The sequence below is a fragment of the Lepisosteus oculatus genome, chromosome 14, assembly GCF_040954835.1.
Source record: "Lepisosteus oculatus isolate fLepOcu1 chromosome 14, fLepOcu1.hap2, whole genome shotgun sequence".
Taxonomy (NCBI): Eukaryota; Metazoa; Chordata; class Actinopteri; order Semionotiformes; family Lepisosteidae; genus Lepisosteus; species Lepisosteus oculatus.
The window spans coordinates 15,061,860-15,133,948 of record NC_090709.1 but is presented as its reverse complement, the minus strand read 5'-3'; the positions used below and the strand labels follow the sequence as shown (position 1 = coordinate 15,133,948).

The following is a 72,089-nucleotide window of genomic DNA, read 5'->3' as shown; positions in this document are numbered from 1 at the left end:
CCACTCAAAGCGCTTTACAGGTAATGAGGACTCCCCTCCACTGCCACCAATGTGCAGCCCCACCTGGATGATGCAACAGCAGCCATAGTGCGCCAGAACGCTCACCACACATCAGCTCTCAGTGGGAAGGAGAGCAGAGTAATGAAGCCAGTGCAGAGATGGGGATTATTAGGAGGCCATGATTAGTAAGGGCTAATGGGAAATTTGGCCAGGACACCAGGGTTACACCCCTACTCTTTTTCAAGAAACACCCTGGGATTTTTAATGACCACAGAGATTCGGGACCTCGGTTTTACATCTCATCTGAAGGACGGCGCCTGTTTAAAGTGTAGTGTCCCCGTCACTATAATGGGGCACTAGGACCCACATGGACCACAGGGTGAGCGCCCCCTGCAGGCCCCACTAACACCTCATCCAGCAGCAACCTTCCCAGGAGGTCTCCCATCCAGGTACTGACCAGGCTCACACCTGCTGAGCTTCAGTGGGTTGCCAGTTGTGAGTTGCAGCTGCTGCTAAATGAATGGCGATAGTATTGTTGTTAAGTTATGAGAATATGGGGAGGGAATTAATATTAGCAATGCTAAGTCAAGAAAAGAAGACAAACAACTTTTAAAAAAAGTTAAAAGAAGGGTTGTGCGACAAGCAAAAAGGGTAAAAAAACAGGTAGTGATGGGCTGCGAGAGGTGGCGATGACGGAGAAGAATGTGAGGTGTGGAGAGGACAGAAGTATAAGCCTGGATGGGTGATAGAAGAAAGAACTGGAGTATAAATGTAAAGAATAACCTTCTGCCTTCCACCTCATAACCCTGGTGAGGCAAGAAAGAATAATACAGCACACAATAGCACAGAACGTGTGCTCAAAAGTACGATAAGTAAAAAAAAAATTGGATTGCAATCTGATTGGAAGTAACAAACATTGCTTGTTGAAAAAAACTGAATGGAATACGTGATACTGTGTTTATTAAAAGTTACACAGCCGTTAAAATAGATACATGTAAAAGTAAAATGGACGCTGTCATTTCGTATAGTTTTCACTGGGATGTTATTTTGTTCAGTCTTTTTATCTGTTATCTACCCGTAGAGTCTACAGTTTTAATCAATAATTTACTACTTATGTCTGTGAAACAGTGAGAGGGAGCTCCCATTCCTCATTCAAACTAATCAAAGCTACTGATGAGGAAAGAAAGAGTTGAGTAACTATAACTCATTTCCCTCTTCAGGTAAAAAGTGTATAAAACACGATTGTGATTTGGAGAAAAGTTGTCAATGATTTGTTATTATGTCAAAAGTATTTTCCGTTCAGATTTGAGTGTATTTGTTAAATTATATTGAGTTATTAGAACAAAGTTGGTAGCGCCAATCCTCATAGTTAGCATAAAGGCCATGTATTTGGTATGTTAAATGAAATTTGAATTTAATTTTAAATTAAATTAAATTTGAATGTTAAATGAAATGAAATTTGAAATTAGCAATTTAGTTCATGTTCGGTAATAGCCTTAGATTATTTAGCCTTAGGAACAGAAACTGTTCCTGGTTTTCTATATTTATTGGTGTTTATAATAACCAAAGTGCTCCACATTTTTATATTGCTAGTGAACATTATGTTTTTAAAGAAATACTAATGTGGTCTCGTGATATCGTCGATTTAGATTGTGTTTTACTGAAATGTAGAATATACTAAGGAGAAGACTGAATAAGACATAATGCAGAATATTTTCTTAATGTATAGTTAGAAAAATATTAAGAACCATTTTTGTAACTTTCAGCTTATATTCTTTGTTATATTGTATTACTGTAAATTGTTTATCCTATATAGAATCACACTAAAAGCCACTGATGAGGAAACAAGTTGAGTGACTGATTATTTAATCATTTCCCTCTTCAGGGGCGCAACACTTCCCCTCTCATGGCGAGATCTCGACTTCTTTAACACCTCTGGATAAGGTTCTTCTGTGGAGCAGGCTTTAGACCTCTGCGTACAGCACCCTTGATGTCATTTTATTTTTACAGCATCCGCAATCAGTACAATCAATACAGCAATCATACTGGATTTGACTAGGATTCTGAAATGTCTCTTGCAAAGTTATTCAGGTTTGCTTGAACTTTTAATAAAAAAGTGATCTGAAACTACCCAGCTTACAATCTCTGAGGTAGTTGTCACTAAACTCATACGTGATGTGCCATGTGCCTTTACTTTTTTTGTGTTCAAGAGTATTTGTTGTGTGAGCTCCTCACTGCGTGTCCTGTACTGTACTGTAATTTCGTTTAGATTATCTACGAAGAGTACAGCGACTAGAACACCTTGAACGTCTATAAGAATGTGTATATATAAAAATGCTAAAGAATATGTAAAGTGATTAACATTTTCTTGATGTCGATTTTCTGATTATGTCTCGGCGTCATTTAATGAATTCTCTTAGTGACAGGTCATTTCTTTCCGGTATTTTATTCTGGTGCTGTTATTGATCGCATACGAAACCTTATTCTCATCAGGAAAATGTCACCTACAAAGTCACTGTGAAACTTGTTTTGGGAAAAGTTTCTTAATATTTCATTTGATTAGCATGCAAGAAAATTTGATCATAACCTATGGAATTTCCCGCCAGTGTGGAGCTTGAAATCACAACCTTAAGATTTAGAGTTTAAGAGTCACAGAAGAGGTCGGCCTGGTGTTCAGTTCGCCAACGATAAGCTCCGGCAGTGCTCCTCTGTAAAGCAGATTGTTCGGATCGGTTATGTGGGACGGCACTTCGATACTAAGATGGTTTGCAGCACACGCATGGTTTTCCCCCTTCACGCAAAAAACTTAGACGAAGGAAGCTCTCTTGTCTTGGGCTGCTGTCTCCCGGATTTAAAGCGCTCTGGGTGCCAGCTAGGTCTCTAACAAGCACACTATAAAGACAGGAATTACACTTTGCTCACGTCACGCATGGAATGGCGAGGCTACTTGTTCCAATATTATCTAGTCTCACCTCATATGGTGCCGATTCCTGGTTTTCAATTAAGAAAGAGCACTGCAAACACCGTAAACAGTGCAGAACGTGTGATGAAAGAAGTCTTTTCCCCCCTTTGTCTAAAGCAGAACAGCGGAGTCATGCCGAGGGTTGTGAGATCAAGATTTCAGTGGAGCACTGTCGTCTATGTCTTTAGCTACATGAGTTGGACATCTTCTTGTACACGGAAAGCAGATTGAGATCCTCTGACAGAGGTAGCAAGCGCTCCTAGTTAGTAAAGTTGTTTGTGTCCCTGCCTGTCACGCGGGAAACCGGGGCTTGATTACCGATGGGGAGACAGCTAGTTTTTTTATGATCAGATTCCAGTCTTTAATGCTGTGTGTGAGAGTTTACGTAACTTTCCTTTTCTCACATTTTCTGACAACTATTCCGAAGGAGCGCTCTGTCAACTCCTAATACTTTTAAAAAATCTGCCTGCATGTTTGATTAGTTTTGTTTTATTTAGAAAATGTTCAATATTGATCATAACTAAAGAAAATTATGATCAGAAACAAAAACAAAATGTTGAAGATGCAACTCGATCTTGAATCAGACCTGGGTGACACGGGCTTCTGTTCTGATATGGTTATACGAAAAACAGGAGGAATCTTTTCTCTCCTATGGAGCATGAGCTGAATCAGGAATGAGACATTTCGTGTGTTTGTGCATATGTCAACGCATGGCGTAAAACTAAAACTAAATTAAAAACTAACATTAAGTTTTAAGAGACATTCATTTATATACAAACAAGAGACAGACAAAGCAATAATTCTACATTAACTTGTCCTGCACTGATCAGACTAATTGAAATGGTCTGATTCAGAGCCTGTGAAGCTCGTACTAATACAACATTTTCCTTTGATTTCCTTTGAGGGCGGAGTTGTCTTTAAAATCTGGATTAAATAAAAAGGAGTGACGTCAGTGTAAAACAGCTTTCCTTCTTGGGGAACAACGGTAGTAGTATAAAGCGACACCTTTCGTCAAACTTTTGACAGGTACCATGCCCCCTTTTCCAGCCAATGGTCGTCCGAGGTGGTTGGCTGTCCCGCCCCCATGCCAGCCAATGTCGTGTTGTTATGTGTGCATGTCCCACCCCCTTAGGAGCCAATGGTGTGGGTCGAAACTCCCGCCTCCCCCTGGCCGGTCGGTCCGGCGCCTCAGGGTCCCAAAGCCCCAAGTCGGCGCATCCCTCGCTTTAGGTGTGTGAAAGTGTGTATTGGTTTGGAAGGGGACCATGTCTGCCGCGGGGATGAGTGCGCTCTATTATAACCCTAGGAAATCGGGTAGTTACGGAGGCGCGGGGAGTCTGGTGCGGGCCGCGAGATCCCGGGGTGTGAGCGGCTGGGTGGTCGAGTGGTTGTCCGGCCAGGCTGCTTATACGCTGCACAAGCCGGCGCGCGTACGTTTTAAGAGAAACAGGACGCTGGTGTCCGAAATGGACTGGCAGTGGCAGGCCGACTTGGTGGACATGAGAGAACACCGCTAGTTCAACGACGGTTTCTGTTACATCTTAATGTGTATAGACATGCTGTCTAAATACGCTTGGGCCGTGCCGCTGAAAACCAAGACTGGAGGGGCCGTGACAGGCGCATTCCGAAATATACTGCAAGAGGGGCGTGCTCCTAAAAAGCTACAAACGGACGATGGTAAAAAATTTCTTAACAGGACCTTCCAAAATTTTCTCAAACGTGAGAATATTGAACATTTCGTTACGGCCAGCGATGTGAAGGCTAGCGTGGTCGAGAGGTTTAACAGAACTATTAAAACAAAGATGTGGAGGTACCTGACACACAAAAACACCTTTCGATATATCGACGTCCTTTCAGATCTTATTTACGCTTATAACCATAGTTACCACAAGACTATTAAACGAACCCCGGCTTCTGTTACGTCCGACAACTCCCTTGAGGTGTGGAGAACGGTCAATGACGAGCACTTTAAGAGAAAACCGTCAAAGTTTTCATTTAATGTGGGTGATCGCGTGCGGGTGTCCAAAATAAAGGGAGTGTTTGAGAAGGGATATGAACAGACCTTCACAGATGAAATTTTCACTGTCAAAGAGCGGACCGCGGCTCTGAGACCCTATTACAAACTGCAGGACTACGCAGGCAACAACATTAAGGGCTCCTTCTATGCCGAAGAGCTACAGAAGATAAACCCAGATGTTGAGAACGTCTACCGCATCCAACGGATTTTAGCAGCCAGGGGTCGTGGCAAAAACAGCTTTTGGTAAAGTGGCGTGGCTGGAGCGATAAATTCAATAGTTGAGTGAAGGCTTCTGAGGTCCGAGACATATAGAGGTGGTGAAAAATGAACCCCAATGGTTTCTATGTGATGCTGGCTAGTAATTCATCCTCAAAGATGTTTCCAAAGAACACTAACGCGTGCTTCACAGAGCATCTGGCAAAGGCGATTGACCTGGACGGGGGCTGGGAAGTGGGCCTGGTCGAACTACACTATCCGAATACACTAAACACTTTTGATGAAGACGAAGTTTTTCTGTTCGTCAGCGAGGAGCTCAAGACTATCTGGACCTGTACCTTACCGAGAGGGTACTACGGCAACATCGAGCAGCTCTTGCATGAAATGAAACGGGCTGCTGAAAAATCCAAGTTAACGGCTGTAAGTCTTAAATACAACCCCATTAGCCGGTCGGTAAGGATTGTTAGTGATAAACGGTTTGTTATGCAAGTGCGTGACCACCTAGCGCGGATGTTGGGTTTTAATTCGGGTGTCGCCGGTGTAAAATCACCGCACCCCGTCGATATGACTGGCGGATTTAACACCATGTATATATACACCGATATCATAGAACACCAGTTAATAGGCGACGTCTACGTACCGCTTTTGTGTTGTGTGCCCTTCAGAGGCGTGGATGGTGAATTCGTCACAGTATTGTACGACAAACCCCATTACGTGCTGGTGAGCATCGACCATTTTAACAACATCACTATTGAAATAAAGACGGATCAAAACGAACACGTGTCATTTGCATTTGGATAGGTCATCGTCAAGCTGCATTTCAGACCTGTGAAAGCGACAAACATCTAAAAGGATGACGGTCATCAAGAGCTACGGGGATCCTTCTTTGTATACACACTACTACAAACAACAGGCTGGTTATGGATTACCAGGATTTTCAGGGCTACCGGTTCAGTACGGCGCTGGTATCGGGGGGTATTTTCAGAGCGCTATTTAGAAAAGCCGTGCCTTTTCTGAAACGCGGGTTTGAAATAGCTAAGCCGCACATGGCATCGGCAGCTAAAAACATCACCAAAGACGTGGTCAGCAACGTTACAAGCGCGGTCATGTCTAAGGTGGCTGCACATCAGCAGGAAGGTTCAGGTCTAGCATACATCCGCAGGGGTGTCAGGAGAAAAAGACAGACGTCATCATCACACCGTCGGGGGCCGCCGAAACCTGATAAAAGAATGGCTAAGCGCAGACAGGCAACTCATAAAAGCTTCAGGTCGACCAAGAAGAGCGTGACACACCGCAATCAACGAGACACGAAACGAGACATATTTTAAACATGGCTTTTGTTCATGTCTGCAGAATGAGCCAAGTCGGAGCTGGACATATTTAAATTAGCACCTACCCAAACAAGCATCGAGAAAAGCTTGTACATAGAAGTTCCACCCCTCACAGCCCTAACAGAAAACGCACCTCTGGAGTTCTACGTCGCAGGCAACGGAGAAGATTATTTAGATTTAAACAACACCCTGCTCTATTTGACCTGTAAAATAATGGAAGAAGACGGTCGGGACATTGATGCGGCAGCCCGTGTGAGCCTGGTGAAGTACCCCATCGCAGCCATCTTCAGCCAGGTTGACATCACCGTAGGAGACCGATTGATCAGCCAGAGCAACAACTGCTATCCTTACAGAGCCTTTATAGAGTCGGTCCTGAACTACAACGACGCAGTATTCAACAGGGCTCTTTGACAAAGACACAGCCGGGGAACACGAGTCCACAATTTTGGATGGTCCCAATCAGGGGTTCAGAAAAAGAGCATCATACACGACGCAAAGCCGAAAACTAGAGCTCCTGGATCACATTCACGCCGACCTGTTTTTTCAGGACAAACTACTACTGAATGGCGTAGACCTGAAAATAAAACTCACACGAAACAGAGATGCTTTCTGCTTAATGAACAACGCCGGAGAATACAAACTGAGCGTACTCTCTGCATCTTTGTTTGTGAAAAGAGTCAGAGTGTCACCCGGGGTCAGACTGGGACACGCCGAAGCACTCCTGACGGCCAACGCTAAATACCCCATAGACCGCGTACAGATGAAAGTCTTCAGCCTGCCTGCCGGGAGCCGTGTATGTAACCAAGAAAACCTCTTTCTCGGACAGTTACCCAAAGTGGTCATTTTGGGGTTTGTGGACAACGCGGCATTCAGCGGCAGTTTTACCCAAAACCCCTTCAATTTTAAACACTACAACACTAACTTTCTGGCTCTCTACGTGGACGGTGAACAAATCCCCACTAAACCGCTTCAACCAGACTTCCAGAATGGACATTGCGTCCGTTAATATTTGAATCTGGTGAAAACAGCCGGGAAGCGTCTGAAAGACAAACCACTTCTGGTGGACCGCGAGGAGTACGCGCGAGGTTACACATTGTTCGCTTTCAACCTCAGCCCCGACGACGAGTGCACAGGACATTATTCACTTATCAAAACGGGTAATCTGAGAGCTGAAATACGCTTCGCGCTACCGCTACCCACTACAGTTAACATGGTTGTGTACACGCTGTTCGACAACGTGATAGAGCTAGATATGAGACGTCAAGTCATTTACGACTTCAGCTAAAAAGCACTGGAGGCCACACAACCTGCACATAAAGATGAACACCAAACAGCTGGAAGACATTCTAACCCAGGACCGCTACACCCGAGACAGTTTTCTAGGCGTGTTCCCCAGTGATGCCCTACCGCGTGAGAGACTGGCGTGGCCTCCTCTGAGTTTAATAGTTAATACTCACCCACACGACCGCCCCGGTGAACACTGGCTGGCTATTTACTTACCCGACGACGAGGGCGCAGAATTTTTCGACTCCTACGGATTTTCACCCGAAGCCTTTTTTTTTCCCAAGAATATTATTGATTTCTTAAACAGAAATGCTAATTCCATATTTTACAACAACAGACAATCGCAAGATTCTTTTGCGGTGACCTGCGGTCTACATCGTGTCTTTTTTCTATACCATTGTAGCGGCAATGCTTGTTAATAAGACAGAATTAAGCGTTGGTATGCTCCTAAAAGAGGCCCCATCTCACCCTCCATCTCTGTGGTGCAGCCACAGAGAAAGAATTCATGCAAGCTGATTTAAGAGTGTTTTCTTGTGATAAGAAACAAGCTCCCAGACGGGGATGCAATTAGCTGAGCCTGGCTATCATGATCAATGGTCATCTATTGGCGCCTATCAGTCTAGGGAGTGCCGAATGGACATCTGGACTGCATTCCTAAGTGTCAAGAGTAAGTGACCTATATCTCACCTTGACCAACCAATCAGGGACTGGCAGGGCGTGGTAATACCACGTGGGTCTCCAATGCCCGCCAAACTCTCAACCAATCAGCACACATCTGGGTCTTGATCAAAAAGGGAGCGCAAGCTCAGTTCTGGGCTCTCCTTGGCCATTTTCGCGCATCCTCAGAGACAATCACGTGACAACTGCTGTTGTCTGCAAAAGGACTTGGACTTTGTTCAAAGTGCGAGGCCGAGGAACCCGTACGTACTCAGAATTCTACCAACGTGAATGCTCCGCTTGATCAACGGCAGCCTACAGTTGGACCCTCGTCGACAACCTGAATAGCTTATTCAGAAGCAGCGCTGGACCGGGAACGAACCAGTTTCTTCCCAGGCAAAAGAGTGACTTGTGAGGACTCGCGGTCACACTCTGTGCATAGAGACTTTCTACTAGCCAGCCGGACTGCTGGTAGATCCCCTCGGAGCAACGACTGCCCTGCGCGCCGCAGTCAGATTCCTCCGCCCGTCCTACTCCGAGCTGCACCTCGACTGGTTGGCCGGTAGCCAGAGGACGCCGTCACAACGCCCATTGGACAACCGCTGCAACAGAGGCTGCAACAGAGCCTGTCAGCTGGTTTGGTGTTCGTGCCGGGAAATTCCAAATCCAAACACAGTGGATAAGTAAACCCCATGTTCTACATTGCGTCTCGAGAATTCAATTGTACCTCAAGTTGTTATCAATTTAATTCATGAGTAATGTATTTACTTCCGAGTTTAGAGTAACAGTGGGTAATAACACTGATTAGCGATTTGGTAACCGAACGATATATATTGACATATATTCTCTGTTGTGTATCTCTTTGTGATTGCATCTCTTCGAGATTATATACCTTGTATATTGATAACCCTCACCGTAAGGTCTGCCGCTCGTATCCAGGCAGACTAGTATATGTTTGTTGCACAGTTATATTAATAAATGTATCCCGTGTATTGAACCCGTGTGTGCGTTGTTAGTTGTTCTGACGATTGATTTTCTAAAAGCCCCAACGAACAACCTCGTGATTACTGCTACAATTAATAATTGTCTCAGTAAACCCATCAAAACCACTACACCATAGATGTAAAGGTTTATCTTTTAGAAACATTTTAGAACTTTATTCTACGAATGCAATCCAGAATGACCCCATGGTGGAAATGTTTCTGAAAAACCGACGCCGTGTGAGATGGAGACCCTGATACCCTTTTAAGCCATTTGAAAATACGAATGTTCAATTACGCGGGTGTTTACGACAATTTAAAACATGTCATAAATGTTAATCGACCGTCTAAAATAAAAATGAAATCAAACCATTTCGATGTCTGTGTGGTTATTATTTAGAAAGAACACAAAACATGAATTAAAATCAATACAATATTTTTATTATACATTCGCTGTTATAGCACTCAAGCTTTTTTTAATGTTATGTTTAATGTTACATCCAAGCCATTTTCTTACAAAAATTTTTAACTATATTGCTCACGCTTTTTAATATACATTTCAAGTCATTTATCACAAACACACATACCCAGAGAAAAAATGTTACAAAGACAACCATGTGGGTCTAGGTATTAATGATCGTCTCCTTTCAGCGGTTATCTAAGAGACCGGGTCGACCATCGACAACTCTACTGGTTGTTTTAAAGTTTTGACCGACGCTGCACACCCCAGCGGGGCAGCCTTGAGTTTTTCAAGTAGCTCTCGGTTACCAGCGTTGGCTAGCAAGGTGCCCGGCACGTTGGTTTCTGCCATAGCCTCCATGAACACATCCCAACCTTTTGGCTTCTTACCGACCGCAACTGCTTGCTGCTGCGTGAGAGCCCTGACAAGACCAATCATGTGAGAGCCCTCAACGGGTGCCCCCTTGTACACAAATTCCCCTTTTTCATTCCAGGCTATTAATGGTTCATTGCGGGCCATGGTCTTTAACAATATCTTGGCATTTCTCCGGAACCGCTGAGACACACTGTCCAAAATATACCCAAAGTCAGTGTCGCTCAATGTCGGCGGTTGTGCTAACGTGAGTGATAGCTCGGCGGGTGCATTTTCATGTAGTACAACAGTTAAAGTCCCCTTTTCGGAAGTCTCCTGGCGTATTAATGTCAAATACCGTTGTAACACCTAACTGTACAATTTCACTTTTTCATATTCGGCCAGATGCGAGTTCTGAAGAATGTCTCGCATTTCATCATCCAACCGACGGGTTGTTATTTTTTCGAACCCAGACCGCTCTCGGAGTCGATCGAGCTGTTTCTGAGGTACCAGGTACATTTTTTCAGCGTGCTCCAATATTGACGTTGTAGAAGCCCCGTAATCAATGGTACTGCAATACTCAACAGGGTCCCGATAAAACCGCCGGACTGGTTCACCAAGAGTCTCTTTCTTTTAAGAGAAAGACCCTTTCGACTCAAAGTCTTTATAAGCTTACGCTTTCTCTTCAGGGTCCCAAACTGCTTAGCAGATAACGGTATGTTCCCTTTCAAGGTATTCAAGGCAATTTCAGCTATGGCCTGTATAAGATCATTTGTAGCCCTGCAGAGAATAGTTTTCCGCTGCTTGGGGGCGGCTTTCACCAGAAAATTTAAGAGAGTCAGGTTTCTCAGAACGCGTGAAGACATGATGACGCCCCGAACTTGTTTTTTCGACTGAGTCTGTGGTTGCGAGATCACCAACTTTTAGATTTTTTAAATACATAAGCCATGGGTACATCTGGGGGGAAAAGACCTGTTCACAAACGATAGTCATCTGGGGTGTCGGCATTTAAATCCACCAACAAGTAACCGAAAGGTTTTTTAGTAGCGTCATCGAACGCTTCCAAAAAAAAATGGCTTTACCGGGGTACATCTGCCGGGACATGGTTGTAATCTGTAGTTTATCTCTAGGGTTTTTAAACAGCACCATGTAGTTTGTATTTAACGCGATGGTTCTACTTTTCCGGCCTTGACAAAACACATTTTGGACGATATACATGATGCTGAGGTTTCGGTGGTGTACGTATTTGGTAAAAGCTTTTTCTATCTCATTATTTTCACACGCAGACTCCATCAAATCATCAACTACAATCAAATTTACTCTACCCTGCGGCAGTAGCTGGTCGTCGGAAAACGACGTTGGTAGTCCTTCTATAAACTGAATGTATGGAAATTTCACAAGCAACTCAGCGTATAGAGGTCGCCAGCAGCTGTAACACCAGACTGTGTTTTCGGGTTTAAGAGTCATAACGGTATCACCGTTCTCCAAGAGCTGTTTTATAAAATAACTTTTACCGCAATTCGTGGGTCCGGACAACATGCATGAAAAAGGGTGTTTTAACCTGACATCCATCGTGTTAATATCCGTAGGGCAACGATGTCAAATTTTCTTGCAGCACCCGCTTGTCGTACACCACCTTCTGGGTTTTCTTTAAGGTCCGGGTCTCACTGCGCCAATCCTTTTTAACACGCACGATCATCGGCTGTTGAATAGAAATGTGTTTAAATTCCCGGCACTCTGCATAAGGGTTAACGCCATAGTCAAAAACCAAGTTCCGCAGACTCTTAAAGTTAACTTTTTCACAATTGTTCACATTGAGCGTAATGCCTTTTACCTTTAAACAGGCTTTCCCTCCAGACAGTTTGTACCCGTACGACTTGGGTCCTGTTGATACAAACTCGGTGATGTGTTGTCCAGCAGCTATTTCGCTGGTCAGCTCACCCAAGTAGTCACCCAGTTCCGGATTCCACTCACCCTCCCGGCTCACAAAGATAACCGAATCTGTCTCGTGGTACAGACAGTGGCCTTGCAAAGCATTTAGCAGATTGTATAACTCCAAGCGGGCATAGGCGGTTGTAAAGCTAGCGATGAAAATGTTAGTGTTTGAATGGCCTGTATAGTGGTGTTTAGTGTTTCCACGTAACACAGGCTGTGTTTTCATTGATAAACTCGCAGGCTGACACCTCATGATATGGCGTAAATAAGTACCTGAACAATTCATCGGGGTTTCTCACAATGGTGGTCTGTGGTAAATTGTCTCTTTGTCCATACTTCCCCCACAAACTGTTCAAGGCAATTTTTGAAAGCTGTCTTTTGGCCGGATTCTTTTTAATGTTGCCGGGGTCCAGCCGTCACCCGCTTTTTCATAATATTCGCTGATATATCTTTGTTGTTTCGCGACATCTGTACACCCCTCAGGAAACCCCGAAGCTTCCTGTTTCCCTTTCAGATGCAGTTTGATGTAGTCGGTAAAAATATCGTGTGAGGCCTTTTCGAAATGCCAAATTTCGTAAATTTTACACACTCAATACCCCAGATCTAAGGCCATCTGTAATTCAGGGGTGCACCAGACACCAGTCAAGGCGCGATCTTCATCACCGTGCTCACAGGGGGTGGTCTGTTTTGTTTCAGCACACGTACGACACAGTGTGAAAAACAGTTTTTTGTCAATTTTGGTTGGAAGAACTGGAAAGTATAAACGTCTGCGTGGGTAAACTTTCACCTTCGCTAAACCGAAATACCGTTTTAAATCTCCAAAGTTGTTATAAATGATTCGGGGGTGCCCCAGTGGGTATTTTTTAGTTTTGTTCACAAACGGATACAGACTGGTGAAATCATAGCTGTGTAATGCAAACAAATAGCATTTGTTCTCCCCCGAAAAAGTGACTCCCGCGGTTGCAGAGGCTCTGGTAACTGCGCAGCTGTTAAAAATTTACCCAAGTCTCCATTTTCAACAAGCATGTCTCTGAACTCGTGCTCCCACAAAACACGCACGTTAAAACCTCTCATTTTGAGAAAATTAATTTTAACCATCGTACAACCAGCCAAAAGTAGTGTTTGTCAGCGGATTAAAATCGTTTTCACAATAACAAACGCTACAACCATGAAAAAAGCAACCGTTGAGCTCAAAGGCTGTCGGCACTCCGTCAATTACAGCATAACCATCCAGAAAATATGGGCCAACCTTGAACTCACTGGCCGTGGTTAACGGGTGTTGGATTTTAACGGGCTCTGTGTGTTCGATGTACATAAGCCACTTTAACTAACCCCGCCACACACACCGCACGTCTCCAAAACATCACAAATTATCTCTAATACGTGATTTTAAAACGTTAAGACCAATCCGTTAAAGTATGAAGAACAACACCCCATCATTTGTTGCCTATTAATACCTTAAAGACTTTTACGCTTGCGATGTGTGGAAATTTATCTCAAACTTTCGAAAAAGCTGTCGCGAATGTGTTATTAAAAATAAACTGTGTCTTATTACATTATTTTAAAAACTTTAAGACCAAACCCGCGTGTTTAAAATTTCTTTTCTGGGCAAACACATCATTTGTGTTTGCGTTGTGTGTTAATACTTTTAAAGTTTAAAACGTATAAACTGATATGTGAATACTATTCGCTCTCGATAAAACAAGGGGGGGGGGGTCATCACAACATTGGTTGTGATGCGTTTTAAAGCATCACAACCAATTGAAAAATGTCTTGTGTTATGTAGGCGTGGTTACACCATTGGCGCATATTCTTAAACGCTCCGGACTGACAGGGTCGCAGCGCGTCCTTGGCGCTGTCAGACACCGCCCCTTGTTAGGAGCTGCGGAGATGGCTTCTTTGTGTGGAGAAACAACGGGGTCTGCTACTCTACAAAGTGAAGAGGTAGGCGGCTAAAATATTTTTTCTGATCGTGGAATTGTTGTATCGGTGCTTAGCGTATGTCATTTTAATACTTGGTCTTCTTTTTAGCAAAACCCGACCCCACCCTCTGCACCCTGTGACAGCGGCGGGGGTGTGAGTTCAGCTGGGGTACCAGATGTTGAAGAACTGCCGGGTGCTAGCGATGATACCACGCTACAAATGGTAAATATTAACAAAAAACCTTAGCTCAAAAGTTTTTTAAGCCTTTCTTTTCTTTTTCCTTTAATAGAATAAAGAGGATGTGGACGGGTCAATCTTCAGCCTACCAGCACAACTGAATGTTTCGTGTCTATGCTTGTGTGTTCGGCCAAATGTTAATAAAGCTGATGCCCAACAAGGTTTAGCTAACGATGTCCCTAATGAGCCCAATGTTTGAAACACCTACTGTTGAAATAAAGCGGTTCACATTTCACATGGTGTTTGTCCTGCGAGTTCTTTCCGTGAGACTTTACGCAGTCAGTGTGTGTGTGCTTACAACCCTGCTGCTTTTGAGACACGGCTTGTGCAGCGTATAAGCAGCCTGGCCGGACAACCACTCGGCCACCCGGCCGTGGCTGGCGCCGCTCACAACACGGGATCTCGCAGCTCACACCAGACTCTCCGTGCCGCTGTAACTACCCGATTCCCTAGGTTTATAATAGAGCGCACTCAACCCCGCTGCAGACATGGTCCCCTTCCAAACCAATACACACTTTCACATACCTAAAGCGAGGGATGCACCGCCTTTGGGCTTTGGGACCCTGAGGCTCCGGACCGACTGGCCGGGGGGGAAGGCGGGAGTTCCGACCCTTAACAACACACCATTGGCTCCTGAGGGGGCGGGACATGCACAAATAACAACACGCCATTGGCTGACAAGGGGGCGTGGTACCTGCCAAAAGTTTGACGAAAGGTGTCGCTTTATACTACTCAGAACACATGTAAGACTTACACACAACTTTTAATATGCTGTAGTGAATTTGCAGGTATCCTGGGGAGGGAAGAGAACTGATATTAAGGAAATACATATTTAAAGGGGATGTAAGTATTAAATGTGTTTTGTCACATCTGGGTGTTAACTGAATAACATTTTAGCATTATTTTTTGTGTTTTGACTCTATACTTGTGTTTATCAGGAGACAGCAGAAATATTGATGTTTACATTTATATTCACATTCCCAGTGATATTGACTTAGGTACTCCACTATTTACTTGTAGTTTGACTGGTGTCAAAAGTTGAAAATCTCTGCAAACATCAAGATGGCTAAGGACGTGGAAAGAAACTCAATCACATTTAGAGAAGGTAATGTTTAGATCGGATTAATTCAAAGTGTGTCTCTGGGTGCGTTTGATCTACCAACGTTGTGTTTAACTGAAGGACACCCTGACTGAGTGTGCCATAGAAACTGACATTTTTTGTATTTTTTCTACATTCACAGATTTTTGGCTAAAGTAAAAAAAAAGATCGTTGTCATTTTCTTGCCAGCTGGCAGTAATTCTTTTGCACTGATAAGAAAGATGAGCATTTTATCTTTCGCAATGTGTGGATTTCTTGAAAAACAAGTTGTGCCAAAAGCGAAATTAAAAGTTCATTTAAACATAATGCAGAAGCATATTGTCTGTAACAATAAACAGTGGGCGAAGACAGGAAGTAAGGCACTGCTGGGATTTGAACCCAGGATCTCCTGTTTACTAGACAGGCGTTTTAACCAACTAAGCCATAGCGCCAGCAAAGCACTGCCCTTTTTCAGCCAGTTGGACACACTGCTCTGTTATATCTTCGTTCGGTGTGCGGTGAGCCTGATCACTGAGCAAGTTGAGAAAGGATGTGAAATGGCTTTTATCTGCCAATTTCATTACCAAGGAGCTCAATATGCTTTTGATTATCTACAGGGTGTGTAGTGCAACACAGGCGATGGACTGCTGGGATTTGGAGCCAGGATTTCCCGTTAACTAGACAGGTGCTTTAACCAACTAAGCCACGGCGCCGGCAGAATTCTCCTCTTTTACTGCCCCTTGGACACACCGCTCAGAGACACCTGCATTCAGTAAGCTGAGTCGGCTGGCTGAGCATGTTGCCTCCTTTACATTCTGGCCCCGACACTAAGAGAAACGTACAGAAATGGCTTTTATCGGGCACTTTTCATGTCCAATGCGCTTGACATCTCCCACGGGCGACAGAGTTCATTTACGACACTTCCTTTCTTTCTTTCTTCTTTCTGTACTCTTTGATGAAAAAAAAACGAGTAATCATGTAAGGGAAAATGTATTTTTTCATGGAGAAAACGTGCACCAGGAAATGTTGTGTTTAGAAGAAGTGAGTTAACATGAAAAGTGACCTAATTTACCAGAGCAAATGCTCACCTAGCAAGGTCTGCTTTACTACTAGAGAGACGTAGAGTGAAAGATGTGATAATTTCAAGCCGTTGTGGAACAAAACGCTATTTTCTTTTTAATTATAAATGAATTAGAAATTCAGAGCGACACATAAAGGCTTTGTCTGCTTAAAAGTGATGATTTTTAAAAACTGATAAAAATTTGGAAAACACGTTTCTCACGTAGAAATTTAAGATGGGGGTGGGGTATTACTAGTAGTGGCGCTGAACTCACCATGGTGCAATTCATTTACGTGACGGACTAGTGGTTTAATGGATAACGCATCTGATTTCGGTTTATTAGATTGTCGATTCGACTTCTACCGGGGTTGTGTGATTTAAATCAGGCTCCTCAGAAATAGAAGTCCGTTATGTAAATAGACCGCACCTGAAAGCAAACGTTGGGTCTGGTTTCCTTTCTTTCCTGCATGAAATAGCAAATCGTTACAAAAAACACCAGCTAATGTCCAATAGCGTTAGTCATTTAAGCTAACATGAATATACTGTAGGTCTTGGTACATGGGAGTGGATTTCAACCACAATTAAAAAAGGACAAATTGTAATTACAGGCTTCAGACACTTTTTCATACAAAAGTGACCAAACACTCCCTAACTTTCAGGTTTGCTTGAACCTGTAACAAAAACGAGGTCTGAAACTTCCATTCTCTGATATCACTGTCTCTAAAGCCAGTGATGTTTCACGGATGTGCAGTGTGCCTTTTCTCTTGTCATGTTCATGATGATTCGCTGAATAAGCTCCTGACTGGGTGTTCTGTACTGCGCTGTTACTTTGTTCAATTACCTATGTGGTGTACAGATAAAACCAGACTGCATGGTGTAATTTCCGGGTTCAGCACCAGCAGCACCTGCAAACTCATCAGCTGACCTCAACGTGATTTGAACATGCAACCTTCTGATCTGGAGTCAGATGCGCTTCTGTTGCGCCACAAGGTCGCTCACCACCCGTCCTTTTAATTCCCCCAAAGAGAACAATCAGTGTCCCTGAAAAATATTTTTTTTCATTCTCTCCTGTGTGGAGCGCCGCTCTTCCAACGAGGGTCTCTTCTTCCCCAACCACAGATTATTCTTTCCGCCCGGCTCTCTCACAGAGAGCAGACACACCGTCTCCACTGATGTGTTTACTACATCTATAGATCTCACCCCCTACAGCCCCGATATTCCTGGACAGGATACTTACCACCAGCCTCGTGAACTTCTCATCTTGACCTCTCCCAGGAGGAGCACAATTAACACAGAATCCTCTCTCCATTTAGCAAATAACACAAAACACTGTTTACCTGTCAAGACAGAAAACCGGGCTGCTCCAGGTGAGGCTTGAACTCACAACCGCGGCATGACTCCACTAATCATGTCATTTTACAAAGCCTGAACCTGGAAAGAGATTGGAAGCCGAGAAGTTATGGTGTTTTTTTAATACTTGCCTACTCTTTCAATTTTTCCGTCAAGTCTTTTATTTGGTAGTACTTTCAATTGATGTTAATCCTTGTCCCGATGCACGTTCTGGGCCATGGTGCATCTTGAATAATGTTCTTATAGGCTTCAGTTTGGAAAAGTGCGCTCTTCAGAAGCTACCAAAACCGCTAATGGTTACATAACACTTAATGCAAAAGCAACGTTCGGGTTTGAAAAAAAATATTACTTGCTATGAATACAAACACTGTTACAGGAGGCGTGTTAGGGATATTTTAGCTTAGATCATCAATTCATCTTACATTTCTTCTCCATCTATATCAACAGCGTAATCGCTACTGAGTGCTAAAGGCAGGTCCTGGCAATACAATCTTCTTTAGAAAACATTTTTAAAACTATTTCCACTACCATACGTAAAGTAAAAGATAGTGATTGCACGCAACGAATAAAATCTCTTTTCCAGGGACGTTGTAGTTAGATGCAAATTACAATCGAAAATGTATCAGCTTTAACATTTTCTTTTGGATTCACAGGACAGTCAGCATGAGTCATCAAAGAGCCTGTAGTGGCAAGAAGTTTAAAAGCGCACTAGTGATCTGTCTTTGGTCAAAGGAATTGCTGGAGCAGTAGGACGCAGAGCAATATCTAGCAGCTGTAGACGATGTTTGGGGAAGAGATAATTCTGTTTTCAGCACAGGGAGTGAGAATGAGCTCAGTCCGGCTCCCAGCAGAATCCATTCTGGTTTTGTTACTGTTAGACTGTGCGTCTGAGGCTCTTTGGATCGCAAAAAATAAGTTCACAATACGATAAAAAACACAGAAAGCACAAACGTAATAATATAATGATACAAAATCAATACCAAATCATAAAGCCAATTAAGTACCTATCCTTTGAAAACAGTGACATTTGTATCTACTTTTGAATTACAAATCAGACAGCGTAGTCCCTTAATTCAAAGATCAGATCTTGGCCAAAACAAGACAACCAGATGTTAGCTGAATTCGGAACAAGAGCCTCTGCTTCATCGTTTATTGAGCTTTTGATCAACGTCTGAGTGAAAAAGAGTCGCTATTTTAACTATTTGATTAAAGTTCACAAAAGCACCTTCCTTCGAGCTGGGGTCGAAACAGCGACTTAAGGATTCCTAACTGTTTCTAATACAGTCAGCCGCACTACCAACTGAGCTATCGAAGGGGTTTAAAGCACTCCTCTCTGGCACATATTGCCCAATGTAGTGAAACATTCCGGGTACTTAAATTCCAGTTCGACATCAAGTTTCCAACTCGTTTCCTTAGACTTGTTTACCTTGAATTTAAGCCACAAACCAGGATTCTACTGTATAATCTTCCAGGGATGTTACAAAATGTTTGATGGGGCATCAATCATTACAGGCGGAAATTCACTCCTTTTTTTTTCTCGAGGCATCATATTAAATGATCCATTTCATTTGGATCAAGAAGAGGATCACCATGAGAAATAGAACAAACTGTTTGATTCCGTCTTTATTGGGAGCTGTATCACAGCTAATGCATGTAAAGCCTTCAGTATGCGATAGTGAGAGCTCAGTTATGCCAGGGAGTGGGAGTGAAGAGAACTGAACTGAAATTTAGCAAATTCATATTTAAATAGAGAGTAAATCATCAAAGTGTTCTGTCACTTAAAACTTATTATAACACTACCAGGAGTGGGGATTGAACCCACGTGGACATTTGTCCATTGGATCTTAAGTCCAACGCCTTAACCACTCGACCATCCTGGTCTACAACGATATGCTCTTCAGTTGTTTAGCATTTAAATATGATTCAACAATTAAAAAATATAAAACCACAAAACCTCTTAGAGTTGCGAGAATACTTCCTTTGTGTATAAAATACATTGTGAATGCTTTCTTTACTTTTTCGTTTTTATGACATTTTTTTGACCGAGCACGAATATTCTTTTGTCCATATCTTCCCAATGGAAGCACAGAACGCCGTCAAACCAAATGCATTTTAAAGACCAAGACTTGTGGATATTTCCAAAGCCTCTACATCAAACTATCAGTGGGCTAATTATCTTTTTTTAAACCTCCGGTTTTTCATCAATGCATAATTACGCACTTACTGGAACCCGGAGGACCGCTGTGTACAGACGTTCACAACGTGAGAAACACTGTTCAATATGGCTTCGTGCGAAAAACCTGTATATGACCATAGGAAGCAGAACAGTGCAGTCTCCAATTACCCAGACTGTAAGCACAGAAATAAAGCTTTGTTTGATTTCTGAAACCCTTCCTTTACGCCCTGTTTTAATTCAGTTAAGGGTCAACTATATTGACAATACTACTGACAGCAGGAAGATTAAAATATTCTTTACTCAGCAGCTTATTAAAAACAGCTCCCATGATGTTCAAACCGATTTTTTACACAGAACACTGACACAGCTTTTCATTCTGAATCTCTTTTTCTTGTGCTTTTATTTAATATGGCACAATGCACTGGGATAGGGGTATTCTGTTCACAAACCAATAGCATTTAAATCACAGCACCTACAATGCTGCAAGTAAGTGTTTTGCACACTAAGCAGGTCTTCTGACTTTTCCCAGCTTTGTGTTGGGTTGTGGAACCTTTATTTTTTATGATTTTCTGTAGATAACACTACAGGTATACACTGGGATAGGTGGGTCTTTTTCATGGCTCAATAGTAATTCAAATACAACAGCCACACTGCTGAAACCATATGTTTTACATACCAGACAAGGCCCCTAACTCATACAACCTTGCTGTGGCTGTGGCCTCTTTCTTTATTTTTTTATGATTTTCTGAAAGTAACACTACAGGTAATACACTGGGACAGGTGGGTCTTCTTCATGGCTCAATAGTGTAGTGGTTTGATGGGTTTACAATTATTAATTGTAACAGTAATCACGAGGTTGTTCGTTGTAGCTTTTAGAAAATCAATCGTCAAACAACTAACAACACACACACACGGGTTCGATACACGAGATACAATTATTAATATAAATTGTGCACCAAAGATATACTAGTCTGCCTGGATACGAGCGGCAGACCTTACTGTGAGGGTTATCAATATACAAGGTATATAATCTCGAAGAGATGCAAACACAAAGAGATACACAACAGAGAATATATGTCAATATATATCGTTCGGTTACCAAATCGCTAACCAGTGTTATTACCCACTGTTACTCTAAACTCGGAAGTAAATACATTACTCATGAATTAAATTGATAACAACTTGTGTTGAGGTACAATTGAATTCTCGAGACGCAATGTAGAACATGGGGTTTACTTATCCACTGTGTATGGATTTGGAATCTCCCGCCACGAACACCAAACCAGCTGACAGGCTCTGTTGCAGCCTCTGTTGCAGCGGTTGTCCAATGGGCGTTGTGTCGGCGTCCTCTGTCTACCGGCCAACCAGTCAAGGTGCAGCTCGGAGTAGGATGGGCGGAGGAATCTGACTGCGGCGCGCAGGGCAGTTGTTGCTCTGAGGGGATCTACCAGGAGTCCGGCTGGCTAGTAGAAAGTCTCTATGCACAGAGTGTGACCGCGAGTCCTCACAAGTCACTCTTTTGCCCGGGAAGAAGCTGGTTCGTTCCCGGTCCAGCGCTGCTTCTGAATAAGCTATTCAGGTTGTCAACGAGGGTCCAACTGTAGGCTGCCGTTGATCAAGCGAAGCATTCACGTTGGTAGAATTCTGAGAACGTACGGGATCCTCGGCCTCGCGCTTAGAACAAAGTCCAAGTCCTTTTGCAGACAACAGCAGTTGTCACGTGATTGTCTCTGAGGATGCGCGAAAATGGCCAAGGAGAGCCCCGATCTGAGCTTGCGCTCCCTTTTTGACCAAGACCCAGATGTGTGCTGATTGGTTGAGAGTTTGGCGGGCATTGGAGACCCACATGGTATTACCACGCCCTGCCAGTCCCTGATTGGTTGGTCAAGATGAGATATAATTCACTTACTCTTGACACTTAGGAATGCAGTCCAGATGTCCATTCGGCACTCCCTAGACTGATAGGCGCCAATGGATGACCATTGATCATGATAGCCAGGCTTAGCTAACTGCATCCCCGTCTGGGAGCTTGTTCCTTATCAAAAGAAAACATCTTAAATCAGCCTGCATGAATATTTTCTCTGTGGCTGCACCACAGAGATGGAGGGTGAGATGGGGCCTCCTTTAGGACAGCATACCAACGCTTAAGTCTTATTAACAAGCATTGCCGCTACAATAGCAATTCAAATACAACAGCCACACTGCTGAAACCATATATTTTACACACCAGACAGGCCCCCTAACCTCATACAACCTTGCTGTGGCTGTGACCCCTTTCTTTATTTTTTTATGATTTTCTGAAGGTAACACTACAGGTAAGACATTGAGATAGGTGGGTCTGCTTCATGGCTCAATAGCAATTCAAATACAACAGCCACACTGCTGAAACCATATGTTTTACACACCAGACAGGCCCCCTAACCTCATACAACCTTGCTGTGGCTGCGGCCCCTTTATTTATTTTGTAATTATTTTTTCAATATGGCACCATTAGACAGCCGGTACATGGGGATAGGGGGGTGGTATTCACGAGTCAATAGCTCTTCAAGCACAACAGCCACAGTGCTGCAACCAAGTGTTTTACACACCAGACAAGCCCCCTAACCTTATACAATCTTGCTGTGGCTGTGTCCCTTTTCTTTATTTTTTTATGAGGTTTTCAATATGGCACCATTAGACAGGCGGTACATGGTGATAGGAGGGTGCTATTCACGAGTCAATAGCTCTTCAAGCACAACAGCCACAGTGCTGCAACCAGGTGTTTTACACATCAGACAGGCCCCCTAACCTTATACAAGCTTGCTTTGAGTTGTGGAACATTTCTTTATTTTTTAATGATTTTTTTTACTGTAATCAAGTGTTGTGCTCATTAATAATAATAATAATAATAATTGCTTACACTTATATAGTGCTTTTCTGGACACTCCACTCAAAGCGCTTTACAGGTAATGGGGACTCCCCTCCACCACCACCAATGTGCAGCATCCACCTGGATGATGCGACAGCAGCCATAGTGCACCAGAACACTCACCACTATCAGTGAGGAAGAGAGAAGAGAAATGTAGCCAATTCAAAGATGGGGATTATTAGGAGGCCATGATTGGTAAGGGCCAATGGGGAAATTTGGCCAGGACACCGGGGTTACACCCCTACTCTTTTCAAGAAACGCCATGGGATTTTTAATGACCACAGAGAGTCAGGACCTCAGTTTTACATCTCATTCGAAGGAAGGCGCCTGTTTACAGTATAGTGTCCCCATCACTATACTGGGGCATTAAGACGCACATGGACCGCAGGGTGAGTGCCCCTTGCTGGCCCCACTAGCACCTCTTCCCACAGGAACCTTAGTTTTTCCCAAGAGGTCTACCATCCAGGTACTGACCAGGCGCACACCTGCTTAGCTTCAGTGGGTTGCCAGTTGTGAGTTGCAGGGTGATATGGCTGCTGGCCATAATCAGCAGCCTTCAGTACTGAAGCAGGTGTGAGCCTGGTCAGTACCTGGATGGGAGACCTCCTGGGAAAAACTAAGGTTGCTGCTGGAAGAGGTGCTAGTGGGGCCAGCACCACCATTAGGCAGGCCTCCTGACCTTTCACAGTCATGCTTTGTTGTGTGAAACTTTAATTATCTTTTTAGGATTTTTTGAACATGGCAACTTCCACCGAGATGGGTGGGGGGTGTCGGGGTGCTCTTCAATAGCTTTTTCATCTATACACACAAACGAATGTAACCAAGACACTCAGAACAAGAAACTCAGGGGCTGACTGCTGAGGATAGGGATCCAATGCGGTGCCCTTGGTAGGGTTGGCGCGAGACACAGGCGTAGTCGGAGTAAACAGGCATGGGTCCGAGTCCGGGAAGGCGTATTTCAAAGAAAACTCAGTCTTCACTCAGGTTGGGAGATTGTCAACAGAGATCTTTAATACAATCAGCTGAAGGGGAGCATATCACAGAGAAAGGGTTTCCCCTAGCACTCAAGACATGTTCACTGGACTGAAGTTATACTTTCCTTTTTTATACAGTAGGCAATACTTTAACATATCAAAGGAACATACAGGGAAAGTGGCAGTGTCAGAAGTCAAACAAACAGGACAGGGGGGTGCCATTTGGCATCCTACAATCTGTTTCAATTTTCTCTGGTTGAATGGGTGTGAGGAATCACAGGCTTTAGTTTGCACCTAAGACAGTGGTCTTAGGTGCGAACAGAAAACCTTTCCCACGCATAGTCACTGTCCTGACCTTTTGACTCGGTCTTCCACACGTAGCACAGAATCGACAGGCGAAAGTGTAGTTGAGGGACTGGCAGGGGTCGTAGTCCGGGAAGGTGTAGAAGCTGCGTCAGTGTGGATTCAGAAGGCAGAGGCGTAAACGAAGAGACAGGCTGGGGTCAGGATCCGAGAAAGCGTAAAACAGGCAAAGGTACAAAATCGAGTGGCTAAAGCGGTAGTCGGAAAAGCGGGGTCGAGGTCCAGGGGAGAAGTCGTAGTAAGGCAAAGGTGTAGTTAGTATGTAAGCTCCGGGAGAGAATCTCAATCGTGAGCAATGACCGGGGGGAAGATGAGGGTTTAATCAGAGGACTGATTGACACGTGCACGTTTGGTACGGGGAGAGCTCATAGGAATGCGGGAGCGCTTGACTGCGTGAGGGAGATTCGTGGCAAAACCAACAGAATCAACCTGATCTCACAGAAAAACAAGAATGCCCCCGAGACACCTGCACCCCCTCTGGACCACTCTGGTATCAACACCCCCAAACCCATCCATACCAGCTAACAAGACTCAGAATTGGTGCAACCCTCCAACCTGGACCAAGAGCAGGATGGGACAAGAACCTGCACCACACTACGCACCCCTCATCCAGACCAGCAGGACAGCCAGACCACAGACAGCACCATCATGTAACCCCCCTGTTCATTCCAACAGAAAAGCCGAACTGACCCCCACCAGCATGGCGACGCTGCAGCTCTGGTCACACCAGCAGGCCCAATGGGCTCAGAGCTGGGGGACATACAGATGCAGCCATTCAAAATGCGTGGGCGATACCGCATTATTTTCCGGTACGCTGTACGCAGTCTACCGCAAGTTACCAGTAAATACCGCTAGTTACCGTAAATTCTCCTATAATATGACAAGCAAAATAATAGTATCTGGAATTTTGGCAAGGTGGAGCTAATAAAGCTCAACCTCTCATGTTTGAGCTGTGGCCATCAAAGTCTTTAACGAAGATATTACTAATAGTATTAATAATGAATGACCTTGGACAAGCTGTAAGTGTAAACTCAAAGTATTGCCCTGGTCAACATTCTTTTTTTCATTGACCGTCTTTGTAAAAGTAACACCACAGCATTTCGCAATCACGCATTTGTTTCCAATCATGCAAAGTACAGTAATTTTTGAGAATCGATTCACCATGCCTTTCACATGCTCATGAAAGAGATTGATTTAGGAACATAAACATATTACTGTATGAAAACTGTACTATATACAGCATGTATATGTATATTTAATGTCTTAACTGTGCCCGTTTAAGTATTGAACATTCATATCTAATTTTACCACTGAAGGGAAATCTTAGTAGCTGAGCATAAAAAGAATAGGAGCATACTGCAACGCGTGTGAAGGCCATAAACTATATTAATTTTGGAACATAAACATACAGTATATGGCCGGTCTCGGTACTTTAAAGAAAACATACACGAAACATGGTTTCATTATGACCAGAATCGGTCTTGAGATATTTTTAACTTGATTTACAGTATTTGAGAGGTATGTCTTAACACCGATACTACAGTGCTTAAGTACTGCTCACGTATATGTTTCTAGGTTTATATTATGCATTTCATAGGTCAAATTACTTTTGAGCAACTAATAAGAAGCGCGAAACGGTATGCGTTTTAGTTTCGTTTTGTGCTGGGACCCGTGGATTGATTAGAGATATCAAGTACATACAAGTCATTTTTTAAATGTTGTAGTTCGTCTTGAAAAAATGTTACGAGTACATCATCTATCAACAATTACACAGGTTCTGTTTCCATATTGCGGATTTTGGTTACGTAATATTATTTTCTAGATTTCACATTGTGAATATATGATTTGGGCAAACAGACCCGCAAAGAAGTACATTATGGGTTGTTGTTTTTTTTTTTTTTTTGCAGTTTTATCTAGAACAAGCGATGCTTAAACCTTTGTCTGATTCTTGTGAAACTATCCACACGACAGTTACAGTACCTAGGAGTTGACTTCAGTGATGTCACTGATGGGATGTTTCTAAAAATCCATCCTCTGTAAAACGTCTTCTCTAGTTGTCCTGCATATGTATTCGCTAATGAAGCTAATGAAGCTGTGTGTTCTGAGCCTGGATCTCTACATTTCTGTATGAACCAGCTTAGAGGGCTAAAGACAGCTTGTGTTTAAATTGAGTGTAAGGCAATTTATGCTTCTAAAGTCATGGTCAACATTTATTATTGTACTGTGCTATAAACTTGTTCTGTGCCTAGTCACATTATTTTATAGCGTTTTTATAGCGTTATCAAATCCGGTGACGCTGTGTGTTAGTTTCCTGACTCCCATGTCACATGGTCTGTGATTGAAACCTGTGAAACCGGTTTAATTCGTCACAGCCAGCACTCCGGCAGAGAGGGGGTTGTACTCGTAAAGTAGAAGCAGGCGAGATTTCCAGTGAAAGACACCTCCCCCCCTCACCCTCATACGATTCAAATTGTATTACAGCATTGTAATTACACATTGTAATTGTATTACACATTGTACACATGCTTAAAAGAGAAGAGAGAAAATGCAAGTCTTCTTCAGGTGTGAGGGTCTTCTGCTCAGAATGAAATGCTAAAATGTAATGTAGGCTCTGAATGGGTTCAATTATGATTTGGGCTTGATTAAGGTCGCTGCCTTTCATCTAAAACCCTACTTGAATCCTTCTAAACTAAAAATCAGTGTTAGTGAGTTCTAAATAAAGAGGTAGCTAGGTAACAGTGAAACGGGCGGACAGTCTGGGGAGATCGCCCGTTTTCCACGTAAATAGTTCCCTGGTTCCGCACCCCTTGGTGTTTCTCTCTCTCTCTCTCGGGTCACCTGATCATTAGCTCGAAAGATTTCAGTGCTTTGTGTATATTCTAATGGTAGTGGGGGCAGGGTGTGTGGGAACAGGTTTTTGTTGAAATTGCATTGGAGATCTATGTTCTTCACACCTGAAACATTTTCTCTGAAAGCATTTTCTTCGCAGTTTAACCGATCTTGTTACAGCATGTTACAGTTTACTATTATTAACCATATTCATTTAAAGTGCTTAATGCCATTTTTTGACCATGCACGAATATTCTTAAGTCCATATCTTCACAAGGGAATCAGTGCGAATTGCAATACTAATTAAATTAAAACTACTAACTACTAACTAATACTAGCTAATTAAAACAAACCAGAAACGTGTTGTTCTGTCTAATGACATTACATTAATTTTGTTACGTTATACATTTTAGAAACGTTTCATCCATACAAACACCACAAAACTATTTTCGATTGTATTTCTGAATAGTATGTTACACTTAGTTCACTGTTTTAAAAACATCTAATTAAGAAAGTTAGGTGTTAGCATAAACTATTAGCAATCAATAATATAAGAATTTAGCACTGTAATAAGCTGTTGCACTTTCCCCCGCATCTTGTAAAAATATATTTTCATTGTTCAAATATACATTAAGTCTGACTGATCATATAATAAGTTAAATACAAAACTAAAGAAAAAATAGGGTTAAATATAATTCAAAATATTTTGCTAACAATGTTAACTGTTTATGAATAATAAAATGTATTAACTAAGGAGTAGGATGGCACAGTTGTTAGTATGTTTTTTGTTTTGTTTCTTTTTCATAAATACAACAGTAGTACCTGATGTCTCAGTGGCTTTCAAAATTAAATTATGCATGCAAACCTGTGAACTAAAAAGATAACTAAGATATCCATCCATTTATAATGGTGGCAAAGTGGTTAGCATTGCTATCTTGCAGCACTGGGGTCCTAGGTTCAATTCCTGCCATCCTGTGTGTGTGGGGTTTACATGTTCTCTCTGGGTTACATGGTTTTTCTCCATATGTGTGATATGACTCCCTCTCGCACTCCAAAACATACTGGTAAGTTAATTGGTTTATGGGAAAATTGGCCCTGGTGTGTGTGTGTTTGTGTCTGTCTGTCCTGTGATGGACTGGCATATGTCCAGGGTGTATTCTGCCTTGTGTCCGTTGCTTACTGGGATAGGCTCCAAATCCTCTGTACTGGATAAAGAGATTAGATATGGATGGAAGTAAAGGCACTGTGTGGATGGAACTATACACAGTGTTAGAAACCCACTATGAAATGGCAGCATCTCACTGAGAATAAAATATCTCATAGTGCTGGCTTAAGGAAACAGCCTTTCCACTTCTCTTGCACATCAGTATCCATACCTAGTTATTTAAACAAATTGCCTCTAATTATAAACATCTTAATATGCTGGCTCTGTTGATCCGCATCAGCTATGTCTGCCCATTCCTTCAATTCATGTGCATCCAACACACAGTTCAATGCCAGCAACTACACATTATCTAAAATACAATCCTTATTTCAGTATCTATGTAAACATATAGTCTGTTAACTTCATCATCTTCATCAAAAGTATGCCTAACCCCATTAGGAAGTGTTCTTGTTATCAGTGTATTCCTCAGCTTTCCCCAAATTATCTTCTTCTTGCCAACATCTCTAGTCTTTTATCCTGCAATAACTCAGCCAACACTTAAATCTCCAAAAGCTGCTTGTGTTAATTTCTTTAAATCACAAATATCATGTGTAAATACTGGCCATGTAATACTCTGCATTGTGGAATAATAGTTTATTTTAAAGGGAACTAGAGAAACTAAGAACTAGAGAAATCAAGAAAGGCTTTTTTTCTAGAATTAATAAATGCACATCCTGTTCACTGGGGAAATTAAATCCACACTGAGCAATCTTCAATATGTTCAGAATATGACAGCAAGAATCCTATCAGGGATGCATTACACCTGTTTTCAAGTCCTTGCACTGGTTACCTATCAGATTTCGAGTCAACTTCAAAATCCTTATCCTCCTTATATACTGTTCTACAACTGTTATTATTGATCACCGAATTATTGTACTTGACATGACTTCATTCAGCCTTTCCTGAACGTCTATGACAGGCAGAGAGAGTGCTGTTTCTGGTGCGATCTTTTGCAGCTGACATTTCAATGTTTTAAACGAACAAGAAATTAGATTGCTCATAAATCACTTATTCTATATAAACACAGTGTAATTGTCCTCCGAAAATCCTCTTTTTCTTGTTCGTTTTAGAGAACTTGATTCAAACTGATTTTAGATGTCAGAAAGGATTTATTTTCTCTGTATTTCCTACATTGCTTTGTCGAGATTTTAACTTTATATCTAACTTTATATCTAGGCTCAGATTTCAACTATAAATCGTACAGTAATTAATAGCAGTAAATACTGATGTTTTGCACCCTCTTACCACAAAAATATATGTTTTGTAGTTGGGATTAACTTTATTTCGTACGCGTAGCTACTCCGATTTGGACACCGAACAGTTAAAGATGGCGGCAAATCAGACACCCAGAGGGGGGGGGCGTCTTCTCGCCTCCATAACTAAAATGCCAAATATGAGTGGCTTAAGCGACATACACAGTCATGTAACTGACAGTTTGAGGTAGCCTATCATGTAAATTTCGCTTTGTTGCTGATAGGTTAAGCTTTCGAAACTCTGGCCCAAAGTCATGTGACTGATTTTTCGCCCTGTTTCGTTGGTTAAACGCAATGATCACAAGCACCACCATGGTAACTGGGATGTGTAGTTTTTAATTCCGTTTGAATTATAACTGTACGTACTGTCTTCATATTTGGCCAGGGCTTTAAAGAGAAGGCGCGCCAAAAAATGTCGGTGCCGTCGTCTCCGCTTTAAAGGTACCCCCGTGCTGGAAGAATTTGACCTCAGAACATTTGCCCAGCGTAGTTATAGTGGACATAAAAACAAGAGTTCGCTGGCATTATATCCTAGAAGACATAGACCGGCGCCAGACCGGTAAATGCTTGATGAACTAGGGATTGGACAGTTTCCAAGTGATTGTACAATTGATGGAAATGTCCAAATAAATTTGCAAAAGAAATAAACAAAATAATCATTTATTTCTTTATCATATTGGCTAGCTAATGTCCTCTATTTGCTAGTTAGTGGCTGTGTTTCTGCGTTGGGTAGCAACGGGTGACTGTTCTCAGGCGGAAGATGTAAACAGCTTAATTTTCGTGTTAAATAATTTTTAAAAATTAAAATTAATTCTATACAGCAATCACTTATTTGGGTACCGTTTCATAAAACTTTCATGCTTAAAATGTTTAAGGAGAAATGGAAGACTGGTGTGTATTTTTTCTTTAAACTATCAAGACCAGCCATACACAGTACAGTTTATGTACATACAGTAATGTTTATGTTCCTAAATTAATATCGTTTATGACCTTCAGATGCGTTATGCTCCTCTTCTTTTTATGCTCAGCTACTAAAATTTCCCTTTAGTGGTAAAATTCCATATAAATATTCAAAACTAAGCGGATTGAAACGTGCACAGTAAAGACATTAAATGATTAAATCTTTTCACTACCAACCAATGCACCACGAGTGCCCCTGTCGGTCATTTTGGCCAGCCAATCACTTACCGCGGTGCCCTACGGTGCCCTGCGGGTTCGTTACTGAACCGCGGGTTTTTAACGCTCATTTTGAATGGCTGCATCTGTATTTCACTTCAGCCTTTCACTCTTGCTTCCTTCCAATGAGGACGCAGCTGCGGGAGAAAGGGCGCTATAGAGGATTGCTGTGGAGAGCTGCTGCTGTGCTTTGACATCTGAGCTCTGTGGAAAACGATCTCAATACAATTCTGAAAAACGCGACTCCCCGAACGCCAGCCGAACAAGTCTCCACAGCCGAAGCGCTGTGTCTCTTTTCAGCTGGCGATAAACCTTTCCTCGATCCTTTGCGGACTTGTAAAACTGTTCCTGATCAGAATAAAAAACGCTCACGCTAATACACAAGCACCCGTGTCTCGCCAAAGCTGACAAATAAACAGACGGACAAGCCGCACTGCACATGTGAACAGGTGAATGAGCGAGCGAGCGGGGATAGGGCGCCTCCTGCGCTTAAAAGCTTACAGCACCTGGTATTCCCAGGCAGTCTCCCATCCAAGTACTAACCAGGCCCATCCCTGTTTAGCTTCCGAGATCAGATGAGATCAGGTGTGCTCAAGGGGGTGTGGCCATAAGCGAGAGCAAGGCTCGCTGGCACCCTTCTTATAGAGAGGACAGCTCCGTCACCTCTTTTACGACGCTGCTTTTTTTCCCTTGGGTTTTTCTCTTCTTCCCACGTTCTCTCTCTTCACTGCCTTCATCCCCGCTCTATTTCACTTCAGCCTTTCACTCTTGCTTCCTTCCAATGAGGACGGAGCTGCGGGAGAAAGGGCGCTATAGAGGATTGCTGTGGAGAGCTGCTGCTGTGCTTTGACATCTGAGCTCTGTGGAAAACGATCTCAATACAATTCTGAAAAACGCGACTCCCCGAACGCCAGCCGAACAAGTCTCCACAGCCGAAGCGCTGTGTCTCTTTTCAGCTGGCGATAAACCTTTCCTCGATCCTTTGCGGACTTGTAAAACTGTTCATGATCAGAATAAAAAACGCTCACTCTAATTCATGTACCGCACCACAAGAATAGTACACGCTGTACATTGTCTGTCGATAATGTTTATGTAGTGCTTTTTCAGCACTCTGCATGTGATTATGCTGGTGGTGTTGTGGGTTAGGTTCCTGACTCCCATATCACATAGTCTGTGATGGAATACCAGTGGAACTACAAGTTTTTTTTTAACAAACATTTCTTTGAAAAAATGAAACGTTTGCCTTGGTCAGAGATTAAATAAAACCTCACTCGCACCAAACAAATTTATATTTCTAAATATCACAACATGATCGGATTTAAGTCTTTTTAATAACAATGAATAGTCACCTATGCGTTACAAAATAAACCTTTATATTGATTTGAATCGCGTTTTGATTTCAATTGTAAACGTGTGTTTAAATATATGTGTTTAAAGGCGATATATAAAAGCGCTGATTCTTATGGAATGTGTTCGGCTCGGGATTAAAAAAAATATTTTGGTGAGGTTTTATTATAATCTAAGGTATGAAAACAAACTAGCTACATTTTTAACACACTTTATAATACACCACTTTTTTGTTGTATCCCAAATGATTTGAAGCATTTCTGTTTTAATTGAACTTCTAGAGTTATTTCTCCAATGTTTAGGAGGATATCGCCATAATAAGGGCATGCTTGTCATATGCTAAAAGAATAGCTTATAACAGGAAATGCAAAGTCTGTTTTTTTAAAAAGCTCCTTTAAAGCCTGTGCCCCAGAAGGTCCATTTATGTTGAACCTCTAGGAGACATCAACTGCAAAGTGACATGACTGAGAGCCTCTTGAGTCCTGCAGATACAGGGTACCTCATAATTTTAATGAAATCAAATGTGTACTGTACGTGTAAAACTGAAGCTGACCTAACAACCATCCCCTTTTCTGCAGAGCGTGTTTAATTGTACTGTTTCAGCACATCAGTTTTTTTTCCCCCAACAACTTTCCAGAAGAGCTATAAATATTTTAAATAAATACACACAGTATTGCTCATAAGGTCTGCTATTTGAGGTCCAGTTATTTAGATAAATACATCTTATTTTATCTCAGCTTTTCAGCTGAGATACACAGATCATACATAAACAATGCAGTAAAAAAAAATGTCTCATCAAGTATTTAATCATTAGGTATAACAGTTTCCCTTTAGGCCTCTGAAAACACCACCTTCTACCTTGTGAATACCAGTACCTCCTAATTGTCTAAAGGCTTTATTTCTTAAGAGCATGACATTAAAAACTGCTCAACTTTACAGCTGCATGTTTGCTTGCAGTATTCCAATACCTCTCAAGCAGTGAAAACAAATAACCTGCTGCAAAGCTGCTTATTATGGAGAAAAAAATCTCAGTTACATTCCCAGATCATAATGATTAGCTTTCCCAGCTGCAAATAACTACAGATGCAAAGAGACAATGTTCAGACACTCAAAACAACCTGCTGAAACATGAAACCAAGGAATTGTCTTCAGAGATGTTTATTGTCTGGCATACCTCAGGATAACACAAAACCTTCCATACAGCCAGAACTTTATGGTGTACTGAGAAGAGAGCTAATATACAAAAAGAAATCATTTTCAGACCACCATGACAGCAGAACATGAACCCTGTACTGTGCACTTAATACTTGAAGATAACGATTTGTGTGACAAACAAATTAACAAATTAACAAAGTCCCTATTTGTCCTAACAAGGTCCCAAACCTGAATTTAAGAATAAAATATCCTTTGCGGGATGATATTTCCCAAAGGCAGATGACCCCACCTGTTGCTTTAAACGAAAAAGGTTTTGTAGAGTAACAACTTCTTTCAACATCAGGTTTGCCCTCGCTAACAGCAGGCTTTCCAGCTATCGTTTGTTTGGTAAATATGGATTTTTACAAACTGCATTATTAACCAAACCATACAAATCGTTTAAACCTTTATGTCTCGCCACTTGGCAGGGTGTTATGATGAAATCATGTCTTTGTTGTTGGGGCGACTTTTTTGGTAGTAAATTGATGATTAATATTACTAAGTAATATTCTTTAGTATAAAAGCTTTTTATTATTGATATAGAGAAACATGATCAGATTTTCCCTGGTTCAGAAAAAAGACGATTTAAATCTGTATTCTTTCCACTTGTATGTCATCGGACATTAACGAGTACAACCCCCCTCTCTGCGGGAGTGCTGGCTGTGACGAATTAAATCGGTTTCACAGGTATTTTCAAAGTAGGAAGTACAATACTTACTAATTAAGAAAGCTAGGCTCCTCAATGAAATCCCTTTAACATGCTAATGCGTTGGTGTAACAGTCCGGGCGTGGCAAGCTTCTAATGTCAACTCGACTCTATTGGAAGACAATAAACGTATTCTAGCCCTAAATGAATTAATAGCAAACATGGTTTTCATAAAATACATTTTTCCAAGAAAGTTTATAATAATACGATCTATAGTTGAAATCTGAGCCTAAATATAAAGAAAAAGCATTTTCAGAGAGCAATCACGCTGTGTTTATGTAGAAAAAGTGATTAGGTTTATGAGCAATCTAATTACCTATTCGCTTAAAACGCTATATAAAATAAAGCTTATTTAAAGATGAATGATAAGTGTAGCAGTTTAAATAATTTTCGTAGTAGGGCTTGGACAGATTCCAAGTGCATTTTTGCAATTTACGTTGCACTGTCCAATGTACTGCTGTAATACAGTTTAAAATACAGTAAGTCTAAACTGTATCAGCTTTATTTATGGGTTGCAATTTAGAAAAAGTCAAAAACCGCACTCAAAATGCAATTTAGAGCTTTCTGGCAAGAGGAGACACCCAAATTAATAATGTAACATGCCACTGTTTGTGCATGAACAAAGTTATACTGCAATTTTCCTTAGATACGCGATTAAAAAAAATAAATTTTTTGAATCCCCAGCGGAACACATTCTATAAGAATCAGTGCTTTTATACAGTATATCGCCTTTAAACACATATATTTAAACACTCGTTTACGATTTAAATCAAAACACGATTCAAATCAATATAAATGTTTATTTTGTAACACATAGGTTATAGTCATTCATTGTTATTAAAAAGACTTAAATTCGATCATGTTGTGATATTTAGAAATATACATTTGTTTGGTGCGAGTGAGGTTTTATTTAATCTCTGACCAAGGGAAACGTTTCATTTTTTCAAAGAAATGTTTGTTAAAAAATGAAGTTATAGTTCCATGGGATTCAATCACAGACCATGTGACATGGGAGTCAGGAACCTAACCCACAGTGCCACCGGTGCAGTCACATGCTGAGGGCTGAAAAAGCACTACAGAAACATTATCGACAGACAATGTACAGATTTCATAAAGCTATAAAATAATGTAATTAGGCACAGAACAAGTTTACAGCACAGTACAATAATAAATGCTGACCATGACTTTAGAAGCATAAATTGCCTTACACTCAATTTAAACACAAGCTGTCTTTAGCCCTCTAAGCTGGTTCATACAGAAATGTAGAGATCCAGGCTCAGAACACACAGCTTCATTAGCGAATACATATCCAGGACAACTAGAGAAGACGTTTTACAGAGGATGGATTTTTAGAAACATCGCATCAGTGACATCACTGAAGTCAACTCCTAGGTACTGTAACTGTCGTGTGGATAGTTTCACAAGAATCAGACAAAGGTTTAAGCATCGCTTGTTCTAGATAAAACTGCAAAAAAAAACAACGACCCATAATGTACTTCTTTGCGGCTCTGTTTGCCCAAATCATATATTCACAACGTGAAATTAGAAAATAATATTACGTAACCAAAACGCGCAATATGGAAACAGAACCTGTGTAATTGTTGACAGATGATGTACTCGTAACATTTTTACAAGACGAACTACAACATTTAAAAAATGACTTGTATGTACTTGATATCTCTAATCAATCCACGGCGATATAGTTAAAGCAGAGTCCCCGCACTGCATTAAAACAAAACGAAAACTAAAACGCCCTGGGCATACCGATTCGTGCTTCTTATCAGTTGCTCAAAAGTAATTTGACCGTATGAAATGCATAATATAAACCTAGAAACATATATGTGAGCAGTATTTAAGTAGTATCGGTGTCAAGACATACCTCTCAAATACTGTAAATCAAGTTAAAAATATCTCAAGACCGATTCTGGTCATAATGAAACCATGTTCCGTGTATGTTTTCTTTAAAGTACCGAGACCAGCCATATACTGTATGTTTATGTTCCAAAATTAATATCGTTTATGGCCTTCACACGCGTTATAGTATGCTCCTATTCTTTTTATGCTCAGCTACTAAGATTTCCCTTCAGTGGTAAAATTCCATATGAATATTCCATACTACAACGGGCAAAGTAAAGACGTTTACTGTAAATCTTTCTACGACAGACCTACAGACCACGAGTGCCCCTGTCGGTCAACCAATCACGTACCGTGGTGCCGTGCGTCATCTTGCGTCAAAATGCGTGACGCCGTAGCCAATTACCTCCGGTACGTGTCTGTACCGCGCACTTTGAATGGCTGCATCTGTATGTACATTGGTAATTACAACACTTCACTGTTGCATTTCTGAGTTGTGACATTGTGAACATGGCATGTTAAAGTATATAGAAAATCTAGATCAGAACAGGCTAAATGCAATTCATAGTGATTTATCATTTTCTTACTTTCTAAATGAAAAAAAATATTTTTTCAGTGATTATGACACTTCGGTATGACATAAAATATGCTTCAATGACAGAATAAATAATCATGGAAAAAATACCCACAGTGGACATTCATATTTGTGATTATAGGAATGTTAAATATCAGGTGAGTAGCTGCGTCAGCATGCGTAGGCTGCAAAGGAACAAGTAAAGGACTATTCCATGCTGAAAAGAGAAGAAAGGAAACACAACGTGTTGGCCGTGGAGCCTTCTTCAGGTGTTAGAAAGACAGGGCAGTAAGCAAAGATAATTCTCTTTTTATCTTTGCTTACTGCAGTTTATCTTTGATGACAACATCAAAGACATTAAGGAATTCTTACGGCTAACAGCTCCACATCAACTTCCTTTTATAACTAACCTCATCAGATCTCTCAACTCCCAACTCTTCCAGTTTCTCACTTCAGAGAAGGATAAAAAACTCAATCATCGTCTACAGAGAAAAACCATCAACACCCCTACCACCTCCACCAATCCTAACCTTGTTGTTACTGTACCCTCTGACCTTTCCCTTTCACCCCTTTGCATCCTCAGCTAACATATTTTAATATTACAACACAATTACAATAGATTGTACAGTATTTACAGTTTAAAATTAAGGTAAATATGTCAAAATATCAAAATCCAACTGCACAGTGGTAACAAAACAATGCTTGTCAAGTTCTCAAACAAATCTGCATTGTATTTTTAAAATATTTCAGCAGAGGATGTGACGGGAGTATAAATGACGATTCGACGATCATTTTTCTTGGGTGAACATGGTTTTCTGGGGAGTTGCGATGTTGGGCATTATTGGACATTTTTGACACGTGTTCTTCTTCTTATTCTTCTTTTTCACAGCCTTAGTCCCAGACTGTCCTGGGGTCAGCTGCTTTGGTTGCTCTTCTCCATTTGTCTCTGTCGAGCACATCTTCCTCACTCACTTCACATACCTCCATATCTTTTCTCACACAATCTATCCATCTCTTTCTAGGCCTGCCTCTTCCTCTGTTACCTTCCACCTCAAATTCCATTACCCTCTTTGTTACTTCCTCAACGTCCCTCCTCATGATATGTCCATACCACCGTAACCTCGCCTCTCGCATCTTCTCAACCACATCCACCACCCTACATCGTCTACGGATTTCTTCATTTCTGATCTTATCCGTCATTGAAATCAACAGAATCCATCTCAACATCCTCATTTCAGTTCTTCTCATCAAGTTCTCTTCCCTCTTTCCAACTGCCAAGCATTCAGCTCCATATAGTAGTACAGGTCTAATCACAGTCTTGTACATTTTGCACTTTAATTTTCTGGGAATTTTCCTGTCACAGATTATTCCAGTTATTTCTCTCCACTTGTTCCATCCAGCTTTCACTCTTTGTTTTACTGCCTCCAGTGTTTCTCCTCCCTTTACCAGTTTTAATCCAAGGTATTTAAAGTCATCAACTTGTTTCAGTTTTCCTCCATGTGTCTCCTCAACATTGGTCATAGTATCTCCTCTTCTCTCCATTACCATTATTTCAGATTTTTCTGCATTCATTTTCAGTCCACCCTTTTCCAGACTCCTCTGCCATTTGAACACTTTCTCCTGTAGTTCTACTTCTGAGTCTGCCATCAGTGCCACATCATCAGCAAAGATGAGTTCCCAAGGCACTTCTGTTCTTACCTCCTCTGTCAGTGTGTCAATAATGTTTATGAAAAGGAAAGGACTTAGTGCTGATCCTTGGTGTACTCCAACTGTGATTTCAAACTCTTTTGTCTCTCCCTGTTGTGTTATCATCTTCGTAGTTGCATCTCTATAGGTTGCTTGAACTAACTTCACCATGCTTTCTGGTGCTCCTTTCTTCCTCAAGCACCAATACACCACCTCTCTGGGCACACGGTCATATGCCTTCTCCAAGTCCAGAAAGGCCACATACAGCTTTTTCCCTTTCTCTAGTGTCTTCTCCTGTAACTGTCTCATCACAAAAATGGCATCTGTTGTGCTTTTCCCCGCTGAGAATCCAAATTGTGAGTTGTGGATCCTGATTATCTTCCTGAGTCTCTTGTCCAGAATTTTTTCCAGGATTTTCAATCCATGTTCCAGAAGTTTTATTCCTCTATAGTTTTTACACTCCACTGGGTCTCCTTTCTCCTTGTAGATGGTAACCATACTGCTTTTTGTCCATTCTTCTGGAATTCTCTCTTCCTTTGCTTAGTATTGTTTAGCAATCTCGTCAGCCACTGAATCCCCTCTTCATCGAGGTTCTTAAAGTGTTCTGCTGCTATTCCTGATGGTCCAGTTGCTTTGCCCACTTTCATCTCTTTGATAGCTTCTGTCACTTCCTTTACTGAAATTTCTTGGATTGGTCCACACACTACGTCTGCCTCCACTAGGTTCTCCCTCTCATTTTCTACATTTAACAGATTTTTGAAGTACTCCAGCCATCTTTGCTTGATCTGTTCTTCTTTAATCAAGACTCTGCCTTCTCCATCCTTGAGTACCGACACCCGGATAATATATTTTTTCTGTCTCGCTCTATGTTTAGCAATCTTGTAGATTTGGTCCTCTCCTTCCTTTGTTTCAAGTTTCTCATACCATTCTTTCCAGGCTCTTTCCTTTGCTCTTGCTACACTTCTTTTTGCTACCTTCTTTAGTCTTTTATATTCTTGTAATTCTCCAGTGCCATCTTTCAGTGCCTTGTATGCTTTTTTCTTTTCCTTCAGTGTTTCCTGAACTTCCATATCCCACCACCACTCTTCATTTTCCCTCGGTCTGCCTCCTCTTGTCTTTCCACAAACCCTGGTAGCAGCCTCTTCTAGGATGTGGCTCATCTCAGTCCACTCTTCTTCAACTGAAGGCTCCTCTGTTTCCTCTGTGTTGTTTTTCATTTCTTTCACCAGCCTGTTGAAATCTACTTTGTTTTCTCTCAGTTTCCACACTTTTGTTCGTGCTGGGTGTTTCCTCTGCCTTATTCTTCGCTCCTTCAATATTGTGATGTCCATCACCAGTAGCCTGTGTTGTCTGGTAACAGCCTCATAGGGCAGGACTTTAGCATCTTGGACTTTCGCTCTATCAATTCTTCTCACTAATATGTAATCTATTTGGGTATCATGGCCTCCACTCCTGTATGTCACCTTTTGCTCATAATTCTTCGTGAACCCTGTGTTCACTGCAAACAATTCAAGAGCTTGGAGTGTTTCTAGTAGCCTTCCTCCTTCTTCATTTCTCTCTCCTAGCCCTCTCTGACCATGTTCATCTGGATAATCTGGGCATTTCTCTCCTAAATGTGCATTGAAGTCTCCTCCAATTACCACCATTTCATTTCCTGGGATTCTGCTAACCACTTCTTTGAGATCTTCCAAAAAGCTATCCTTTTCCTCCTGTGGTCTTCCTACCTGTGGTGCATATACAGAGATGATATTCCATAACCCACTCTCAAAAGCCACCTGTACATTGATAATCCTGTCTGAGTGTCTAACCACCCTCACTATCTTGTCTGCTAGGTCTTTGCACACTATCACACCCACTCCATTCATTTTGGTACTCTTTCCAGCATATAGAATCTTGTATCCCTCTCCTAGGTGTCTTGAGCTGTTTCCTTTCCACTTGGTTTCTTGCACACACAAGATCTCCACTTTTCTCCTTGCCATGGTTTCAACCAATTCTCTCCCTCTCCCTGTCATGGTGCCAACATTCCAACTCCCCACTCTCATTGACTTAACATTCCTTCCAGGCCCCTTCACCTTGTTTCTTTTCTGTAGCCCCCACTCTACAGTTTTCTCCACAGTAGCATAATTTCCATTAGTACCCTGTTGGGACACAGCACTAATGGCGGACGTTGTTAACCCGGGCCCCGGCCGATCCGGTATGTGGTTTGTGTTCTTTGCAACCATGGTTTTGGCAAGATGGTTTTACGTCGGATGCCCTTCCTGACACAACCCTTTTAGTCGCCTCTTACGACAGGCAGGGATACCCAGGAGGTATTCTGATCCCCCTCCCCAGGGATAATTTTTGACACGTGTTGAACAGTTGCATTTCCTACAAATATTAAAATAGCTATGGTTTAGCTGAGAAATCCAATCGACCTATGCGAAAACAATGTTTACATCGCAGAAGAAACCCTTCCCTGGGTGGACTTGAACCACCAACCTTTCAGTTAACAGCCGAACGCGCTGTTGCAGGCTCTCTCTGGCTGCTCTCGGACGGTGCTGGTTGTGGCTCAGTGTCAGTGCAGTGATACTGTGTGTGTGTGTGTGTGTGTGTGTGTGTGTGTGTGTGTGTGTGTGTGTGTGTGTGTGTGTGTGTGTGTGTGTGTGTGTGTGTGTGTGTGTGTGTGTGTAGTAATATTTCTGCACCACAGAAACTTGCGGGTGGAGTCTTTCCTCGAATAAAAAAAAATATATATCTTACCGTTTATTTTGCCAGCTGGTAATATTTCTTTTGCACTGATAAACAAGAACTGAATTTCATGTTTCGCAAGCTGTGTGAATTTCATCAAAAACAAGTTTTCCAAAAAGGAAATGAACACATGCATTTAACGAAATCAAGCCCTTTGTGAGTGCCCAAAATGGTACGTTCTGTACTACAAGAGAGGAAGGAAGACACGGCTGGGATTTGAACCGCAGTTCTTTTGTTTAATGAAGAGGCACTTTAACCAACTAAGCTACGGTGACAGGGTTTCGACCACCTTTTACAGCCACTTGGACACACCACTCTAAGACATCTGCGTTCAGAAAGCGCTGAACCTGCTCTCAGAGCAATTTGCCTCTTTTACATACAGTAGCAGCCCCGACACTAAGAAACGAAGAGAACTGGCTTTTATCTGGCATTTTTCATGTCCAATGCGTTTGACATCTCCCAAGGGCGACAGAGTTCTTTTGCAACACTATTTCTTTTTCTTTTTTATTTCTGTATAAAAAAACGAGAAATCGTGCAAGGGAAAAATGTCTTTTTTTCATAAAGAAAACGTGCACCAGGAAATGTTGTGTTGAGAAGAGGTGATTTAACATGATACGTGACCTAATTTATCAGAGTAAATGCTCAGCCAGCAAGGTCTGGAGAAGTTGGAGAGTCTGGTGGATGTGATAATTATACGGTGTTGTGGAAAAAAACAGTCTTTCTTTGAATTCTCAATCAATCGGAATTTTAGTGCGAAACATAAACCTTTGTCAACTCATAAAAAATCAGAAGACATGTTTCTCAGTTTGAAATTTTAGACGGGGCGGTATATTACTAGTAGCGACGCTGAGCACACTATGGGGGATTTCCGGTTATGTGAAATACCAGCAGTTTAATAAATAACGCATCTGATTTTGGATCATAAGATTGTAGGTTCGACTTCTACCTGGCTCGTGTAAATTTTATTCAAGCTCCTCAGTAATAGATGTCTATTATGTAATGAACCGCACCTGAAAGCAAACATTGGGTCTGTTTCCTTTGTTTTTCAGCATGAAATAGCAAATCGTTACAAAAAGTACCTGCTAATGTCCAATAGCGTTTTTTTTTTTCAAATTACATTTTCAGGCTTCAGACACTTTTTAATAAAACAAAAGTGTCCGGAAACTCCTAACTTTCAGGTTTGCTTGAACCTGTATTAAAATAAGTTATTTGAAACTTCCGGGATTCCATTCTCTGATGTAGCTGTCTCTAAAGACGGATGTGATGTTTCGCAGATGTGAACTGTGCCTTCTCTCTTGTGTTTAAGGGTATTCGCTGTGTGAGATCCTAACTGTATGTCCAGTAGGGCTCTATTTTGTTTAGATTATCTATGTGGTGTACAGATAGAACTCAACTACATGGTGTGAATTCCGTGTTTAGAACGAGCAGAACCTGAAAAATGAAAAGCAGACCTCAATGTAATTTGAACATGCAGCCTTCTGATCTGGAGTCAGATATGCTACCTTTGCGCCACGGCTATCAGCACCTTTGAATTTCCCAAAGGAGACAAATCAACTTCACAAAAAAAAATCTCCTGTGAAGAGCGCCGCTCTTCCGAAGAGAGTCTCTTCATCCCAGACCACATTTTATTCTTCCTGCACAGTTCTTGTGCAGGTGTTGTTCTCAATTACAGATCCAGGAACACTGATTTTTTTTCCCTATTTTTTTAACTTAAGTACCCCATGGTGCAACGGTAGCACGTCTGACTCTAAATCCCCAAGTTCATTTTCAAAGTATATCGGAGTCAACTGATACTGATCAGGTTCTGCTGCTACTGAACCCACAGTCTTCACCTTAAAGTTCAATTCCCCAAGCCTTTTGACCTTATATGTCCATCCCTTCTCGTCAAAACTCGTATTTTCACAGAGTACCCTTCAGAAATCGCAGTATAGAATGAAAAAACTCCAGTAGATCTCGGCCGCTGTTGGTGATTTTCCTTTAAAAATAAATGAATCTCTGGAAATTTTACGGAGTATCACTTTCACTGAGACCGAGAAGTGTTAAGCTGTACATGAGTCTTTATGGTTCGGTTGTTAACCAAAAGGAAGGTGGTTTGAGCCCTCCCAGGGACACTATGAGCCTTTTAATGTACACACCTGTCTCACTTTATCTCCACGGCCGGTCTTGTACCGCAATCAAATACAGAGCCCGCAGGGGGCAGTAAGCTCGCATATATAGCTCACTGTGTATATAATGAAGAAGTAGAGGTTAGTTTCTCATCTGCGCGTTACAGAGCCTTACGGAACTCGTACTGTACCAACAGCTAGGGTTTGATCCCTGCACGGGCTATTAGTTGAAAAGCCATTGTAAATGACGTGTAAGAGATTTATAGATACTGTAGATCAGTGGTTCTCAAACTGTGGTACGCGTACCGGCAGTGGTACGTGGAGTGCCACCAGGTGGTACGCCAAATGACCCTGGAACTGTGTAGTGTGCACTGAAAAATCGGGACGGGTTTTCATATTTTGTATTTTAATACGTGTCAAATACGCAGCCTACGTACTACGATACAGTACGCGCTAATACTTCAGTGGACACAAGAGATACTCTGTAATTCTATACCACTCTATAGGAATGCGTGCTATGGATGCAAGTGACCAATTGTATTTAAAAAAAGCTACTGCATCTCCAGCAAATAGGGAGAACGAAGAATGTGCGTGATTTTGGAACTATGCCAACGTTCTAAACACAGCAATGCATAGAAATACGTGCTACGAACACCGGTAATCTTGTGAGCACACGAAAGCGTGATAACAGAAAAATAGAACTGTTCGAATTTGAGAAAAATACACCGAGCGTCTCTGTGTTTCGCTCCCATGCGCATGAAATAAAAACTTTAAATAAATACAGAAATAAAAACAGAAACGCGGAAAAATGCAAGCTTGCGGATTGCTAAAGCAGGTAAGCTACACTATTTTTGAAGAACCTTATTTACTGTTGGCAAAAGAGCTGACACGTATTATGTGTGGAGAAAAAGCTGCTAAACAGCTCGACCTGCTGCCCCCCTCCCCCTGAAAGACACAGTCATTCATAGAATTATTGAAATGAAGGATTATATCAAAAGTACACTGATAGAGCGCGTTAAGATGAGCAGATGTTTTTCACTGCAATTAGATGAGTCTGTAGTCGATTTGGCCAATTTGCTCGTTTACGTTAGATACGAGTTTGAGGGTATGTCCCATGAAGACTTTCTGTTCTGTAAACCGCTACCAACAGGAACTAAAGGAGAGCACATATTTCACCTTCTGAATGAATTTATCGAAGAGAATGGCCTCGACTTGATAAAATGCGTCTGAGTTTGTACAGACAGTGCTAGAGCAATGACAAGCCGACATAACGGTGCAGTTGCACGAATTAGAGAGGTTGCTCCAGAAATGTACGCATTACAACATCCACCGCGAGACCTTTGCCGTCAAGAAAATGCCTGACGATTTAATATCTGTTAGACTCTGTTGTGAATTGTATCAAGGCTCGAAAAATTAATTCACATCTCCTTTGCTCAACTAAATAGGCTCACCCCTCTCACTGAAATGGTGCTTTTTTATTAGTTGTTGTTAATGTTTTTTTTCTGTAAAATACTTTGAGAAGCCACCTTTAAAGGCGCTATATCAAATAAAGTTCATTATTATAATATTTATTATATGTATGTGTGAGTATGTGCACATACACTCATGTTGGTCATTGAGAATTTCTGGGGTTCCTATGAGATGATGACTTGTAGGTGGTACTTGGATGCTTTGGTTGGATTAGGGGTGGTACTTGGTCCAAAAAGTTTGAGAACCACTGCTGTAGATACTTTATTGATCCCATGAGGGAAATTAATAAAGCTTATCCAGCTGGCTTTTATGTTTCACACTAAATTGCGATCTTGAAACCAAAATAATTAGAAATATGGAACACAACCGTTGTTCTCCAAGAAGGAAAGCTGTTTAACGCTGACGTCACTCCTTTTTATTTAACCCAGATTGTGAAGACAACTCCACCCTATCAAAGGTAAATGTTGCACAAAAGTTGGAAAGCACACTCTGAATCCATCTGTACTGTATATTTGATTTCCGCGATCCGTTCAAGGCTGCTTGGTGCTTTCGCAAGCAAGTCATTTCAGGAAAGAAACTCAGTTTAGAGAACTACTGGTGCATTTTCACTCATTGAATTTGATCTTTGTACTCTCTTTTCATTCTCAGCTATAATATTTCAAAATTACAGTTCGGATTTGTTGGAAAACTTAACAGGCATTATTAAGTTAGGACTGTACAATTGTATTTTAATATCTTGGTATATTAACCTTCATTTTAATATGGATTTAACCATAAATGTTGTACTTTTGTTGTACATTTTAACTGAGGACGCACAACGACTATTATATCTTGTGATACAGATGCAGCCATTCAAAATGAGCGGTAAAAACTCGCGGTACAGTAACCAACCCGCAGGGCACCGTAGGGCACCGCAGGGCAAGTGATTGGCTGGCCAAAATGACCGACAGGGGCACTCGTGGTGCATTGGTTGGTAGTGAAAAGATTTAATCATTTAATGTCTTTACTGTGCACATTTCAATCTGCTTAGTTTTGAATATTTATATGGAATTTAACCACTAAAGGGAAATTTTAGTAGCTGAGCATAAAAAGAAGAGGAGCATAACGCATCTGAAGGTCATAAACAATATTAATTTAGGAACATAAACATTACTGTATGTACATAAACTGTACTGTGTATGGCTGCTCTTGATAGTTTAAAGAAAAAATACACACCAGTCTTCCATTTCTCCCTAAACATCTTAAGCATGAAAGTTTTATGAAACGGTACCCAAATATGTGATTGCTATATAGAATGAATTTTAATTTTTAAAAATTATTTAACACGAAAATTAAGCTGTTTACATCTTCCGCCTGAGAACAGTCACCCGTTGCTACCCAACGCAGAAACACAGCCACTAACTAGCAAAGAGAGGACATTAGCTAGCCAATATGACAAAGAAATAAATGATTATTTTGTTTATTTCTTTTGCACATTTATTTGAACATTTCCATCGATTGTACAAGCACTTGGAAACTGTCCAATCCCTAGTTCATCAAGCATTTACCGGTCTGGCGCCGGTCTGTGTCTTCTAGGATATAATGCCAGCGAACTCTTGTTTTTATGTCCACTATAACTACGCTGGGCAAATGTTCTGAGGTCAAATTCTTCCAGCACGGGGGTACCTTTAAAGCGGAGACGACGGCACGGACATTTTTTGGCGCGCCTTCTCTTTAAAGCCCTGGCCAAATATGAAGACAGTACGTACAGTTATAATTCAAATGGAATTAAAAACTACACATCCCAGTTACCATGGTGGTGCTTGTGATCATTGCGTTTAACCAACGAAACAGGGCGAAAAATCAGTCACATGACTTTGGGCCAGAGTTTCGAAAGCTTAACCTATCAGCAACAAAGCGAAATTTACATGATAGGCTACCTCAAACTGTCAGTTACATGACTGTGTATGTCGCTTAAGCCACTCCTATTTGGCATTTTAGTTATGGAGGCGAGAAGACGCCCCCCCCCCCCCCCCTCTCTGGGTGTCTGATTTGCCGCCATCTTTAACTGTTCGGTGTCCAAATCGGAGTAGCTACGCGTACGAAATAAAGTTAATCCCAACTACAAAACATATATTTTTGTGGTAAGAGGGTGCAAAACATCAGTATTTACTGCTATTTATTACTGTACGATTTATAGTTGAAATCTGAGCCTAGATATAAAGTTAGATATAAAGTTAAAATCTCGACAAAGCAATGTAGGAAATACAGAGAAAATAAATCCTTTCTGACATCTAAAATCAGTTTGAATCAAGTTCTCTAAAACGAACAAGAAAAAGAGGATTTTCGGAGGACAATTACACTGTGTTTATATAGAATAAGTGATTTATGAGCAATCTAATTTCTTGTTCGTTTAAAACAGTGAAATGTCAGCTGCAAAAGATCGCACCAGAAACAGCACTCTCTCTGCCTGTCATAGACGTTCAGGAAAGGCTGAATGAAGTCATGTCAAGTACAATAATTCGGTGATCAATAATAACAGTTGTAGAACAGTATATAAGGAGGATAAGGATTTTGAAGTTGACTCGAAATCTGATAGGTAACCAGTGCAAGGACTTGAAAACAGGTGTAATGCATCCCTGATAGGATTCTTGCTGTCATATTCTGAACATATTGAAGATTGCTCAGTGTGGATTTAATTTCCCCAGTGAACAGGATGTGCATTTATTAATTCTAGAAAAAAAGCCTTTCTTGATTTCTCTAGTTCCCTTTAAAATAAACTATTATTCCACAATGCAGAGTATTACATGGCCAGTATTTACACATGATATTTGTGATTTAAAGAAATTAACACAAGCAGCTTTTGGAGATTTAAGTGTTGGCTGAGTTATTGCAGGATAAAAGACTAGAGATGTTGGTAAGAAGAAGATAATTTGGGGAAAGCTGAGGAATACACTTATAACAAGAACACTTCCTAATGGGGTTAGGCATACTTTTAATGAAGATGATGAAGTTAACAGACTATATGTTTACATAGATACTGAAATAAGGATTGTATTTTAGATAATGTGTAGTTGCTGGCATTGAACTGTGTGTTGGATGTACATGAATTGAAGGAATGGGCAAACATAGCTGATGCGGATCCACAGAGCCAGCATTTTAAGATGTTTATAATTAGAGGCAATTTGTTTAAATAACTAGGTATGGATACTGATGTGCAAGAGAGGTGGAAAGGCTGTTTCCTTAAACCAGCACTATAAAATATTTTATTCTCAGTGAGATGCTGCCATTTCATAGTGGGTTTCTAACACTGTGTATAGTTCCATCCACACAGTGCCTTTACTTCCATTTCTAATCTCTTTATCCAGTACAGAGGATTTGGAGCCTATCCCAGTAAGCAACGGACACAAGGCAGAATACACCCTGGACATAGCGCCAGTCCATCACAGGACAGACAGACACAAACACACACACTCCAGGGCCAGTTTTCCCATAAACCAATTAACTTACCAGTATTTTTTGGAGTGCGAGAGGGAGTCATATCACACATATGGAGAAAAACCATGTAACCCAGAGAGAACATGTAAACCCCACACACACAGGATGGCAGGAATTGAACCTAGGACCCCAGTGCTGCATGAAAGCAATGCTAACCACTTCCCCACCATTATAAATGGATGGATATCTTAGTTATCTTTCTAGTTCACAGGTTTGCATGCATAATTTAATTTTGAAAGCCACTGAGACATCAGGTACTACTGTTGTATTTATGAAAAAGAAACAAAACAAAAAACATACTAACAACTGTGCCATCCTACTCCTTAGTTAATACATTTTATTATTCATAAACAGTTAACATTGTTAGCAAAATATTTTGAATTATATTTAACCCTATTTTTTCTTTAGTTTTGTATTTAACTTATTATATGATAGTCAGACTTAATGTATATTTGAACAATGAAAATATATTTTTACAAGATTTTACATTAAGCACTTAAAATTAATATGGTTAACAATAGTAAACTGTAACATGCTGTAACAAGATCGGTTAAACTGCGAAGAAAGTGTTTTCAGAGAAAATGTTTCAGGTGTGAAGAACATAGATCTCCAATGCAATTTCAACCAAACCTGTTCCCACACACCCTGCCCCCACTAACTTGAACTTGAACTTGAACTTTATTGCCATATGTAACCGGTACTGGTACAATGGAATTCTTACTTACAGAAAGTCTCTCGATTATAAAACAAGTGTAAAAACAAAACAAAGTGCAAACAGTGCATCAAGACAATGTACAAACAAACAATAGACAATGTGCAAGTAAACATGCAGACAGTTTGAATGTAAACAATACAGACGCTTAAACAATGACTGGAGACGTACAATTAATAAATTACAATGAGGTAGATGGTGATGGTGTAGGTGTGGTCCGAGGGGGATGGCTAAATGTGTTCGCCAGTCTCACTGCTTGTGGATAGAAGCTATTGAAGAATCTAGTGGTAAGTGTCCGTATGCTCTTATATCTCTTGCCTGAGGGCAGTGGGGTGAAGAGCTCATGCCCTGGGTGGTGACTGTCCTCTGTGATGGCCAGAATTCTACCACGGCAGCGGTCCTCATAGAGCTGTTTAATCTCGGTGAGACCGCAGCCGATGATCTTCTGGGCCATATTGACCATTCTCTACAGTGCCTTTCTTTCTCGCGAAGAGGTGTTGCCATACCACACGGTGATCCCGTTGGTGAGGACGCTCTCGATAGTGCAGCGGTAGAAGTTCACCAACACATGTGTTGGCATCCCCCATCGCTTGAGGCACCTCAAGAAATAAAGGCGCTGCTGAGCCTTCTTCATGATAGAGTCAGTGTTCACAGTCCAGGTTAGATCTTTAGAGATGTGAATTCCCAAAAACCTAAAGCTGGTGACTGTTTCCACTTCCGTTCCATCAATACTGAGTGGGCTGTTTGTGTGTGGCCTGTGTCTCCGAAAGTCCACTATTAGCTCTTTTGTTTTCTTTATGTTCAAGTCCAGGTTATTGCTATGACACCACCTAAGCAGCTGTACAACTTCATCCCTGTAAGTGGACTCGTCATCATCACTGATCAGTCCTATTATAGTGGTGTCATCGGCAAACTTGATGATGCGGTTATTGCTGTGTCTTGCTGTGCAGTCGAGAGTAAATAGGGAGTACAACCTTGGACTCAGACAGCAGCCTTGTGCGTAATATTATTTTCTAGATTTCACATTGTGAATATATGATTTGGGCAAACAGACCCGCAAGAAGTACATTATGGGTTGTTGTTTTTTTTTTGCAGTTTTCTCTAGAACAAGCGATGCTTAAACCTTTGTCTGATTCTTGTGAAACTATCCACACGACAGTTACAGAACCTAGGAGTTGACCAGTGCTCAGGGTGAGTGGTTTTGATGTTTTATTGCCTATCCGCACCACCTGTGGTCTCTCGATAAGAAAGTCCAGCAGCCAGTTGCAGACACTACCATTAGAATATACACAAGGCACTGAAATCTTTCGAGCTAATGATCAGGTGACCCAAGAGAGAGCGAGAGAAACACCAAGGGGTGCGGAACCAGGGAACTATTTACATGGAAAACGGGCGATCTCCCCAGACTGTCCGCCCGTTTCACTGTTACCTGGATACCTCTTTATTTAGAACTCACTAACACTGATTTTTAGTTTAGAAGGATTCAAGTAGGGTTTTAGATGAAAGGCAGCGACCTTAATCAAGCCCAAATCATAATTGAACCCATTCAGAGCCTACATTACATTTTAGCGTTTCATTCTGAGCAGAAGACCCTCACACCTGAAGAAGGGGGAGGTGTCTTTCGCTGGAAATCTCGCCTGCTTCTACTTTACGAGTACAACTCCCTCTCTGCCGGAGTGCTGGCTGTGACGAATTAAACCGGTTTCACAGGTTTCAATCACAGACCATGTGACATGGGAGTCAGGAAACTAACACACAGCGCCACCGGATTTGATAATGCTATAAAAACGCTATAAAATAATGCGACTAGGCACAGAACAAGTTTACAGCACAGTACAATAATAAATGCTGACCATTACTTTAGAAGCATAAATTGCCTTACACTCAATTTAAACACAAGCTGTCTTTAGCCCTCTAAGCTGGTTCATACAGAAATGTAGAGATCCAGGCTCAGAACACACAGCTTCATTAGCGAATACATATGCAGGACAACTAGAGAAGACGTTTTACAGAGGATGGATTTGTAGAAACATCCCATCAGTGGCATCACTGAAGTCAACTCCTAGGTTCTGTAACTGTCGTGTGGATAGTTTCACAAGAATCAGACAAAGGTTTAAGCATCGCTTGTTCTAGAGAAAACTGCAAAAAAAAAACAACAACCCATAATGTACTTCTTTGCGGGTCTGTTTGCCCAAATCATATATTCACAATGTGAAATCTAGAAAATAATATTACGTAACCAAAATCCGCAATATGGAAACAGAACCTGTGTAATTGTTGATAGATGATGTACTCGTAACATTTTTTCAAGACGAACTACAACATTTAAAAAATGACTTGTATGTACTTGATATCTCTAATCAATCCACGGGTCCCAGCACAAAACGAAACTAAAACGCATACCGTTTCGCGCTTCTTATTAGTTGCTCAAAAGTAATTTGACCGTATGAAATACATAATATAAACCTAGAAACATATACGTGAGCAGTACTTAAGCACTGTAGTATCGGTGTTAAGACATACCTCTCAAATACTGTAAATCAAGTTAAAAATATCTCAAGACCGATTCTGGTCATAATGAAACCATGTTTCGTGTATGTTTTCTTTAAAGTACTGAGACCAACCATATACTGTATGTTTATGTTCCAAAATTAATATCGTTTATGGCCTTCACACGCGTTGCAGTATGCTCCTATTCTTTTTATGCTCAGCTACTAAGATTTCCCTTCAGTGGTAAAATTAGATATGAATATTCAATACTTAAACGGGCACAGTTAAGACATTAAATATACATATACATACTGTATACAGTACAGTTTGCATACGGTAATATGTTTATGTTCCTAAATCAATCTCTTTTATGAGCATGTGAAAGGCATGGTGAATCACTGTACTTTGCATGATTGGAAACAAATGCGTGATTGCGAAATGCTGTGGTGTTACTTTTACAAAGACGGTCAATGAAAAAAAGAATGTTGACCAGGGCAATACTTTGAGTTTACACTTACAGCTTGTCCAAGGTCATTCATTATTAGTACTATTAGTAATATCTTCGTTAAAGACTTTGATGGCCACAGCTCAAACATGAGAGGTTGAGCTTTATTAGCTCCACCTTGCGGAAATTCCGGATACTATTATTTTGCTTGTCGTATTATAGGAGAATTTACGGTAACTCGCGGTATTTACCAGTAGCTTGTGGTAGACTGCGTACAGCGTACCGCAAAATAATGCGGTATCGCCCACGCATTTTGAATGGCTGCATCTGTACATGCAAGACATCTGTAAACGAAGATGTAATTACAGTCAAATTGGCAATTAACAGAAAACCACAATTGTATAATATTATTTCTCTATGTAGATGACCAGTTGAAGGATTTGAAGAAACAGCAGCGATAGCAGGTGATTTTGGTTTTGAACCCATCTTTACACCTCAATAATCCATTTGTCCTCGAAAAAAGAAAAGACAGGCATGTTTTGAGTCTCATAATGATCATCTTCTCGATCCAAAGAAACGTATAAATTTGATTCCTTCCGTAGTATTTTGGATTTTCTTACGAAGAGCTCACGAAGTATTGCCAGGATCTATATTTAGCGTTCGGTAGCGATAACACAGCTGATATTGATTGAGTAGAAATCTATGATGTATTGACAACTTTATCTGAAGCGAGAAGTCCTAGAACGCTGCCTATGAAGTGTTAGGATTCATACCAAGATATACTTTTTGTTTTCAACCCAAAATGCTGCTATTGCATTACACATTATATGAACATTACCAGTTTTGGTAGCTTCTCTGCATGATTTTTCAAAACTGAAACTAATTACAAAATTATTTAAGATCAACCATGACAAAAAATTATAAATCAGGACTAATATTAATATCAACTGATGTTACTACAGAAAAAAAGATTTAACTGAAATATTAATAAGACTATGCAAGCCTAAAAAGTAGAACAATTCAATTTATATAACTTTTTTTTTTTTGAGAAATGGGCTCACACACCAGAAGACACTAACGTTTCTCTTCGTTAGAGTATGTGAATAACAGTTTAACCCAAAATGTTTGGAGTCCAGAGGGAGGACTTGCTCGCTGAATGATCTCTCAAGAAATCCCTGGTGAGATTCAACAGGTGTTTTCTTCAACAGCCACTAAAAGTCTGATGACCTTCTCTGGATTTCCTGAATATGACGTTCAATTAGTTCAAATCATTTGGTAGTTAACAGAACGAAATGCTTTGGAGGTACATTTAAAACACCAGAGCAAGACTGTAGCACTTCGTGTGTGGCTGAATTTAATTGTGTAAACCTGGCTCTCTATGAACAGGAGCAAAGAGGTTTCACTCAACAGAAGATTGTGATGAGAGCACAATAACACAAGACATCTGGAGATGCCAGGGAGTGAACTCAGGACTTCATACATGAAACGCATGCACTTTACCACTAAGCTACATCCCCTACGGCACAGATGTGTGATCAGGTAACACATCTCCTGAAACTTTCATTCGAGGTAGGAAGCGTGCTCTTAAACACCAAAACACTCAAAAAGGAAGAACCAGATCTCTGTACACAAGACGGTAGTGCGATATTAGAATTTCTGAGTTCTTGACGGATTCAAGCTCCTTCTCAGAGGTCTTTGCTCCCCAAATAACTTTGCATCTGAGGAAGAGCACCACGGAAAAAACCCAACTCAACAAGAGAGCGCGTTGGTTGCTCTTGCTCTTAATGCAAGGAGCTGTTTTTTTTTTCCTCGCAATAAGCATTATTAACCAGAAACAGCAGCACAGGTAGGTCGCATTTGTGATTATGTCACTTCTCTGCTTCAGCAAGGTCAATAAAAGACTCTGAAAGTAGTAAAGCAAAACTGAACTCAAAATCATATTAGGAATTCTGAGTGATATCTCCATACAGGTAATCCAATAAGAACGTTGAAATATTTGAATATGATCTCTCTGTCTATTGCGCTGCTTTTTACCCAGAGTAAAACTATTGGATTGAAAGAATGCTAACCGCTGGGTTAAAATGTATAGTTGTTATTTGGAGAAATCTGTAAACTCGTGATCTTATATGTTTTAAAAGACAGCACAGGAAAAAACACACACACACAGGTACTAATACACGAGGATACATTTATTAATACATAGAATATGCATATAAACCTAACAGATCTTATCGAGAGGGTTATCAGAATACAAAAGGTATATATTCAGTCAGTTACAAAGAGTTACATATATCAAGAGGACATACGTTCAGTATATCATTAATTTAGACTGTTTCGTAAATGCACTTGGTTATAACTTCTACATTGGATACTCAAAACAAGTACATAACTCTTAGGAATTAAATTGATATTAACTGGTTGGAATAACAATTGAATTCTCAAGTTGTAATGCATTGAAGTTGAATACTCATCCAATCTCTGGGGATTCAGATCTCCTGCGGGCACAAAGAAAATGTTGCAGGCTGTTGCTGTCCAATCCGCGCTCTCTGGCTAGGTGCCAGACTGTGCTGTGCAGCTTGCGACGGTGCACTGCTGATGCTCACTGACCGGCTAGTTAGTGTTGGCTTTAACTAGCAAAGTTTGTGCACAGGAGAAAAGATGACTGTGGATCCCAGCAAGTCAGGAAAAGGACCGGTTTGTTCCTGATGAAGAGCTAGTTCTGAATAGTGATTCAGCTGTCCACAGTTCTGACCTGTTCACGAGGCCTGCTGCTGGTGCTAACCTCGGGTGGATCCTCTGGTTACTCTCTGCCAACCTCCGCTCTAGACTCTTAGAACAAAGGAAAGTTCTGGCACTCGGACACACTAGCCGTTCGGTTGGTGTCCAGGCTAAGTCTCAGGATGGTCAGGAGGCGCGCTGCGAGAATGTCCTGCCCTTGGGAGCCTTCTGCTCCTGGGCCGTCCTGCCCTGGAATTCTCCTTTGAATTCCCTTTAGAAAAGTCCACAGAACCCTCTCCAGAATCTTCCTGAATCTCTCAGGCTCTCTGTGTTGCCTGTTTTTACCTGGAGGAACTTCAGCTCATTGATTGGCTGAAAGTTCCATGGGCATCAGAGTCCCACGTGGGTTACTCGGCCCTACCAGTCCCTGATTGGTTGATCAAGGTGAGATATGAGTCACATACTCCTGACACTTAGGAATGCAGTCCAGATGTCCATCTGGCACTCCCTAGACAGATAGGCGCCAATGGATGACCATTGATCATGATAGCCAGGCTTAGCTAAGTGTATCCCCATTTGGGAGCTGTCCTAGGAAACCTTATCAAAGGAAACCTTAAATCAGCCTGCATGAATTGTTTCTCTGTGGCTGCACCACAGAGATGAACAGAGCGATGAGGCCTAATTTGGGAAAGCTCAGAAACACTTAATTCTGCCTTATTAATAAGCCTCGCCGCTACACCGAGCTGATTGATAAAGCCCACCCAGTGGATACTCTAGCAGAGCGTCAAAGAACATTCACCTCTTTATCCAAAGAAACCACAGGAACAACATCAGGAAGCACAATCAATTCCCCTTTTAAATCTTTCCTGTAAGGTATGCTATGTGAATTCATGAAGTTAATCCTCTGATCTCTTTTGAGCACAAAGTATTTCTGATGGAGCGCTATGTTCAAAGATTTAATAAGCTTTACCCCTGTCAACGATTCGGCGTGAAGAATTAAAAGTTTCACAGACAAAAGCAGCTCAACACCACAGCCAATATTACAGTAAATGTACTTGCCGGTATACTATCATGTGCACTGCCGGAAAAGTGATCTCGGCGTTGTTCCCTACATAAAGCTGAACGTGCCAAAGAGAATTTCTGTAGAGAAAACAAAATATTTTTTCTGCCTTGATGTTAAGCTGACAGCCTGTCTTTTAGAAAGTCTATCTCTAAACACCTACGCAGCCTAACAAAAAGCACTTTTACTGATCGTATTGCAGGTCTTAAAACACTAACATTTGGCAGCGGTGGGATTCAAACCCACACCCCCAGAGAGACTGGAGCCTAAATCCAGCGCCTTAGACCGCTCGGCCACGCTACCTTCCCATGCTTAGCTTCCTCACATTGCTGGCTTGGGAAATGCCGGGGGCTTCAGCTCTTGTCGTCGGATCTAATGATATCATGTGGAAGTGACTGCACCTTTATCTTCCGAGATGCTTTCAATAGCACAAACGCTACTTTCACCTGCACAACCAGCAATAACGAAGGAGGTGGGTTTCAGCCTTTGTGCTGTTTATAGGGGTGCAACTCTACAGTGATCTACTGACTTGAAGAGCAAAAATCAAAATCCTCTGCTACTACAGTTGCTTTTTTCATAGTTTCTTCAAATCCTTCATTTGAACGTAGATTTTGAAGGATATTGATGATAATACCACATAAATTGTGGTTTTCTTATGATCGCCAATTTTTTTTCAAATACCAGCCTTTTTTACAGTTCCTTGCGTGTTTCACAAGGTATAATAGCCCTCCTCGCATCCTCAGCTAACATATTTTAAAATTACAATAGATTATACAGCATGCATGTTTACATTTATATTAAAATTAAAGTAAATATACAAGAATACATACAGTGCTAACCCAATAATTCTTGTCAGGTTCTCCAACAAATCTGCGTTGTTATTTTAACATGTTTCAGCTGAGGGTGCAACAGGAGTATAAATTAATTTTCCCGCCAGCCATTCAAAGACCAAATTCCATGAGTGAACATTATTTTCTCAGAAGTTGCCGGCATTGGACTTTGCCGGTGGTGTTGAATTATGTCCACAACTGTTGTAGTAGTTCCTTCTTGAAGTTCGACACGTGCAAAGCACTCGTAATATCATAGGTGTTAAAGTTCGCTGAGTCTATTCGAGTCATGGTGTGTATCCCTGCCTATCACTGGGAGACGGGTAGCTTTTTTACACTCAGATTCCAATCTTCAATGCTTTGTGTGAGAGCTTACATAACTTTCAGTTTCTCACATTTTCTGACGACTGTTCCAAAGGGGCACCCTGTCAATTCCGAATACTTTTCAAAAATCTGCCTACATGTTTGATTATTGTCATTTCATTTCGAAAAAGTTCAATATTGATCATAATTAAAGAAAATAATTATCACGAACAAAAAAGGGATAAAGATGCGAGTCAATCTTGAATCACAGCTGGGTGACAAGGGCTTCTGTTCTGATATGGTTGTACGAGAAACAGGAGGAATCGCTAATCTCCTATAGAACATGAGTTGAATCAGGAGTGAGACATTTCGTATACTCGTGCATATGTCAACGCCTGACCTACATCGTAAAACTAACATTAAGTTGTCAGAGATGTTCATTTATATACAAACAAGAGACCAAGTAATAATTCTACATTAGTTCAGGTGGGTAAACCTGAACTAACTAATAAACCTATTAATAATTCTACATTAACGTGTCCTACACTGATCAGACTAATTGACATGGTCTAATTCTGAGCCTGTGCAGTTCATGCTAATTACAACAACGACAGTTCTGAACCCTCATCACCGAACTGAGCACAAGTTCAGCTGTTCTCCAGTTTTGTTACGCATGGTTTTTCATTGCAATTGAGTTCAGAGCTGGAGCTGATCTCCAGACAGTACAGTGTTTTGGGTAAGTTGTCGAAATTCGCATGCAGACAACTTACCCAAAGTGTTTTCTATAGCTTTCAGGTGGAGTTCATTTATATAAAAGAATGTAAGTGGTATAAACGCAACAAGCCAGACGGCAGGCCAACCTATAATCTTCTGACGCGAGGCCCGACGCGTTATTCATTACGCCACTGACCCTGCTATTGAAGTGCTAAAAAAAACACGTTTTCTAAATTTTTGTCTGTTTAAAAATCACTCTCTAAAAAAGACAAAGGGTTTGTGTGTCGTGCTAAAATTCCGCTTCATTTCGAATGCAAATAAAAACCGTTTTGTTCCAAGAAATCACAAATTTGTCACATCCTTCATACTTTACTTCTCTCTTGTATTAGTAAAGCATTTTGATTAAAACTGAATAATATATGAAAGGTTTCATCTATACACTTACACATAATAAGTATACGAATAAATTCTCAGAAGAAGCCGCATCTCAGGTATTAGATTTAAAATCGGATCGGAGGATTTAGAGCCCAGACTGCAAACCAACAGCTGACACAGGTCTTTTATAGAACCGTTTTGATTTCCTCTACTTTGTCCCCGTGACGTCTTTGTCCTGATGCAGCCGAGCCCGACACACGTCTAGTTTCTGTCGCTGGGCGCACACCCTGCGGTCCATGCAGATTCTGATACCGCAGTACAATGACGGGGACACTACACTGTAAATAGGTGCCGTCCTTCGGCTGAGACGTAAAACCGAGGTCCTGACTCTCTGTGATCATTCAGGAGAATGGTGGTGGTGGAGGGGAGTCCCCGTTACCTGTGAAGCGCATTGAGTGGAGTATCCAGAACAGTGCTATATAAGTGTATGCAATAATCATGATGATGATGATGATTATTATTATAATGTAAAATGCAATAAAAAAATCAAACTTTGATTCAAAATAGATTAATGTAAAAACTGATAAAGCTAATGCTTTTTTCAGGGCTATATCTACTTTTTTTTTAAAAAAGCGAAGTCTGTCACGATTGTGAGAGTTAGAGAAGGTGTACCACCGGGTGCCTTCATATCGTGAGCGTCAGTCTCGCCCGTAGCTGCGAGAAGGTTAAAAGCGCCCAAGTGATCTGTAGACGATGTTCGGGGAAGAAATAATTCTGTTTTCAGCACAGGGAGTGAGAATGAGCTCAGCCCGGCTCCCAGCAGAATCCATTCTGGTTTGGTTACTGTTAGACTGTGCGTCTGAGCCTCTTTGGATCGCAACGTAAAAAAAAACAATTGCTCACATCGTGTGACTTCCACGACAGGAAGGAAAGATATCACTTTAAAAAATCAGAACTGAAGATTTGGATCCTTGGCCTTTATTTGATCAAATTATTAAAATAATAATTATCAAAATATCAGATTGTGTTTCTGCAACATTTCGTGCATAGTACGCCATTTTAATCTAAAACAGTCACAACGAGGGCTTTACATGCAGTCTGGGGTATTTTCCCCTTTTAGATTTTTGCCACTTTATATCAAACCTGTTATACTCCCAGAAGTGCACAGTAGCTTGTACTTAATAAAAATGTACAATTCACCGCTGGTATGAACAGATGTGTGCCGTTTTTGCCTTTGTAAGCATTTGTTTAAAAAATAAGTTCACAATACAATAAAAACACAGAAAGCACAAACTTTATAATACAACGATACCAAATCAATACCAAATCATTATACCAATTAAGTAACTATCCTTTGAAAACAGAGAACACCTTTATATCTACAAAAAACTTGACATTTGTATGTATTTTTGAATTACAAAGCAGACAGTGTAGTCCCTTAATTCAAAGATCAGATCTTGGCCAAAACAAGACAATCAGACGTGGGCTGCATTCGGAACAGGAACCTTTGCTTCGTCGTTTATTGAGCTTTTGATCAATGTCTGAATAAAACAGATTAGCTTTTTTTAACTCTTTGATTAAAGTACACAAAAAGCACCTTCCTTCGAGCCAGAATCGAACCAGCGACCTAAGGATTCACTGCTGATTCCACTACAGTCCTCCACTCTACCAACTGAGCTATCGAAGAGATGCTGCAGTATTGCTCTCTGGCACATACTGCCCAATGAAGTAAAATGTGAAATGGGTGATTTAAATCCCACTTCGACATCAAGTTTCCAACTCGTTTCCTTAGTCTTGTTAACCTTGAATTTAAGCCACGAACCAGGATTCTACTGTATAAACTTCCATGGATATTACAAAATGTTTGATGGGGCATCAATCATTCCAGGCAGAAATTGACTCCTTTTATTTCTCGAGGGATCATAAACATTTCATTAGTATCGAGAGGAGGATCACCATGAGACACAAAACAAACAGTTTCTTTCGGTCTTTATTAGAAAGTAGCGTTTGTGCTACATTAATAATATTTTCGTGGAAATAAAGAAGTTGTAAATTTTAAAAATTTATATTTGAATCGAAATGTGGTTTTGAGTTAAATATTAGTGTGTTCATGTAATTAGTTTGTGTTTGTCATTACTATATATATTGCCATGTTACTAGAATTTGTAACTGGAGTTTACTAGTTGTGTTTTTTATGATGATTAGATATTTGAATACAATATTGTATATAATGTATAATTTGAACTACATATTGTTCAGGTGTGAATAATTGTATATTTTAAGAATACATTTCTAAAACAAATCATTGGCTTTATTTACTAGTTTCTACACCTATAAAAATCTTTCTTTGATGTATAATAGACATCAAAGAAAGATGTCTATCATACATCAAAGATGAGCAGTGTGTGTCGTGTTCACAGCTGATAACTAGAAGATGTCTGGAAGAGGCAAAGGCAGAAAGGGACTCGGGAAAGGAGGCGCTAAGCGTCACCTAAAGGTTCTCCGTGACAACATCCAGGGAATCACCAAGCCCGCCATCCGCCACCTGGCTCGCCGTGGGGGAGTGAAGCGTATCTCTGGGCTGATCTACGAGGAGACCCGCGGGGTGCTGAAGGTGTTCCTGGAGAACGTCATCACCTACACCGAGCATGCCAAGAGGAAGACCGTCACCGCCATGGACGTGGTGTACGCGCTGAAGCGCCAGGGCCGCACCCTGTACGGCTTCGGAGGCTAAACAGGAGCGGAGCTTCACTACCGGACCCCGACGTATAAACCCAAGTGACCCAGTGACATTTGTCACTGCTGAGGTTGCTTTATGGGTCTATTTTCTATACTGTGCTGATCAATTGGAAATCAAATTGCAAAAAAGACCCGTTCCCACACCTAAGGTCAAATATTAGGAATCAAAACTGCTCGAGTGTATGGAAGCACACAGCTTTATCAAGATTCCCAAGTGCAAGATCTTTTTATTCATAAAAGACCCTATTTATGTTGTATGAGCAATATTAATATTAATACAGAATCTTTTTTCACCAAATAAATGGGCTTCCTGACTTCAGAAAGCCTTCTAGACAAATACTAAAAGAGCAAAAATTCAATTTGGTAAATGAAATGAAAACACATTCCCTACCAAACCTTGAGTACATGTAATTCAGGATGATAATACAAAACCATTTATAATTCAACAAATAAAACCTGTCAACTGGTAATCACCACTTATCATAAAAAAATAAGTAGCAATACACAGTAGGGGACTCTTGGGTGCAAGTTAAATCCATGCAAGAAGGGGTTTAGTGTTATATTTCCAAATCAGATATGCAAATGAGAGATCTGGCCAGCCAATCTCAAAGCTCCCTTGGTCTGGAATGGAGCTGCTCCCCTCTTCTAGTTATTCACACTGGAGTTAGGTTACATATTAGCACATTTCATCTAACAGTTGCTCCAGAAACAAAAAACGTAAACAAATGACCTGGAATGTGACCACACCTATGAGAATGTAGTTCAACAGATAACTTGTAAACCTTGTCATAAGATTTTTTTTGTTCTACAAAATATACTTTATTCTGCAAAAAAAACATCTCAAAAGGAACATCTCACACATATTAACACTCCATGTAATAAAAAACAACGGCGGAACGGAGATTGATTGTCCGTTATCAATCTTTGCAAGTGGGGGTGGATTTGTGTAATTAAGAGAGTCCCTCCAAACCTACCACTCGCTATTGTCCTTTAATCCCTGTATAGGGCCCAAAGTCCTTTCCAGTGCTCCCTCGCCGTGGGGAAACCCCATTTGGCGACGTGGCGCTTCATCCTCCTCCTGAGGTCCACCAGGATCCTCTCCTGCATCTCCTTCGCCCCCCACTTTATGTTGTGCCGGATGAGAGTGTTCCTCGCCTTCCACAGTCCTTGTTTTGTGAGGGACAACAGAAGCCCCCGCAGGTCCTGTGTCCCCTTGTCCAGTCCAGTGGGTGCCAGCCCCCAGCAGAATGTACTGGTAACTGAGCACCGCACCCGTTCCCAGGAGTTGCATAATGTTGTCCATTCTGCCCCACACCGCCTTGGCGAAGGGGCAGCTCCAGAACACGTGTTCCTGAGTCTCCTCGACAAAACACGTGTACCGGGGGCAATGCGGATTCCTGGAGATCGAGTGTCTGTAGAGGACCTTTCTGGTAGCCAGTCTCTTGTGTACAGCCATCCAGTTGAGGTCCTTCAGTTGGTTGTCAAGTTCTTTGGGCTGTGTCCTTTCCCAGACTTGTCTGGGAACCTGCAGCCTTTCGTCAGCGACCAAATGCCCCCTCACCTCTTTGTACAGGGCTCTGTGGTTGGTGCAGAGCTCTGGCTGTCTCGTGGCCTCGTACCTCCTGCTCCACTTGACAGCGTGGGTGTAGAACTCCGGTCGCATCTCTGCCTTGGGCCCAGTGTTTGACCACTGGACCAAGTGCCTCATTGGGACGGAGAGCCACAGCCTGACAAAGTACTGGTACTTGTGGCCGATGGGCTCCCGCAGCGCCCGACAGAGCTTGCAGTAGACGATGCAGTTGAGTTTCAGGGGGAAATGTGGGACATCTCGACCCCCTTCCTCGACCGGCTGACACATCCGGTTTCTCGTGATGTACTCGTACTTGCCGCCCCAGACGAAGCCAAAGATCATCCCTTGCAGTGCTCGTCTGAGTCTGGCTGGCAGCGTGTACACCACCGCCAGGTAAACCAAAGCCGGCAGGATGTCTGCTTTCAACACCATCACTTTCCCTGTGTAGGACAGCGACCGCGTTTTCCACAGACCCAGCTTCGCATTCACCTTGGCGATCCTCTTGGTCCAGTTGTTGGTCACGTTGTCCTGGCTCTGGAAGGAAACCCCCAGTATTTTGAGGGGCTCCGTGCAGAGCTCGAGACCCTCCGGCGCCGTCGTCCTGTGCTTCCAGGGCCCGAATAACTTCAGTTTGCTCTTTCAGCGGTTGAGTTTCGACCCCGAGGCTCTGGAGTATTGCTCCATGACCTGCAGGGCCCTCCTCAACCCCCTGTCCGACCTCAGGAACAGCGTCGTGTCATCGGCGTACTGGGAGATCTTCAGGGTTTCCCCCGCGCCTCCTGGTATCTCCAAGGTCCCGTCTCACCGTCTCTGCTAAGGGCTCTTGAAGAGCAGGGAGATGATGCCCTCCCTCATGGTGTCTCCGTTTCCCCCGGCGGAAGATCTCCTGCGCCACTTCCACCAGATCTGCCGCCAGGGTGTCCCAGAAGCAGGTGTAGAATTCCTTGGGGAGTCCGTCCGGCCCTGGCACCTTGCCATTCTCCATGGACAAGAGCACCGCCTTCAGCTCCTCGGCCGCGATCAGACCCTCCAAGTCCTCCCTCACCTCCTCCGGTACTCGTGCCTTCAGCTCCTCCAGAAATCATCGCCTGCCTCCACCTCCGTCTGCTTTTCTGAAAAGAGCTCCGTGTAGAAAGCGGTGACCGCTTCTACCTTGTCGCTCTCGTCCAGCACTTCCTCTCCATCTCCCCTCTTTTTCTGGGCTCCTCGGACCTGATTGAGTTTGCGGAGCCTCTCCTTCAGGTCCCGTGCCCGGGCTGAATTGAAGGCTCCTCCCCCGTTAGCCGAGCTGTACTCCTCCTCTAGTTGTCTCTGGAGTCGTGCAGCTTCCTTCCTCTCCCTGGCCGCCTTCCGTCTGCAGTACGTCTGCGCCAGGGTTCGGGTTCTGTCTTTCACCGACTCCCACCATTCCACCATGGAGCTGTAGCCGTCTCTCAGATCGACCCAGCTCGCGTAGTCTTTACGGAACAGTGTCTTGAAGTCGTCTTCCTCCAGTATCTCCCGGTTCAGCTTCCAGTACCCACGACCGAATGCCGGCAGGCTGGTGTTAGCCACCACCGTCAAGCGCTCGTGGTTGGAATACCACTACGGGGACACCGTCGCCGACTCCAGGGAGGAGGTTGTGTGCAGAAAGATGTAGTCCAGGTGGCTGCACACTCCCCGGGAGTTTTTCCATGTCGTTCCGGCGTCGTTAGGGCGGCACCGTCTGAAACCGTCTACCAGGGAGAACTGCTTGAGTAGCGACTCCAGCTCTGCTGAGCTAGCGTCGCTCCCCTTCTCCCGGTTCGACATTGAAGTCCCCGCCAAGCACCACCTGTCTGTTGGTGGTGCAGCAGCAGACCAGGTCAGCAAACACTTCCTTCAGGATAGAGGGTTCTGTTGGAGGATAGACGTTAATTGCTCTCAACTTCTGCCCCCTCCAGTCGATGTGTGCGACCAGGATCCGGCCCCGCACCACCGAGAAGGAGGAAACCAGCGTCATCTCTGGGTTTCCGAGGAGGATTCCCACTCCGGAAGAGTGGACCCCTCCTACGCTCCAGCATGATTCTCCCTTCGTCCATTCCCTGGTGAATGTCAGCTTGTCGCTTTCATCCTTCAGGTGGACCTCCTGTAAGAAACAAACTGAGAAAGACTTTGAGGCCAGATCATGAAAGTCTTTTCAACGGGTCAATTAGCCCTCTCACGTTAGTTGTTAGAAAGGTAAGTTTCACAATCATGATTAAACAAGTGAAAGTTGAACCTCCTCTCTTTGTGCTTACAGTAGAAAACTTGGGAGTCTACATCTGGGCACTGTTTAGCCTAGATGTAACTCCTCTCGTTCGGGTCCTGGGGGGAATATGCTGGGCTCCCTCCAGGTCTCGCTGGGGACTGAAAGGTAAACATGCTGGACAGGTCCAGCCCTACCATCAGTCCCGGCTCCAGGGCGGCTTCAAAGTAATCCTCGTCTTCCTTGAGGATACTCTCCACCACCGCTTCGGGAAGGCTTTTTTCTTCCCTTTCTCCAGGAGTTTCGGGGACCTCCAGTTGCTCCTGGGCCTTGGGGGAGAGGGGGCTCCACTTCCTGGGCTGCCTCTTTGTGTTGTTCATGGGCCTCGGGGGAGGGGGTTCTGACTTCCTGGGCTGCCTCTTCCTGTTGTCCCTGGGCCTCGGGGGAGGGGGTTACCTCTTCCTTGGCTGCCTCCTCCTGTTGTCCGTGGGACTCGGGGGAGGGGGGTTCTGTTTCCTGGGCTGTCACTTCCTGTCGTCTTTGGGCCTCGGGGGGGGAGGGTTTCCATTTCCTGGGCTGCCTCCTCCGGTTGTTCCTGGGCCTCGGGGGAAGAAAGTTCCGTTTCCTCTAGGACGAGGAAACGGTTCTCCCTTACCACTCTTTTCTTTTGTCCTTCCGAAGGTGGATCTGCCCTGCATCTCTTCTCCCGCTTTCTCTTTCCCTTCTTGCTGGGAGTTATTAGGGCCCTTTCTCCGGTCGGCCATTTTGTCCGTCGTCTTGGCAGCCATCTTGTGGCACTGGTGCGGTTGGGGGTGTGGCCTCGGCAGTTACGGTTCACTGCGGGGGAGGCGCAGGTTCTTTGTTCTCACCTCTCTCCCTTTGTCTTGAGACCGGTTTCTGCCGGCCGGCTTTCACCACCTGCGCAAACGAAGGTTTGCTTACCTTGCATTGGTGAAGGAGGTGTCCCTCGGCGCCGCATCCATTGCACTTTTTGGCTGCCCGGCAGGTTTTTGCCAGGTACCCCTCTTTGTTACAGTTGTGACATGTGACGATGTCACACGTGTTCTCCTTGTGGCATCCTGGGGTAGTAAAGGTACCCCCTGTCGGCTCCGATGTTGAAGCCGGCCGGGGGGTGCTGGAAACCGTCGACGCCCTCTGGGTCCTCTTTCAGGAGGACTCGGTACTGGCGTTTGCTGTACCAGACGCCGCAACTGTCCCTGATCTCCGTCAGTTTGCCCACCACAGTTACATACCTCCCTAGGTACGCTGTTACCAGTTCCATTGGTTCGTAGGGGTTGTATGTGAGGACTGTGATGGTCCCCTGGTTTGTCTTCCTCATAGGCTCCGGCCTGAAATCAGAGAAACCGGGGTGCTTACCTTTTTCTCTGATCATTTTCGTTGCCTTTTCATATGAGGCGTCCGTGGCCATGTAGGCCTCCATGTATCTCTCTGCCTTGTTGTCTTGCAGGCAGTAGAGATCTCCGGCCACCAACTGCTGGATCCCTCTTAGGAAGGTAATGAAAAAGGATTTCGCAGTTGGCATCATCTCTGTTTTCTTGGTCCAGTGGAACCGGATCAGTGTCTTCTTGTCTGCCATCTGCAAAGGAGAAAAAAGAAAAAAGGAGAGAAAGAGAGAGAGCAAGGTCCTGTGGAGAGGAGGGTTTCGCTGCTAAAGGAGCAGCGAGGGAGCTCTGGCCTTTGTCCTTGTGGGCAAAGCCCAGCTAGATGCAGGCGCAGGAGGAGAGAGAGAGAGGGAGCGGATAGTGCTTCCGAGTCTCGAGGAAGAAAGTAAGAACTGCAGGCAGGCCACGAGTACCTACTCCCCGCCAAGAGGCCAAGGAGGCAGAGAGAGAGAGAGGGAGCGGATAGCGCTTCCGAGTCTCGAGGAAGAAAGCAAGCACTGCGGGCAGGCCACGAGTACCTACTCCCAGCCAAGAGGCCAAGGAGGCGGAGAAAGGGGGAGGGGAGAGAAGAGAGCAGAGAGAGAGAACGTTACTGCCGGATCCCACCCAGCTCAGCTGCTGCTTGGCCTTAACCCCCTAGGCTCAACCTAGGGCGATACCAGCTCAAGCACTCTTCAGGATCTTCGATCGCCTTCTAGAACTTTGGAAAGACAGGAACTGCGGGCATGCCACTTGAACTTGATCTTAGCCAAAAGGCGGATAAAATTGGATTCCAGCTCACTGGCCCTGCAAAACTTAGTTCAAGACTTTAAACTCTCAGACACATATAGATGTATATATCCCACAACAGCAGGATATACATGGTCAGGGAGGAATAGCAGCTCCAGAATTGACTATTGCTTTGTCTCAGAGAGAGTGAAAGTTGTTGGGGTCACTCTTCAGCCTGTCTTCTTCTCAGATCACCAAGCTTTAGGGTGTAGAGTGGAACTCCAGGGCGGGACTGTCTTTGGCCCAGGCCTCTGGAAACTCAACACAAAGCTGCTTGAGAACGAGGGGGTAGTATCCCGCTACAAGGAGAAACTATCACAGTGGCTGTCCTTGCAGTGTCTGTACGGGTCAGTAGGAGAGTGGTGGGAGGAGGTGAAGGTGAGGACAAAGGCCTTTTTCATGGCTGAGGGAAGGAAGGCTGCTGCCAGACGGAGAGGAGTGCTAGCCAGGAAACAGAGGCAGCTGCAGCGTCTGTACACGATGCTGCACAGTGGCTTCGATGTGCTCGAGGATATCACCCTTTTAAAAAAGGACATCCGGAGCATAGCGGAAGAAAGTAGTTGAGGAGTGCTGTTAAGAGTGCAGTTCTTGGAAGAAAATGAGAAGTGTACTCGCTTCTTTTTCAGGAAAGTGGTAGGCTCCAAGTCTGTCATGGAAATTGTAGTTGATGAGGAGGGAAGAGAGAGAACAGAGCCGAGTGCTATCCTCTCCTGCATCGAGGCCTTCTACTCAAGACTGTACAGAGGTAAAGGATGAAGAAATTCATTTTTTTACCTCAAAGCTAGAAAACGTTTTGAGTGAAGAAGATAGGGAAGTACTTGAGAGGGATTTGACAGTAGAAGAGCTGAGACAGGCTATGGAGAGCTTACAGAAGGGGAAAATTCCGGGTGCTGACGGGCTCCCTAAGGAATTTTATTGCACCTTTTGGGATCTGCTTCAGGATCCACTAATGCTCCTTTTCGAGGAAAGCTATAAGACAGAATTGCTGCCTGACTCCTTAAGAGAAGGCACTATCTCTCTCTTGTTTAAGAAAGGAGCAAAGAATGACAAAAAGAACTGGAGACCCCTCAGCCTGTCAGGCGTGGACACTAAGATCCTGTCCAAAGCCCTTTTCCTGTGCCTACAAAATGTAGTGACCTCACTGGTAGGGAAAGAACAGACTTGTGGGATAGCAGGACGCCTGATGAGCGACAACCTGGCCTTGTTGAGGGATGTCTGTCTGTACTCAGAGGACCGCTCCCTCCCTCTGTGCATTTTAGGTGTAGACCTAGAAAAGGCCTTTGACCGCCTAAACCGGCAGTACTTAACATCGGTACTTGAGCACATGAAGTTTGGCCCCATCATGAGAAAGTGGATTAACCTGCTGTACACAGGTAGCAACAGCAGAGTAATGGTTAATGGCAATAGATCACGCCCCTTTGAAGTCTGTTCAGGGGTGAGGCAGGGCTGCCCATTATCCCCCTTTTTATTTGTTTTGGCTATGGAGCCCTTAGCCTGTGCCTTGCGCCAGGATCAGGCCATTAATGGGATACCAGTGCCTGGAAGTGGGGGGGGAGAGGTAAAGACATCTCTATAAATGGATGACGTCACCCTGCTCCTCTCTGACAATGTCTCAATTAGCAGAGCTCTGCAGTGCTGTGATCGTTTCTCTTTGGCTTCCTCTGCAAAAATTGTAGATTTTTTATCAGAACTGGAGGGAGCCAAAAGAAGGGCATGATCTCAGGCTGCAAGAGAAGAGAATTAAGGTCCTGGGGGTGTATTTTGGAGAAGAGATGGCAACAGTTAATTGGCAGAACAAATTGCCAATCTTAAACAAAAAACTGATGCAATGGAAGGACCGAGACCTCACCATGACAGGGAAGGTGCTGGTCATCAAAGCCCAGCTCTTGCCTATCTTGAATTTTCTGGCTTCTACAGTACCTTCCCAATCCCACACCGTGTTGCGGCGGTGCTGAGGAGATGGATGTTTCATTTTCAATGGGGTGGGAAGCAGGAAAGACTCAGAAGGGAAATAATGTACAGGCCACTACTCTCAGGGGGGAAGTCTGTCCCAGATATTGCTACGAAGCTGCTGTGCATTTTCCTGGCCTTTGTGCTGAGAGGCTTTGCAACAGCACCTGAAGCGCGTACCTGGACTTATTTTTCCAGGCTCTGGGTAGGTAGGGAGGTGTTCAGAGTGTGGGGTGTCAGACCCAAGCTGGATGTCCCACTCTCTGACACATGCCCTGCAATTTATGGGACAGTTAAAAGTTTTCTAAGATCTCACCCAATTGGCCATATTCCCCTCTGAGATGTCAGCGTCCAAAAACTGGAAGATTTCGTTGCACCGCAGAAGAATAGGCAGACCCCTCTGGGCATTTTAACATCAGCCCAAAACTTTCTTGTACCGTAGGGGCCTCACCCCCAGCCCTCGCTGCGTTAGGGTGGGCTGCGGCGAGGAGGAGACTGTGACCCATCTCCTGTGGTCCTGCTTTTTTGCTAAGTCCTTCTGGGCACAGTTTGAAGATTGGTTGCAAGCTCTCTCGCTACAATTTACCCTGACCGCTGCTTTCGTCATATACGGCATCTCTCCTGTCAAACTTCCTCCTGACGTGTTTGACAGGATCTGGGCCGTGGTGAACAGTGGGAAAGACGCCCTGTGGAGAGTGAGGAACATGGGGCTGTTCAAAGGCATCGAGGTCCCAGTCAAGGCAGCAGGTAGCCTGGCCCTGTTCATCACCCGAGAGAACTATTACCTTCCCTGCGGTGGAGCGTGGAAACTTTCTCCCCACGCTGCAGGAGTTGTGTGCTCTGCAGCGGTGCCGAGAGAACAGCACAGAAGGCAGCAGGCTCTGGAGAGCGGGTAAGAGACGGAGCCTTGTGGGCAGGTGAGCAGGCCCGTTTTTTGGAAATTGCTGAAAAGGCTCCTGTGTTTGTTCGGTGTGTGGCAGGCGCACGACGCGAGCTTGCGTGGCAATCTGCCGGTCTGGTGTTATGCAAATGAGGCCGAATTGCGTCCCGGGACATGCTGCGAATGCACATTGGCGACTGCAGATGTGTAGGAAACGGCGCGCTCGTTTTCTCGTTGTGCCCACCCTTTTGAGTGTTAGTGTGGCGTGTGAGTGTGCGAAAGAGTGGGCCCAGCAGGAGGCGGTGGTGTGCGGGGCGAGGAGCTGGCCTAGGCTGCGCGCTTTGTGCTGTGGGTGCTGGCCGCTTGTAGGGGCTTGTACAGCTCATACTTACCTGGCAGGGGAGATACCTTGATCAAGAAGGAGGTTCACCGAGGCTCGGCCATTGGACTCCAGCTGTGCTGACCCCTGCGAATTCCCCAAATGTGGGAATCTCGACAATAATTTCTGGTAGTGGGGGACTGCGTTCGCGCTCTCCCCTGATGTGCTTGGTCCAATATCAGATACGGAAGAGTTACGACACCACGAGCTGTGATAGGATCCCAGTTCGAAAGGAGGCGATGCCACTGCTGGTTCCCGGTTTCTTTTAGTTAGAGGTCCGGAGAAGCATTTCAAGCTGGTTACACTACTCCTTCCGGACATTCATTCCCTTTTCAAAGTCAGTCGTTTTGCTGTAGTCTGCATTATTTAGGCTGATTATTGAGGTTAGCCTTTATTTGGTCATGGGGGCCTCGGTACTGTATGCTAATTCTCAAGACAGTATCACCCGTTTTCTGATTGCTAGGTTCTGTACCAGTGCAGACATGTCAAACAGTGAATGGCTGTACCTCTATTGTATCCGTGCTCAATGAATGAAATCAGTAATAAATGAATATATGTATAGTTATACGAAAAACAAGTGGTTTATCGACTCATCTTCATTTGCAGATTTAGAGGCAGCTTCGATATTCATTTTACAAACTGTTTTTCTTTTTATATGGGTCACACACATGCCATAGCAACAAAACATCTCTAGAGATGAGGCTATAGCTCACCTTTCCATCCTCCAGGTTTTCCTCCCAAAGCCTACGGTACCAACGGCGACCCCTGCTGGCCGAGAGAGCAAAAGCTTGCAGCACCTGGTATTCCCAGGCGGTCTCCCATCCAAGTACTAACCAGGCCCAACCCTGCTTAGCTTTCGAGATCAGACGAGATCGTGCACATTCAGGGTGGTGTGGCCACAAGCAAAAGCCATGGCGCCTGACTCGTTACTTGAAGCTGTGTGTGGCTGGGGCTCCGTGCCCCCCGAGCGGGACTGAAGGATCCTTCGTGTGCAACTCTTTGGAAAGGAGCCTCTTTCCAAATCGCATTGCGTACCTGGATGTTGGCGAATGTGCTCCCTTGTGTTGGCTTGTCCCGCACTGGAGGAGAACAAACAAACTGCTCGGAGGAGCGCAAGGCAAGTCTTCACAAGACAAAAACCTCCAGTGCACCGCACTCAAAACATTTCTGGGCTGTCGCGTGTTTATTTCAGCACATAAAGTGCACCAGTCCAACACGTCGGCCGGGTGCGCGGCGTCAGAGCAAGAGGCTTCTTCTCCCTGCCTTTCCGCTGTCTTGCAGAAACCCGAGAGGGAACCTGGAGCGCACACTTTGTGGGGGGCGGGGGACCGCGCGAGTACTAAATCTCACGGCGCCAGCCAGCTGCCAGGAGACAAGTACAATATCGCGGGACAGGGGGACCTCGTCATTGATTGTTACATATGAGACGGGTATTAGGAGGCGACCCCGACTGATTGGTAAAGGGGAACACTAACACCAGAGTGACACCCCCGGCGTCTCTTTTTGAGAGATGCCCTGGGATTTCTTAATGACCAAGGAGGGTCGGGACCTCGGTTTTATGCCTCCCCCGAAGGACGGCGCCTGTTTGTGCAGCAGAGTGTCGCCATCAGGATGCTGGGGCATAAGAAAGCCACACAGACTGCAGGGTGAGCGCTCCCTACTGGTCCCAGTCACACCTCTTGCAGGAGCAGCAGCAACAGACTGAGGTTGGGAAGGAGGCGTGGCCCTTCAACGCTTGACAACTGAAGGACATTTTCTCCGCATAGGAAGAGCACCTGTCAGAAGTCACAGACGCTGAAGGAGAACACCTGGCTTTCAGAGCTCCAATCTCAGACCTGGAGGATGCGGGCATCGATCCCACTACCTTTCGCATGCTAAGCGAGCACTCTACCCCTCGCTTCATGCTTCTCTGCTTCATGTCTTACCACCTTTGCCCCTCTTACAGGGCACCGCCCACTGCCCTTGGTCTGCAAGGCAGTCCTTTCAAGTGCGATGACGACACTGGGACCTTCGTTGCCTATTGTATGAGCTGAACTTTTGTGCTCATCAATTCAACGCTCTTTCCATCAACTCATCTTGTCTTTTGACGCTTCGTGTTTTACACTCCTTTGACTATCAGCATATCGGGTGACTGCAAACACTGAAGTTCTTGCTTACGGAGTGTGGAACAGTGTTTTCAAGTGATCGCTGTTCTGTCATGTTGACGCCGAGTAAATCTTTATTTGGCAACATGGGCAGGTTGACAGCAGCGCGAGCGAAAGTAATGGCAAATTTCTTGACTTATTTCTGAGTGTGAATGTTCTTTAGGAAAGGGATGCGGCTTTGCCTCTCCCCTGTGTAAAGGTCACGCATTCCAGACGTGGTCATGAACGAACAGTTGCCGCAAGTGTCTGAAAAGAGCAGGAGAGGAAGTGGCCCTGCCCCGAAACTCGCGACTTTCTGATGATGAGGATGTGAGAGGTCCCTCATTTGTAACAGCTGCCACCCTGTAGTCGTTGGTGCAGTAGTTGACTAAGCAGAACACCAGATGATATTAGAACGTTCCTGAATATAGTGGAAATAATATCCTCAGTCAGAAATGAACTTGCATCAGTCGCTTGAATTTTATTGTAATATTTCCCTAAAATTGCTTTAAAGACACACCAGAAATATACACAATGAAGTTTAATTAATTCATGTTTATTAA

The 72,089-nt window shown here is 42.9% G+C and overlaps 1 protein-coding gene and 8 non-coding genes across 9 annotated transcripts; 2 read left to right on the top strand and 7 right to left on the bottom strand.

The window, feature by feature from the left end:
• Positions 1–15,809: 15,809 nt before the first annotated feature.
• On the bottom strand, positions 15,810–15,883 carry trnat-agu (transfer RNA threonine (anticodon AGU)). The gene has a single exon. It is a non-coding gene; the product is annotated as a tRNA-Thr (tRNA).
• Positions 15,884–19,638: 3,755 nt separating this feature from the next.
• Positions 19,639–19,721, bottom strand: trnal-uaa (transfer RNA leucine (anticodon UAA)). Its single transcript has one exon. It is a non-coding gene; the product is annotated as a tRNA-Leu (tRNA).
• An 11,497-nt stretch (positions 19,722–31,218) lies between these two features.
• LOC138245364 (5S ribosomal RNA) lies at positions 31,219–31,337 on the bottom strand. The gene has a single exon (XR_011193974.1). It is a non-coding gene; the product is annotated as a 5S ribosomal RNA (ribosomal RNA).
• A 24,173-nt stretch (positions 31,338–55,510) lies between these two features.
• trnal-uag (transfer RNA leucine (anticodon UAG)) lies at positions 55,511–55,592 on the bottom strand. The gene has a single exon. It is a non-coding gene; the product is annotated as a tRNA-Leu (tRNA).
• Positions 55,593–59,106: 3,514 nt separating this feature from the next.
• On the bottom strand, positions 59,107–59,195 carry trnay-gua (transfer RNA tyrosine (anticodon GUA)). The gene is given in 2 exon segments: positions 59,107–59,143; positions 59,159–59,195. It is a non-coding gene; the product is annotated as a tRNA-Tyr (tRNA).
• A 747-nt stretch (positions 59,196–59,942) lies between these two features.
• On the top strand, positions 59,943–60,242 carry LOC138242851 (histone H4-like). The gene has a single exon (XM_069198430.1). It carries the CDS (start codon positions 59,943–59,945, stop codon positions 60,240–60,242), a length of 300 nt encoding a protein of 99 aa, XP_069054531.1.
• A 306-nt stretch (positions 60,243–60,548) lies between these two features.
• Positions 60,549–60,604, bottom strand: LOC138243774 (U7 small nuclear RNA). The gene has a single exon (XR_011192392.1). It is a non-coding gene; the product is annotated as a U7 small nuclear RNA (small nuclear RNA).
• An 8,804-nt stretch (positions 60,605–69,408) lies between these two features.
• On the top strand, positions 69,409–69,564 carry LOC138243527 (U1 spliceosomal RNA). Its single transcript, XR_011192182.1, has one exon. It is a non-coding gene; the product is annotated as a U1 spliceosomal RNA (small nuclear RNA).
• A 624-nt stretch (positions 69,565–70,188) lies between these two features.
• LOC138244970 (5S ribosomal RNA) lies at positions 70,189–70,307 on the bottom strand. The gene has a single exon (XR_011193587.1). It is a non-coding gene; the product is annotated as a 5S ribosomal RNA (ribosomal RNA).
• Positions 70,308–72,089: the final 1,782 nt, after the last annotated feature.

Coding starts and splice junctions, on each gene's coding strand:
- LOC138242851 (XM_069198430.1), top strand. CDS start 59,943: ATGTCTGGAAGAGGCAAAGGCAGAAAGGGACTCGGGAAAGGAGGCGCT.